Source organism: Lathyrus oleraceus, chromosome 5 (assembly GCF_024323335.1).
Source record: "Lathyrus oleraceus cultivar Zhongwan6 chromosome 5, CAAS_Psat_ZW6_1.0, whole genome shotgun sequence".
Classification (NCBI taxonomy): domain Eukaryota; kingdom Viridiplantae; phylum Streptophyta; class Magnoliopsida; order Fabales; family Fabaceae; genus Lathyrus; species Lathyrus oleraceus.
In genome coordinates this window covers 152,379,383-152,451,471 of record NC_066583.1, presented here as the reverse complement: position 1 = coordinate 152,451,471, position 72,089 = coordinate 152,379,383, and the positions used below count along the sequence as shown (strand labels likewise).

Genomic DNA, 72,089 nt, shown 5'->3' with positions numbered 1-72,089 from the left:
CACTATATAGGACCCGTTTGTTTTGCCTTTTTTTAAAAATAATTTTTATAGTGTTACATATTTTAGTGTAAAAAAAATTTACAAAGAAACTTTTCATAAAAGCTTCAAATGAAAATTTGGTTTGAATAGTTATTCTTAAAATATTATTTTAGATATTTCATCATTTTATCGAAAGTTTTTTTGGATATCAAATTTTTAAAAAATCACTTAATTTTGAAGCTATTTCGAATAGCTTTTCATAAAAATCATTTTTAAGATACAACTTTTTGAAAAAATTGTGATTTTGACTATGTTTTGATCTTCAATAATATATATTTATGTTATAAAATAAACAATTCAATCTTTTGATTTATAAAAAACAAATATAGAAAAACTTTTAATATTTTGAAAAATATTTTTATAAAATCCATCTTTAAAAATACAAAAAAAAATTTATTTTTTTAAAATTAAAACAAACTGACTCATATTCATGTAGATTGTATCGTAACGTAAACAACAAATAAAAAAACTCGACAAGTTTTGGCTGAATAAATGGTTGATAAGCCACTATTAAAGCTTGAACAAAAGTAAAGTTTATGTTGTCCATCGTCATGAAGTAGTTGGCAGGTCACTTTTTAGACGGCACTGATACAATAATGCAATTTGGTTTGCTTTTTTTATCATCTTGTGTTGTGGCATTTGAAACCTTATTTATTCCAATCCTGGAAAGAAATTAAACCATAGACATGCTTATCAATAGTATCAAAGGTGGATTTATTCGTTGTATTTTGTTTTATAGTGATGAGACAGAAGCTTTTCAATGCGAGGGCCAGATTCATCGACATGCATTATTAACCTTTTACTGCAACTCCATCAGTGTCACTCACAGACAAAGATTCAAGCTCACATCACTTTTTTGCATACGTATGTGTTCTTAGGCTTTGGAATTGGATATCTTACTTTCCACTATCTTTATATATTGAGATTCTGACACTCTTTGATTTTTTGTTAGTTGTCAAATTGTTTATCATCGTAGATATTTATGATACCGTAAATTAAATTGTTTATCTAAATAAAACTAATAGTTAGATATGTAAGGATGTCGGTTTGAGATGAATTTAGAGAAATCCTGTATCCAATAATTTATATAGGATATTCTGGTTTGGGTGAGGCTATTAATAGATCAATTTGGATAAACCTATGGATTTTTGAGTTGCATTGGATTGGATAGTGGATTGTTCAAATAATTTTTTTTATTAATATTAAATAATAGAATAATGAGTCATCATATTTTTTTCATAAAAATTACTCAACATTTATAATTTTTAAGAAAAAAATTAGATAACCTATTTTTACTATTTTTTATCATAAAAAAAATAATAAATGATGTTGTCAACTAATAAAATTATCATAAATTACTAGCAACAAATTAAAGTTGTATGACATAAAATTGTATTAGCATCAAAATAATTAAATAATGAAACATTCAAAATTATTTAGATGCATGATTCATTAAAATAGTAAATGTTAAGACACTAAAATTGCAACAACGTTAATATTCATCAAAATCATTTAAATTGTAATAATAAATGTTTGATTAGTGGGTCAATGGATTTTTTGGATTTGGGTTCGGTTTTACCCGAAACCCGATTTTTTAAATGAGTTTTTTAGCTTTTTAACTCATTTCCACCCAATTACTCGACCCAATCCACTTTTAATTTTTTTTTTAAATGAATTTGATCGAATTTTGTGGGTTGATCTAACTCATGTTCACCCCTAAATATAATATTTCAACAAATAAATCATTCTTATCGACATTGATGATTAATGGTAGGGTACACGTGTTCATTATTAATGTTATTTAGCAAATTTACTTAATAACAAAATCCAAGAAGATAACAAACTGATTTAGACTAGTACTTGGATATAAAAGAGAAACTATACAATTGAATCTTAACAAGACAAAAACATCAAAACACATAGAATAGTGATGAGGAGTCAAGTGGACACTATAGTATAGATTAACACAGAATATATTGTTGGATTTGAATTCCCTTTTTATGTGGAGAAATGCTTAAATATAATTAGTATATTTTTCTCACTTATTTAAATAGAAATTATCAATTTAGGGTGGAGATACATAGAGAGAAAATAAGAATTTAAAATAGAGAAAAGATGAGAAAAATCTATTCTCGTTTTTCTGCAACCAGTCTCACTAAATCGACGATCTCATACTCGTTAATTGTCGGTTCAAACTCAAATTTGGAGGGCAGATTTACAACACTTGTATCTAAATTTTGACTGTTTAGAACTTCAAAACAAGGTCTGAGCCGAGTGATATCGCTTCGCACTAAAGTTGCAGATTTGGGTAGTTTTTTCAGCTTTTTTATTCTTATTTGTAAGGTAGTTTGCTTTGTGATTTGCGGTTGTTAACATTAGTTTTTCAATCACTTTAAGACTCTCTTGTACCCTTAATTGAATATAGTGGAGCTATTTTTTTGGTCTGGACGGCTCGTGGTTTTTATTTTCATAGTGAGAGGTTTTCCATGTTAAAATATCGGTGTTCTTTTGTGCTTTTATTTGTTTGATTTTCCATCTTATATTTGTTATTGATCCTCAAGGTTCCTACAAGTGTGTGGAATTTTATATCTGCTACATATTTGTCTATTATTGTGTCTTAATTTTCCCATCAGAATGGCATCAAAACTCTTGGTTAAGGGCTATTTTACTTGTTTGAATGATGGAGTCAAATACAAAGATGAAGATGGTATTGTTGAATGGTTCTAATTACCATTTATGGAATGGAAAGATGAAAGACTTACTATTTGTTATGAAATTGCATTTGTCGGTTTTTAGTTCCACAATATGTTGAAGATAATGTTTATAATCATATTGCTAATGAGACACGTGCGAAAACTTTGTGGGAGAAGATAGAGTCCTTATAGGCCTCTAAATCATGGAATAATAAATTGATCATGTTGAATAGTTTCATAAGTTTGAAGTATAAGGAAGGGACTTCTATTCATATCACTTGAGTTAATTCCAAGGGCTCCTTGATCAAATGTCAGGAATGAGTATCAAATTTGATGGTGAACTTTTAAGACTATTTTTATTGCTATCTTTACTAGAGTCTTGGGAGACGTTTCGAGTTTCGATCACAAGTTCTGCTCCTAAAGGTGTTGTTTCTTTGGAAACGGCTAAGAGTGGTATTCTTAATAAGGAGATGAGAAAGAAGGCACGAGGTTCTTCATCTCAATTTGAGGTACTTGCTACTGAAAATAGTTGGAGAAGTCATAAAAAGGAACCAAATGGTGGTAGAGAGAATAGAAGAAGGAAGTCCAAGCCCTGATACAAGAATCTGAAGTGTCATTATTGTCACAAAACATGACACGTACAAAAGTATTGCTATCAGTGGAAGAGAGATAACAAATGCAATACGGGTAAGTCTAAACAAAGAGACCATAAAGATAATGATGATGGTCGTGTTACTACTGCTACTAGTGATGATCTTGTTATTCTCCATGATCATGAGTCTGTTAATCTTGTATCAGACGAGAGCATGTGGATAGTTGATAGTGGTGCTACAATGCATGTTTCACTAAGGAAGAATTCCTTCACATCCTATACTTGATTTTGGAGTGTTGAAGATGGTAATGATAATGTATCTAAGGTAACTGGTGTTGGTGATGTTTGCTTCCAAACCAACATGGGAATGCAATTGTTGCTTAGAGGTGTCAAACATGCTCCAGGTGTCCGCTTTAATTTGATCTCTATGCATATGCTTGATGAATGTGGTTATGACAATCACTTTGGTTCTGGAAAGTGGAAACTCAACAAAGGTAACTTGGTTATGGCTAGAGGGGAAAAGCTTTATAAATTGTATTATACAAAAGCTTTGGTTGCTAGGGACAGTGTGAATGGTATCAACATGGAAGCATCTTTGTGGTACCAAAGACTTAGTCATATTAGTGAAAAGGGGCTGAATGTTTTGGCCAAAAAGGATGTTCTTTCTGGATTAAAGAATGCATATTTGGAGAAGTATTCTCATTTCATGGTTGGTAAACAGACTAGAGTATCTTTCAAGAGACATCCTCCCTCAAGGAAGTCAAAGTTAATTCAATTGGTACATTATGATGTGTGTGGTCCATTCAAGGTAAAATAATTTAGTGGTGTACTTTATTTTGTTACCTTTATTATGACTGCTCCAGGAAACTATGGGATTATGCCTTAAAGACAAAAGACCAAGTGTTGGAAAAGTTCAAAGAGTTCCATGCTTTGGTTGAGAGGCAGACATGCGAGAAGCTGAAATATGTTCGTTCAGACAATGGTGGAGAGTATTGTGGACCATTTTTTTGGAACAAATCGTGTGACATATGTTCATTTGATTCGTTGAAGAGGTTGTGACTGCCTCGTTCCTTTTGTTGGTGAGGGACAACCATTGTGAGTTTGTGGTTTCCGACCTCTCATGAAGGATGTGATTGATCCTCATAGAGGACGCCCCCTTTATTTCTCTTTTGAAATTTTGAATGCAAGGTCAAACTGACTAAAGACTACCTTGCTCGGGTTAATATTAAGGGTTTTACGTTCAGAAAGAAAACTCCCACTCATTAACTCAGGGATTGACTAGGGATTATCTTTATTATATCTCCGGTGTTTGGGGATCTGAAACAATGACTTACATCGTCAGTAAGGTTTTATTCAAAAGCATATGTGCAATGATTTCGGGTTTTTTCAATTTTATCATTCTCCTTTTGATTTTGCTTAAACAAGAGTTAGATACTGAAAAATAAAATATGAATGAACACGAATGGATTGATTCAAAATATGCATATTTATTTCATTGTTATTACCAATTGAAAACACATGAGTTTCTACAAATGAGTATTACGAATGACAAACAAGAAAATTACACATGAGCATGATTGAACAGACTACTGATTATTGGCATGACCAGCATTATTCTTCCCATAGGTTGGGGTCTTTATGCTTATAGAGATTGATAGGGGCAGTCCCACAGATGCAACTTTCTCCAGATTTACCACTGCTTTGGCTATGGCGTTGCATATGCGCTTGCATGTAGAGGCATAGGATTGTTCCATATGTTCAGGCCGTTTGGTGTGAACGAGATAGCCTTTGAGTCGATCAATTCTTGTACCTTATGCTTGAAGATATTATAATTCTTGATTGTGTGCCCCAGTGTCCCGGAGTGGTACTCACAACTGACATTCATATCATACCTTGGAGGAAGAGATGTTGGAAGAGCCTTAGCTTCCCTTGACTGAACCAATGAGCCCTATAGCAAATGAGTAAGAAATTAACCATGCGGCATGGAATCGGGTCAAACTTTCTTGGAGGCCTTCTTGGTCCATGTATCCCTTGTTAATGGTAATTATGTTGATGAGGAGCATAGGGTTGTTGAGGAACGTATGGTTGTTGATACTGCATTGGTGGAGGACCAGTAGGAATATCATACTTTTTATGTTGATATGGGTTAGGTGCTACTGCTGCCACTTAATAGTATGTCATTCGGTAGGCTATATCTTCCCCTTTGGACATCATGGTAGCATTGGTCTCCCCTTCCTTATTCTTTGGGAATCCGGATTGGGATTTCTTTGCTCCACTAGCCACATCTGTTGTATCATATATTTTACTGATCTTCAAGCAGTTCTCAATTTGCTCACCTGCAATAACCAAGTCCGAAAATCCCGAAGAGATGCTTTCGACCATCCTGTCAAGATAAGGTCCCTGAAGGGTACTTATGAACATGTCTACCAATTTCCTTTCTAGAAGAGGGGTTGAACCTGGATAGCCAAGTCTCTCTATCATTGGGCATACCCCTTGAACGATTCATCCGAGTTCTGAATAAGGCTTTGGAGTTGAGTCCAATTAGGAGCCATGTCTGAATTATATTGATAATGCTTTAGGAAAGCTTCAGCTAGTTCCCTCCAAGTTCGGATATGCGTGTGTTCCAACTGTTTATACCATTCGAGAGAGGCCTCACTGAGGTTGTCTTGGAAAAAGTGAATTAACAGTTTCTCATCATCGGAATGAGAAACCATTTTCCTGCAAAAAGATCGGATGTGAGTTTTAGGTCAGGACCCCTTTGTATTTTTCAAAGACAGGGACTTTGAACTTAGCCGAAATCTTCACATCATGCACTACGCACATATCTGCAACATCCAACCCAAAGGCATTAGATCCTTGGATAGATTTCATATTGGCCTCAAGAACACGGAGCTTCATCTCCATCTCAATAGTCGATGGACCAAAAGCGCCATAAACTTAATCAGCCCTTATAGTGAAGAAAGTATCTTGATGATCATCTATCTCAGGTTGAACCCTCTCACTGATAGGGATGTTGAATGTCTGAGCAGCATTTTGTCACACAGGACCTCCCTTAGGAGGTAGTTAAACCATAACAGGTGTACTAATACCCCCCAACGGATTCACTGGCAATGTTACAACAGCAGGATTAGCAGCGACAACTCTCAGATTAGTATGTCGCATTTCTTCCTGACCTCTGGCTATAACTTGCACAACTTCTATAAGTTAACCCATCTGGGCCCTCACAGTGGTTATATCCTCCCTCATAATAGCCTGATTCTGCTCCAACTGATCCATGAGTAGTTTTTTATTATTACATGTGTTGTACGGATGCCCGAAAGTCAGCTTGATAGTAACAGGTTCTGGATAAAGGCCAAACATCAGTGAACACTCTTGATTTGTTTCTAATTAAGTGCAAGTTGATGCATGCAATGGATGTAAAAAGGATTTTTATTCCCAAGGGAAACGTATATGATGAATCAACTTTGATGGTATGATGAGATGCAACATCATAGACTCAAAAGTTTGACTATGCAATAAATCAGCTTCACCAGTTCAACATGCATATATTGGTATAACAATAGTATGCAATGATGTAAGTTAAAGGCATAACATCTTCTGAATAGTCTGTGTATACTGCCTGATATAGGTTCAAAGGTCCGACATTACGTGAGAACAAGGTATGTAGGGTCTTGGTTTCCTACAGAAAAACCCAATATCCCCTCACAGGTGTGGACTAGTCCTCAAAGATGGTCCCTAGAAGGTTTCCCTGAGTCATTGATTCAAATGAAAATACCTTGCCGTAATGAATTCTCGCAGGACAAAAGTACTTCCAAGTGAACCTAGTCTGGGTGTGGGTCTCGTTCCAACCCAACGAGCAAAGCGCGGGTCGACATGACTATTCGCGAATCTATCTTGTGTGTACATCAAGCTCGGATATAGATCTTCTCTCATATAGGATCATCCCAACCCAATAGAGAATATAACAAATATATCCAGAGTATGAAAAATATTTAAATCAATAAAGAATGCAATAAATAGCATAAAAGTAGAGCGAGTAAAGAGATAAAGATAAACACCCCAAGTATGCAAAGAAAGAAAATGAAATTAGGCTCGACTTGCTTAGGGATTCCCCTGCATAGTCGGCAGCTGAAGCTATGCAAAATATACTTGAGTGCATTCCACGCTCGAGGATACAACAAAGTCTCCATCGAACTTTATTTATTCCCAAAGGAAAGGGAAAACATCGATAAAACCCGGGGGAAGAGAAAATGGGTAAGGAAGTTAGTTATGTAAGGGGAAGGTAATAGCATCCCTTATATTCGTTGTACTCAACAGGAACCATTTTGATTTTTCTCTGTAAGAACGGGTGTTACTATCTAAAGATTACTCACGAAAGAAGAAAAAAGGTTTTAATAATTAGATGTGCTCGCCAAGGATTCGATCCCTTATGCCTACGTATCCTTATCGTGCAATGAGAAAGTCAGAGCTCCGTAACTCGTGGTAGAAAATATGAATGCGTTAATTGTTTTTAATGAACAATGTTAACTTTCATGTTCTACAGTCAACTTTCTTGTATGCTCGAGCATGGAAAACTTAAGTGTTTGTTTATTTGCGATAGAATGGACGCACTTAGAACGCACTCTAGTAGTTAAACATTACTTGTATGCTCGCACGTGGAGGCTTAAGCTTAGTTCACGGTAGAACAGAAGTAACATGTCCTTTCTAAAAAGGTTTTACAAAAAGATGATGTCCAAAGGCGAAAATGAGTTTGATGATTTGAGTTTGTTTTTATTATAAAGAGATGTATTGATTTGAATTGTACTAAAGTCTATGAATGGAGATGAATATTCTGAGCAATTAGGTCATTCGTCTCGTACCCAAAGATATTTAGAATGAGCATAAGAATGCTCCGTCACATCCCTTCTCCATTGCTTAAGACTCGTGGCGCACAAATTTAATCGTATTTTTAAGTGTTTTTGAGTTTATTTAAAAAATGGTTTTAGTCTTAAAAGAGAAAGAAAATAAAGGGGAAAGAAACCCGATAAGGTTGAAGTCTAATCTTCAGTCTGCATGCCACATTTGTGTAGAAAGATTGTCAATTATACTATTTAAATTACACTAAAGTCTATGAGTAGAAGTGAATACGATGAGCAACTGGATCATTCGTCTAGTACCCAAAGATATTCAGAATGAGGATAGGAATGCTCCCTCTCATCCCTTCTCTACTACTTAAGGATCATGACGTGAAATTTGCATCATAACTGACGAGTGTTGAAGTTGAACATTTTTAGTCCTTGAACAAGCAATCCATTATGTCTACAATGTTTAACTTGTATTGAGTGTAAAGTGGAGTCTTAAACTTGATGATAGCTTGAGATCCAGTGCATCTAGTACAGGAAAATAGTCTTATCAAGTGATCAAGAGCCTTTTGATCACTTGAATAGACATGGGAAATAAGCACAACCAAAGGATTTAATTGATCAAAACGAACTTTGATCAACTGAATCAATCATGGAGAATCAGTTATAAACTCATGCACAAAGAAATAAAGACTAGCAAAACCCCATTAAATCCTAAACACCTAAGTCTAAGGGAACATGTCATGGTTAAGGTACAATTCAACCAGAGAAATCAACTCAAAGTTCTAACAAGAAACAATGATTAAAAGATCAAATAAACCTAAAAATTGATCAAGGTTAATTCTAATCAATTAAATCTTGTAGCGGTAAATTCATGACCATTAAGCTATGGATAAACTTAACGTCAATAAAATCAGAGTCGCCACCGCACTTTTATTGTTTCCAAAGGAAAAGGGAAAAGTACGAACAAAACCGAAAGATAAGAAGTTTTCAAATGAAAACTAATAAAATACCAGATATTACAGGTAAGGGGGTTGGTTACACAGAGGGAAGGTGTTAGCACCCAAAGTGTCCTAGGTACTCCTAGGGAGCCCTTTTTATGTGTGTATGTGTTTTTGGTATAAAAGATATTTTCAATAAATATAATGTGGGGATGAGATAAGAATTCATTAATTATATTTTTGTGTTTGACAAGACCTTTGGACTTGTGCGTAGGTACCAACATAAAAATGAGGGATCAAAACCTTGTAGTTTATGGTATCAATTTCAAAATCAGTGGATTGCTTTTAATCAAAATTTAAATTTAAAAGAGGCACAAAGGGCCTAAAGGAGTTTGAATGGGTGTTAGTTCTTTTTGTCTTTTGAAATTTTAAGTCAACATGGTTAGATTCATTTACAAGTTTGATTTAAGGAAAGAGTTTAAAAATGCAATCGCATAAGGCCAAAGTTTCTAATTTGCAATAAAGTCTAAGTTTATAAATCCCAAGCAAAGAAGATTTTGAAAGGGGGAAGAGATTTGAAATTTAAGAAATGGGAGGAGATGAAGAGACTAATCCTAAGCAAAAATTTAAAAGTTAAGAGTTGAAAAGATCTGACCAATGGGATGTAATCCAATAGACAAGAATGTCATATAGAAACCCAGTTTTCTTTGGACTTTAGAATCAAGTAATATCAATAAACAAGTATTAAGATGAAGAGCAAGGCATCAAATAAAGATAGTCACATCCAAGCTAGCAACTTCATAGTCTTCTTCATAATCTTCCCATGTATCAGATGACATACTCCTTGAATGGCTCAGAATAAGACATTAGACACAGGTACAGAGTAACATTTGCATCAAGACCATGTAGCAGATGAACTCAAGTGGATCCCAATACTTGTATCAGATGAAAGCTCCAATCACAATAACTTAGTCTCAGAAATGTTGGCATTGGCCAAGTCCTTTTGCATAGGGAATGTTGCATAATTCTAAGTCCAAAGCTCATATCAAATTCAACAGGCCACACAAACATTTTTTAGGGTTTTTGTTGCTTATTAGGTATTTTAAGGTCTTAATACCACAAACACGAACAAGATACACAAACAAATATGTACAATCACAATATATGGCTCAAGTGAGCAAAGTGAAAATGACTTAAACATAAACAAATTAAATGATATGTAAATGACAAATGAAATTATAAATGACTTGAATTTAAATTGCATAAAGTAAATGACTTGAAATTAAAAGCAATAATAAAAAAAGTTAGTCAAATGTTAGTTGATTAGATGTTAGTGGAGTTTTGCTTTTCAATTGATTAAGTCATTCTTTGGAGAATACTCAACTCTCTATTCACAAGCATGGATCCTTGAACCAAGACATCTTCCAAAGGAAGGAAAAAAGGCCAAGTTTCCACACAATACCATTAAAAGGGGGAGACTTACAATCTCCCTTACTAGAATGCTATGCCTTTGGGTCAAAAGCTATGTTAAGCAACCCTAATTGGACTAATGTAGAAGTCACAACTATATGAGGTTGGGCAATAGAAATCTTGGTGTTAATGCATGTTAGAGATATAATGAACCATACTCCTAAAACATACCACACACAAAAAGAAAATGATCAAATGATAGACCTAATATCATACATACTTGTATTGGTTCATCTAACATGAAGTTATTGATAAACCAATTAGCCTTAAGATATTGAGACTTCATTGGTCAATGAAAGGGATGGGATAGAATGGGATTGAAGATGAGACAAACAAAAATTGGTCATGGGAGGTGTAAGACCCCAATTTTGACCCTAAGATCCCTCATGCACTTTCATCATAAGCATTAGCATTGGGATCATACCTTGGTATCCTCCTTACCCATCCTTCATTGGGTTTGTTTTAGGAGAGATCACCAAGTACTTTGTGATTGTATCATACTTGTATTTTATCATTTCACTAACCAAAATACCAAAAATATGTCTTTGCATTTGTCTAACTCTTTTGTGAAAGGGCATGATTCCATTTATTCATCAAGTTCACATCTAGGGTATGAGACCCTCATGAACAAAGAGCACAACCAAGAACTGATTCAAGAATGGTTGTTAACATCATATATGAGTCCCAATGTTCCCTACATATTATATTGATCAAGTTTTCTTCAAGAGTTTGAGGGTGATTTGCTTTGGAAACCCTAGTTTGACTAGGTATCTTAAGTAACTTCTCCAACAATCTATCTCACCAATTGATCAAATTTCTCAAGGGACACTTCAAAATTCATCATATTATGCATATATGATCTACCATGAGACAATAAAGTCAATATAATTGGAAGTTAGCAAGTTGGTTGATGGTGGTTGGCCAGATGAATTCATCTGATCAAAACTGGGTCTCCCTAGACCATATCTCCTACAATTTTCACCATATGAAAATGATTCCAAGAGAAAACTTACTCTAAATGACATTCCAAACAACTTTCATGTTGATACCTATATCTAGTTTTGCTTGGAAAATCATTTTCTATGTTGAAACATTATAGGTCATTTTGTCTAAACCCTAATTTGAAAGTCAACTTCCCAAGGCCATAACTTGCTCAATTTTTATGAGATGAAAGATTTCCAAGTTGCACAATTAAATTCAATGTGTCTAATTCAACTTTTATGTTTAGAGTGGGAGCTAATTCAACTTTTTTGAGCATATGATATGAGGTTACATTATACGTCGCTTTTGACCTATACCATTGACCAAGTGATTTTTCCAAACTTCAAGAATGCATAACTCTATCATTTCAAATCCAATGACATGAAATTGGTCACCATTTTGAAGGTATTTGAAATAGATACAACTTTTATGAAGACACTTTTCTCATTTGAAGCTCATATAAAAAGTTAAGTAAGGTGGAATATTCAGACATATGGCTTGACACTTAGAAAAAATTTGACATGTCAAAAATTTCCAAACTTCCACCTCAAATTTCTCCAATTTCCAAGCTCCAAATTAAAAAGTGTTGAACATGAAAGTTGTTCCTCTTTATATCACCTTTACAAAGAGCTCAAATTCATTCATTTTGGACATGAAATGCATAGGTTGCGCATGGCATGAACATGGTGACATCACTTGGCAAGGATCAAACTTCAAATCCAAATGCACACTTGCCTTGCAATCCAAGCTGAATTCAGACTACTAACATTTATTTGTGGGCTTATTGCAATGATTTTATGGGCCTATGCGCGCCCATGCACCCATGCATCATCAATGACCAAATTTGGAAAGTGATTTCAAGTGTGCAAATATCAATGGTTTCAGCTATAAATAGAGCCTCATATGCTTAGCAATCAAGACACATTCGCTCCATCTTTGATCCCCCACCTCTAACTCTCACTTTGCAAAGGATAAACCTGAGAAATTCATTTGAATTTGAGGTTGAATTTCCACTGTTTTGAAATTCAAATCTCCAGGAATCCACAGCCTTGTAAGCATCAAATCCTTCTTCTGCAAGCAAGTGGAGTGAGATCAAGCATAAGCAAGATCAAGATCAGTTGAATCCAGACCTCCATTGAAGGTATTTTCCAGAAATTTTGATTTCTTCGATTCTCTCAAATTCTTGCTCAATTCTATTGATTCTTTGGTTGTCTGAAGTCCTACCAATGTAGGCAAGAAGATTGAGTTGCTTTGAGACCAAATCGAAGCAACTCAGTTCATGTACCTCAAATTTCAACTCCATGTATCTCTCAATATACTTCGAGTTAGAGTGAATTGGGGCCAGATTCGAGCTCAGTACCATTTTTACTTTGAAATCATGTCCTTGTTTTTAATTTTGGTGATGGTTGATGGTGGACCAGTCTGGTGAGGTCCACCGGAGAAGAAGACCGGAGCTACAGCTCCTGTGATGTGTTGGCATCTCTCACAGCCATAGGATCCATCTCATTTGTTTTTATCTCGTGCGTTTCTTTTGAATACCATGCCTATTGCATGCTGACTCATGTGCACGGTGGAATGCGCGTTTCTGGCCACTTGGTCTGCCACCTCAATTAATGAGGGAGATCAAGTGGTCCACGTTTTTTCTGATATTTTAATTTTCATTTTAATTTCATTATTTTCAATAATTCATATTAAATTCAATATTGATCCAAAAAATATGGGACTTTCACCATAAAAATTCAAATATTTTTCTCTTTCATATTCTGAATTAAAATTATTTTTTGGATCATTATTAATATTTTTCATGAATTAATTGATTTTGCATTTGTTTTTAATTGTTTAAAAATATTTTTAAATGTCCAAAAATTATGAAATTTTTTCTCCAAGGTCTTTTGACCTTGTTTGACCTATGATAAATCTCATGGCTATTTCTTTGGTGTTTTGATGAGATTTTAGGAATTGGACAAACCATATTTAATTTAAATGCACTATTTTAGTATTTTAATTTGAATAAATGTCAAATAAATTTGTTGACCAATTGTGATGACTTGTTAATGTTTAACTCTTGTTGTTGGGCCTTGGCTAAAGTTGATTTGACTTTGTCAAATTAATATCATTGGATTTATGGGATTGATGGAATGTACATTCCATCTCCCAAAATGAATGGATGATATTAATTTGGTAAAAGTCCTCCTTTGACCAATTTGTGTTTTGATCCATTCCCCTCCCACTTCATCTCATTCCCTTTCTTCATTCATTCATTCCATTTGGCCTATGACATCTCAAAGTCCTAATGCTAGTTGATTGAAAAATTGACATCAGGATGGATGAGATTAGGCCACACCTTTTGCATATTCTTTTTGTGTGTGGTATGTTTCATGAGCATAGTCCATTATACTATGTCTCTAACATGCATTAACACCAAAATTCTATTGCCCGGCCTCAAATAGTTGTGACTTCTACATAAGTCCAATTACGATTGCTTAACATAGCGCTAAATCTGTGACATAAAAGGCATAAGCATTCTAGTTAGTGAGATTGTAAGTCTCCCCTCTTTCATGGTATTGTGTGGAAACTTGGCCTTCTTTCCTTCCTTTAGAAGATGTTTCGGTTCAAGGATTCATGCTTGTGATAAGTGGGTTGAGTGTTCTCCAAAGAATGTCTTGAAATGAAAAGCAAAAGCAAAACAATACTAACTTCTAACCAATTAACTACTAACTTTTAATTTCAAACTTTTACTTTAATGCGATTTACTTTTAGCACTTTATTTCATTTTCCATTGTTCATATCATTCTAATTGTTTATGTTAATGCAATTTTCATTTTGTCCATTTAGACCATATTGTGTGATATATTTTGCTTGTGTATACTTTGCTTGTTTGTGTGGTCTTTGACCATTAATATACATAATGATAACAAAAACCCTAAAAAACTTTTGAGTGGACCGTTGGCTTGATCTTAGACAAATGGACTTAGAATCTAGGCAACCTTCCTATGCTAAAGGACTTGGCCAATGCCAACTTGTTGAGAAATCAAGTGCTTGCAATTTGAACTTCATCTGATACATCTTTGAAGACCTCTCTAAGTTCATCTGCAACATGATCATTGTGAAGTTGTTATCTTGAACCTGTGACTTATGGAATTCATTTGTTACATAGGCTATTTTGGAGAAGATCATGGAATGGATAAGCTTGGATGTGGCCATCTTTATTTGATGCCTTGCTCTTCAAGATAATATAATTGTGCATTTGTGTGTTGCTTGATTCTAAAAGTCCAAGGGAACTCTGGGTTTCTATTGACATTCTTGTCTATTGGATTGCTACCCATTTGGTCAGATCTTTTCAACTCTAAACTTTTAATTTTGTACATAGGATAGTCTCTTCATCTTCTCCCCATTTCTTTAATTTTAAAACCTCTCCCTCCATTTTTCAAAATCTTCGTTGTGTGAACTACTTTTGTTCTAAACTTTGACCACTTTTGTAAAAAGATAGAAACTTTGGGCCTTATGCCATTGCATTTTCAAACTTCTTTTCTTAAATCAAACTTATAAATAAACTTAACTATACTTGACTTAAACTTTCAAAAAACCAAAAAGAACTAACTCACTCAAACCATTTTAGGCCTTTGTGCCTTTCAAACTTAAATTTTGTTAAAAATAATGCATCCACTTTGAAATTTGTATCACGAACTACGAGGTTTTGATCCCTCATTTTTATGTTAGTACGTAGGCACAAGACCGAAGGTCTTGTCAAACACAAAAATATAATTAATGAATTATGTTCTCATCCCCCCACTCTATTTGTTTGTAAACATCACTTTATACCAAGTACATATGCACACAAAAAGGGCTCCCTAGGAGTACCTAGGACACTTTGAATGCTAACACCTTTCCTCTGTGTAACCAACCCCCTTACCTGTGATCTCTAACTTTTTATTAGTTTTGATTTGAAAACTTCTTACTTTTGGGTTTTGTTCGTACTTTTTCCCTTTTCCCTTGGAAACAATAAAAGCGCGGTGGCGACTCTTGTTATTTGATCTCTAGCTTGTCAATAGCTTGATGATCATGAATTTCCCGCTACAGGAGGTATTTTGTCAAATTAAAATCATTCATTCATTTTGGGAGATGAAATGTACATTTCATTCATCCCCTAAATCCAATGATTTTAATCCAACAAAAGTCAATTCAACCTTGACCAAGGCCCAAACACATAGTCAAACTTCACAAGTCAATAAAAATGGCTCAACATAATTTCTACACAATTAATCAATTAAAAATCAAATTAAAATGCATTTAAATTAAATTATGTTTGCTCAAAAACCTAAAACCTCTTCAAAATACCAAATAAACGGCCAAAAGATTTATCCTAGGTCACACAAGGTCAAAGGACCTTAGACAAAAAAATTCATTATTTTTGAAAAGTCAGAAGTATTTTTAAACAATTAAAAATATACACAAAAACAATTAAATCATGAAAAATATCAAAGTTAATCTAAAAAATAATTTTAATTCAGAAAATGCATGAGGAAAATATATTTTTTTTTGTGATAGTCCCATATTTTTTGGTTTAAAAATGAAATTGATATGAATTAATTAAAAATAATGGATTAAATGAAATAATCAGAAATTCAAAAAAAGGAGAGTCATCTGATCTCCCTCATTAATTGAGGTGGCAGATCAGATGGTTGGAAACGCGTGTTCCACCAATGCTTCAGTCAACTGTCCCACACGCGTGGTAATCAATTTGGATGGACGAGATTAGAAGCTATGGACTAGATCAGATGGTTGGAGCTTTGCCAACACACCACCGGAGCCCTAGCTCCAGTCATCTTCTACGGTGAGGACCACCGGACTGGTCCAAGCTCAACTCAAAGGAAAATGATAAGTGAGTACACTAATTTGAAGGAAAAATGCTCAGGAGCACGAATCTGGCCTCAATTTTATCCAATTCCAAGTATATAAAAAGATACAGGGATTTGAATTTTGAGGATCATGAACTGAGTTACTTCGATTTGACCTCAAAGAAACTCAATCTTCTTGCCTACATTGATAGGACTTCAGACAACCAAAAATCACAAAGAATGGTGGAGAATTGAGAGAGAATCCAAGAGATGAATTTTTTGAAAAATCACCTTCGAGTTGATCGAATTCCACTTGATCTTGATCTGGATTTGATTGCTTTCTCTTCCTCTTATTTGTAGAAACCAATTGAGATGAAAAGTGAAGTGAATTTCTGGAGTTTGAACTTCCAAACAGAAGATGAAGTTCAAGCTCGATTTCAAGGGAAATCTTCAAAAATTCTATGGCGGTGGGGGTTTGAATCAGTCTAGCAAAGCTTGGGCAAGGTGTTGATGTTGATTCGGAAGCCTTGAGCTTGTTTAAATAGGCAATGCATTTGATTTTGGCACCACTTGAATTTTGGCCAAATTTGGAAAGCTTCTTGCATGAGTGCATGGGCAATGGTTTGGGCCTAAAGAGTGATGTAATCCACTTCCAAATCGTGTGAAAAGTGTACTGAATTCATCATGTGGAAGCATGCAAAGGAGAATGATCATTTAAGTTTAAAACTTGCCAAAACACTTCCCACAATGGAATCATGCGCAATTCCCTCATACTTTGGTCAAATGAGATGATCTTGGACTTTTTGGAAAGGTAAGATCAAGGGGAACAACTTTCATGTTGAACATTTTTTCATTTTAAGCTTGGATCATGATGAATTTTGATGTGGAAGTTTGGGAAATCAAACATATTTGAAAATTTTCTAAGTCCCAATTCAAATGTTCACTTCTTCCACCTTGAATAACTTTTCCTATGGACTTAAAATGAGAAATATTTCTTCATAAAAGTTGTAGATATTTCAAACCTATTCAATTTGGTCACAAATTTGACCTCATTTGGATTTGGCATTAATGATTTATGCATTTTAGAAGTTGAGGAAAATCACTTGTTCAATGGTATTGGCCCAAAATGACCTATAATGTTTCCTCTTGGCACATGCATTTTCAAGTTTAATTTTCACTTCTTACAAACATAAACATTTAATTAGACATCATGAATTTGATCATTCATTTTGAATGGCTTTAATCTCATAAAAAATGAGCAAGTTATGGTCTTGGGAAGTTGACCTCCAAACTAGAGTTCATACAAAATGACCTATAATCTTTCACCATAAAAAATGACTTTCAAAGCAAAACTAGATCTTGACCTAAACATGAAATTTGTTTGGAATGTCATTTTGAGTAACCTTTATCTTGGAATCATTTTCATATGACAAAACGTGTAGGAGATAGGGTCTAGGGAACCCGAGTTTTGACCAGTTGACTTTCTCTGATCAACCACCATGAACCATCTTTCTAGCTTGATATTCTATTGACTTTTGGTACTCATGGAGGATAATATATGCATAATATGATGTAATTTGAAATATCCCTTGAAATATTTGATCAATTGTTGAAGAAACTTGTTGAAGAAGTCACACAAGATACCTAGATGAATTAGGGTTTCCAAGGCAAACAAACTTTAAACTCTTGATGATTTCTTGATACAAATAACATGTGGAGATCATAGGGATCCATATATGATGCTTATATCCAATTTAAACCATTTCTTGATTGTGCTCCTTGCATTGAGGGACTCAAACCCTAGATATGAGCTTGATAGAGCATAGGTGAGCATACACACTACCTACAAAAGCAACAAACTATATATTGACATATTTTTGGTATTTTGGTTAGTAAATAAAGAAAAATGGAGTATGATACAATCAAAAGTGTTTGGTGATCTCTCCCAATGCAAACTCAATGAATAAGGGGTCAGGAGGATGCCAAGGTGTGATCTCAATGCCAATGCATATGATGAGATAACATGGGGGATTTTAGGGTCAAAATTGGGGTCTTACAAATCTCTAAATCAAGAATTCCAATTCTAAAACATGGAAGAATTAAGATCAAATCACATCAAGTAATCAACATTTATCACATGCAATTAACAATCTAAACCTAATCATGTAAACTAGGTTAAATCACATTTTTCTATTCATTTTAAACAATTAAACAAAGAATTAACCTACATCAATTAATTATAATTAACTAATCATGTAAAAAAACTAATTAAATTCTAACAATTAATTTATATATCAACTCATGAACAATTATAAAAAGCTAACAAAAATTAAGAGAAACAAAAATGGAAATAAAATGCTAAAAGAATGCACAAACATGGGGTATGTGGTAGCAAAACAGGGTGTAATTAACATGGGCCCAATAAGAGGCCCAATCCTCAATCAGTCATGGATCAGGGGTGCAACGGTTGTAGCAGGTGTAGTTAGCGCGTGTGTGGGCCAAAAATCCCAAAGTAATAACAATCAATGTTGAAGGGAATGAAATGAATTGATGAGTGGAAGAAGTGTGGTGCAGCAATCCAATAAAATGTGCGCATGAAACACATTAAACACGTTTATCACGTGTTGCCATTCAAAAAGTAAAAGAGTTCAAATGTGGCTTCTCCCTCCACTGACCTCACACTCTTCTCTGCCACAACAGAGGTCGCCTCCGGCGGTGGAGGAGCCTCAATGCTAACACCAATTACATCACCTCCTTCATTTCTTTCCCCTGAATCTGAATATCATCGTGGAATAGTAAAATTCCTCCTCACAAGTATGAATCAAAGCACATAGGTAAAGAACCCTAACATTTTAAACTAAAATTAAATTACTCCCTCTCAAAATCAAAGCCTTAGAGGTTAGGGCTTTGATTCCCCTAACCTCCTTCTACATTCTGGTAATTCTTATGCAATGAATCGATGAAGATGATGAAGAACTCACCGGAGCAACGCCAGAATTAGTTAAGAATCTCAAATCTTCTTTCTCATCATCTTCTTCTTCTTGGTTCTTCTCTTCTTCTTCTCAATGCTTCTTCTCAATGCTTCTTTTGAAAATCTATGAGATTGGATTATGGACGAGAGAGAGAGAGAGAGAGTTTGAATCGTGAATGAGTGTATATCAAAAATTGATGAATTATTTGAATCGTGAATAATGATATAAGGTGAATGAATCATAACTGCCTCCGTGAAATGAATGAATCATGTACTCATAGTTGAAGATTTAACATATGAGTTTAACGATGTTAGATGATTGAAGGAGAACATCTATTGGATGATTCATGTAGTTAGCTTGGAGTCAGTTATGTTATTTAGATTCAATTAGGTTAGTTATTTTGATCTGAGTTAGTTAGTTATAATGGAAACTCGAGTGAGTGTTAACTGTGTTAGAGTGAAAAATGAAATGCTAAGTTAGTCTGATTTGGTAACTCAAAATGAATTAGTTAATCTCTTGTTAATGGATTGTTAAGTGTGATGCTTATTAAAATGTTAGCTGGAGTAAGTTCCTAAACAGAATAGCTCAATTACCATGTTTGCTTGTGTTATTGAAATGTCCTGGCCCTGCTATTGTTGTGAAATAGTTCTGCTCAATGTGTTCATGCCTTGGTTTGCTTTTGATCATTTACTGTAGATTCAGGTTTTCTCATTGATGGATGATTGATGTAATGGATTATTAGTTGTCTTGATGCTGCATGAGGTTTGAAGGTATGGGCTACTGCAGGATTTTGTTACAAGATGGATGTTTGGCTTGTAGGGTTTGGATGGTTGGGCTACATAATCGTGCCAGGTCAGATGCCTAATGCAGAATGTTATGAGGTATAAGTTGTTTGCAATGGCTTTGGTCTTAGGTGTTGGTTGTTGTTGATTGAGAATGGTATGTTATTGGATGATACATGGCCATGTATGGTTTGAAAAGAAATCTGGTTGTCATGCTTTGGCCTTGGACAGTTTTAGGTAGGTGAATGGTAGGTTTAGCTTTGTGGTTTGTAATGGTTTGTTAGCAATGTTATGACTATTTTAGGCTTTGGTCATGCTAGGCCTTGAAAGATAGAAAGGTCATGTGTTTGTCATGCTTAGTTATTGGTTATGGTATTGACAATGTTAATGGTTTTGAAATGGTAACATGGTTATGTATGTGTGGTATAATGAACATGTGCTTGGAACATGACATGCCTTATATGTTTTTTTTAATTTCTTTGTGTAGGTGATGGACAATGCAAAGGTGATCTTGAAGAACAATGATATTAGGGGTTTATGGATTGTTGAATGATGAGTTGACTTTGGTCAACTGGTTGACCAAAAAGTCAATAGTTGACCAAAAGTCAACAATTGACCAAAAGTCAACTTATGCAAAAATGATCTACTTTTTGTAATTTTCTTTCAATGCAATGTATATGATCAATGTAATTAATGTATGGAATGTATTTCCTAATTAAAATGAATGTTCTAATGACATAATGAAACAATAGGTTTCAATTGACCACTTTCCAAATTCAATGTAATTAATTGCAAACAAGTACTTTGAATGAATGAAATTGAAACCTCAATGATCATGAAATAATTTGACCAAATAGCCAATGAATCTTGGACCAATTAACTTTAAATGAAACTTGATACACAACAAGACCAATGAATGAGAATGGAATGAGACTTGGGCCAAATGATGGCCATGAAAACTAATGGAACATGCAATCAAAAGTGAGATGTGAATGAGTGTAAGCACATCTTAGATCAATCATATAACAAGCCATGGACTAGGGTTTAGCTAGGTCAAAGTTCAAAAAGCCAAGAAACAACCAAAGGCCTCAAACCAAGAAGTAATCAGCACAAGTAATGCACCAATGCCATGAGCCAAACTAGGTTTTCACCCCCTCAAAGCAAGCCATAAGATCCACAAACCTCGAGATCATGAATTAGGGTTTAGTATGGAATGAACACCAAGATCCAACCTTCAAGGCCTAAAGCACCTATCAACTAGGGTTTTACCTTTGATCACCATGATGGGCTCCCCATAATAATTGTAGCATCACAACCTCTAGGGCTTGATTCTCAAGCAAACCCTAGCTCCTTGTTAAGTATAATCAACCTTAAACCTTTTAATCTATGATGATGTTAGTACGCTAGATGATATGGATGTTCATGAATGAAAATGAATCTTAAACCATAAGGTTAGATGAAAATGAAAAGGTGGGGGTAAATTTTGGGGTATGACAATTAGAATTATATAACTAGTGAGAATGGGGTGGAGAGTGAGAATAATGGAAGTGTGAGGTTAGTAATAATAAAGATTTGGTTAGTTGGGCCAAAGATGTGATTTTTAGGAAATAATTAGAAATAATAAATTCAGAAAAATAGGAGAATAAAGCTCATTCTATCAGAATGTGAAAAGTTTAAAACATTTGAGAGAAGAGTTTGAAGCGGAGTACTAGGGATTGATAGAAGAAACCAAATCAACCTGGATTTTGCTTTGTTTTTTTCTTCTGAAATCTAAGGTAAGGGGGATTATTCTCATAAGGGTGCTTAAATCTTCAAAAAGGTATAGAGGTTACCCTTAACCTCTAATAAGGATTATTGAATATATGAATCTATAATGATTATTGATGAGTATGATGATAAATAGGTTATTGTATGTTGATTTAATTATGTTCACCATGAATGATTGTGAATTGTTGTTATTGATCTTGTGTTCTTGGTGTTTTTATGAAGAATTAGATGTTTTAGGGTCTGAAATAATATGATTAATTTATGAAAAAGTTGGTAGATTCATGTTCATTATAATATGATTAATGTATTGGTGTTTTTATAATGTGAATTAGGGTGATTTAGGGTGTGATAATTGGAACTGGTATCACAAATTGCAAAAATCACACTTTTTATCCTTTTAGCGTCGACACATATGTCGCATAGGTCAACGCATACTGAGTTGTTTTCAAAAATCAGACTTTTTGTCCATTTGTCATTGACACATACATCCCATAGGTCGGCGCGTAAGTCCCATAAGTCGACGCATGCTCCCTCAAGGTTGACGCATGCTGGGCAGAATTTGAAATATGTTGTTTTAACCTAAGTGGTATCCTCCGACAATTTTGGCCATGACTTTCATTTCGTAAGTCCAAATGATGTTTTGTTTGAAGCGTTAGAAAGCTAACACACTTAACTACAAAATGATAGTAAGTGGTGTGATAATTGAGTTGTTATAATGTGTCTACTATTGTGAACTATGTGACGATGTGTATGAGTTATGTAGCTAACCGTTGAGTTTTTGCAATGATGAGATGGTCGTTAAATGTGCTAACATGATTGTAGGTTGTGCGATTTTCATATGTTGATGATATATTTGAGTAGAGGCTCATAGTTTTGGTGTGGAAACTATCCTGTTGATGTTGGGCAGGAATTATATGGTTGATGTAATGATGTTGATTGTTGGTTGAGTCGTTGTGATGGTGATGCATACTTTCATACATGCATCATATGTCATTGTTTTTGTGAAAGAGGCTATTACATGTTCAGATGTTGGGATCGGTAATTGTCCCAAGCTTGATGTTAAGGCTTGGAGATCGATGTTAGGGCTCAGGGTTTTCCTAGTAAAACCCAGTTCATAATAAGAACCATTGTTGAGATCGATACCACATGCATATGAGTCGATGGTGTTATTGTGAGTTGAATTGCATAAATATATGCATAAGATTATGATAAATACATGTTAGGTGATGTATTATTGATATGTGTATGATTTGTGATATAGTGAATCTACTATGATTGTTTATGCACCGTTTCTTATTTAAATGTATTCTCACCCCCATTTGTTTTGATGTTGTCCATCATAGACATCTAGCAAATACTTAGGAGTAGAGTTGTTGCAATAAGCTGCATAAAGCCAGTTAGCAACATTTGCAATACTAATGTAACCAGGTGCTGGTAATGCAAGAACTTCCACATTATGAATAACCAGAGAGTAATAATTCGGCATGATTGCAATCCTTTGTTGATTGACAAGAGTGTTCATGTCGATCTTGGTCTTCCCTACCACTGTTGATTCTTCCATCAAGAGCTGACCACAACCAAAGTGGTCTTCAATCTGAGTGGTCATGCCACCCACAGAAATATCACCTGTACTTGCATGGCCAACTTGTTTCAAATGATTGGCAGCAAAAGCGGCTGCATTTACTCTCTCATTGTTGGCCATGCAATGTAAGAAAAATAGCTCTCTCTTTGCGGCTACCCCGATGCTATCACCCCGTCCAAACAAGGTGTAAGTTAACCCCTTCTGTGCATACCTGAAACAAGGGTTATGAATCCCGGAAGCCTTGCCAGAACTCGGGTTGTAACCATTTTTACCTGTAATGGCCCTCCAGAAATCAACCGCTGAAAAAGTGTCTGGGGGTGCTTCGGGTCCAGCTACTGGGAGTCTCAGAATCCCCCCAAGTTCCTCCACAGACAACTCATGGTCCTCATCAAACAATCGGAAAGTCAACTGACCATAAAATTCCATTTCGGAATCGGTCCACCTGCGTCTCATCTTAAACTCAACAGTGCTCAAGAATTCAAGTGTGATGCGTGCAAAAGTCGGTGCTTCGAATTGCATAAATTCTAGCATACCGATGTTGTGAAACATGCGATGCACTTCTTCCTTTAATCCGAGCTCATCAAGTGTAGCATCACACATATACCTTGTAGGAATGAGTTTTCGTTGAGCAAGTATCACATACCTATCATGGTGATCCGGTTCCTCAAATAGGATGCCATGTGCATTCGGGGTGTGTCTCACACATTGCTTTGGCCTGGAAGATGTGGCCACAGCCTTTCCTTTGCTTGCTCTCTTCGGGGGCATAATGGGTACCTACAAAAAAATCTCAAAACCCAGATAACAAATTAGTGAAAACGGTCACCGTCACTACGTAGAGGACGGAGAGTAGAACAGTTTTTGTGAAAGGGAGATGAGGTTTTATGGAGTGGGTAGTGGTGAAAAGTGAAGCTTTAGGTGATGGAGGCTAGGTTAACAATAGAGGAAGAGAGAGTGAGAGGCTTGAAAAATCAGAATAATGGAGAATAAGTGGTGGAGATGAGATAAAAGCAAAGTGGGTCCCACCATTAAAAACAACAAAATTAAAAAAACAAATCAAAATCCAACCTGTATGAAACAACACGGGTCGTGTGCATCCACACGGGTGCCCGTGTTAATGAACTATTTTTTATTCTTTTCTTCTTTGGCTCAGGGCCAACAACACGGGCCGTATGCATCCACATGGGTATCCGTGTTAATGAACTGTTTTTTTCCTCTTGCACACGCCCAATTTCTGTTTCATGGCAATCAACACGGGCCGTGTTGATCAACACGGGCGCCCGTGTTGCTGACCTATTTCCCTCAACTTTTGAAATTTGTTTTGTTGTTTTACTGCATTTGTGTGGTGTCCTTCCATTTGGAGGTGTTTGTGACTTTGCCCTTCTAGTTTTCCTCCTCACCTACAATAAAATTTTAACACACACAAAGAAAAAGAAAAATGAAATAAGTTAGAAATCAAACGCGTGGGTTGCCTCCCACGAAGCGCTTCGTTTAACGTCGCATGGCTCGACGGTCGTCCACCTCATTAGGTGAGGCGCACATGGTCAATCAATCCAGACTCTTGGCCTATGTAATAGGGCTTTAACCTCTGGCCATTCACCTTGAATATATCCCCATTGGTTTGATTCTTGATTTCTATCGCTCCGTGGGGAGATACCTTATGCACAACAAATGGCCCGGACCATCTTGATTTCAATTTGCCAGGAAACAACTTGAGCCTCGAATTAAACAACAACACCAGTTGTCCTTCCCAGAAGTCTTTCTTGATGATTCTCTGATCATGCCACTTCCGTGTTTACTCCTTGTACATCTTCGCATTCTCATAGGCCTGATTACGAAATTCTTCTAACTCGTGAAGTTGAAGAATTCAGGATTCACCGGCTTTTGCAAGATCACAATTCAAGAACTTGGATGCCCAAAAGGCTTTGTGCTCTAATTCCAGAGGGAAATGACAAGCCTTACCATAAATCAGTTGATAAGGAGACATGCCGATTGGGGTTTTGAAGGCGGTTCAGTACGCCCATAGTGCGTCATCTAATTTGATCGCCCAATCTTTTCTTGAAGCACTCACTGTCTTTTCCAAAATCTGTTTTATTTGTCTATTGGACACTTCAACTTGCCCACTCGTTTGAGGATGATACGGAGTGGCAATCTTGTGCTTCACATTATACTTCTTCAATAAGTTCTCCATGAGCTTATTTAAGAAATGTGTCCCTTCATCACTGATAAGTGCTCTTGGCACACCAAACCTTGAGAAGATGTTTTGCTTAAGAAAGTTTACCACTACTCTCACATCATTAGTAGGGAGGGCAACAACTTCCACGCATTTTGAGACATAGTCCACAGCCACCAAAATATAATTCTTCTCGAATGAGGGTGGAAATGGCCCCATAAAGTCAATCCCCCAAACATCAAATAATTCCACTTCAAGCATGCCCTTTTGGGGCATCTGATTCCTCCTAGAAATATTCCCTGTCCTTTGGCATCTGTCACATTCCTTCACAATGACTTGGGCATCTTTAAACAAAGTAGGCCAGTACAACCCCAATTGGAGGACTTTTGCGGTTTTCCTATCTCCACTGAAATGTCCCCCATAATCTGAATCATGACACGCTTTTAAGACTTCATTTTGTTCTTCTTCCGGGACACATCGACGAATCAGTCCGTCTACCCCTTTCTTATACAAGAATGGTTCGTCCCACAAATAGAACCTGCAGTCATGAAGAAACTTTTTCTTTTTGTTATAATCAAAGTCTTCAGGAATTATGCCACCTACCAGATAGTTTACGTAATCGGCAAACCATGGAACACCCACCACCGCGAGGATTCGTTCATCAATAAACTCGTCCTTGATTGGGTGTTCTTCTTCAGTCTCTTCTATCGGGGACATTCGAGATAGGTGGTCAGAAACGGTGTTTTCACACCCCTTTTTGTCTCGAATTTCTAGATCAAATTCTTGCAACAGCAAAATCCACCTGAGCAGCCTTGGCTTCGAGTCCTGTTTAGAAAAAAGATATTTCAAAGCAGCATGGTCAGTATAAACAATTACCTTTGTTCCCAACAAGTATGACCGGAATTTGTCAAAGGCATACACCACAACCAGTAGCTCCTTCTTTGTGGTTGCATAATTCATCTGAGCTGGATTCAACACATGGCTGGCATAATAGATCACATGGAGGAGTTTGTCTCTTCTTTGCCCCAAGACTGCCCCTACTGCTATATCACTCGCATCGCACATTATCTCATAGGGTAGAGAACGGTCAGGCGAGATCACTATAGGAGCAGACACCAATTTATGCTTCAGAGTATCGAAGGTCTCGTTGCACTTTTTGTCAAACAGAAACGGAGTATCCTTCACAAGCAGACTAGTTAACGGTTTTGCGATCTTGGAGAAATCTTTGATGAACCTACGGTACTGCCGCAATGATACCCTAAGTGAAGGTAAGCGTGCAATGACATGTGTTGATTAACTTTAGTATTTTTGTTGTAATGTTTTATTAAATGTTAAAGGATTAGAGGTTTGTAATTGGTGACACCTTAGATTGTCGTGTAATTCTTAAAATATAAGTTTCGGGGTTTGGGGTGTTACATAGTGGTGTCAGAGCAGTTCGGTCCATCTGCACGAGTTGTTATAATATTTTCAGTTCCCTAGTATTCGATTATTGTATGAACATTATCGATGCGATGTGTTTTCTAATTGTTATTTATTATTGTGCAGAGTTATGGTTGGTTGAAGAAATGATCGGGTGATTGCTAAAGCCTTTGACGCAATGGTTAATGCGTTGCAAGCTCGACAGAATCCTCTAGTGTATGCATTTCGTGATTTGGGAAAGTTCTAGAGGAATAATCCATCGAACTTCAAGGGTATGTATGATCCGGAGGGTGCGCAGACTTGGTTGGGGGAAATCTAGAAGATGTTCAGAGTAATGGATTGTACTAAAGCACATAAGGTATAGTTCGGTACTCATATGTTATCCGAAGAGGCTGAGGACTAGTGGGATAATGCTCTTCAGAGGTTGGAAGTGATTGGATGAAATAACTTGTTATGTGTTCAGAGCTACATTCCTGGAGAAGTATTTTCCAGCAGATTTGCGTAGCAAGAAGGAGATTAAGTTTCTCGAGCTGAAACTGGGAAACATAATTGTTGCTGAGTATGCCACAAAGTTTGAGGAGCTAGTGAAATCATGTCATCACTATAATAATGTTACTACTGAAGAATCCAAGTGTGTTAAGTTTGAAAGCGAGTTGTGTCCAGAGATTAAGATGTGTATCGGTTACCAAGAGTACACGGGTTTCCGACTTTAGTGAACAAGTGTATGGTTTATGATGAGGATAACAGGGTCAAATCTTCTTACTATTAAAGTCTTAGTCAGAAGAGAGGAAAAAACCAGAATTGAGGAAAGTCGTAGAGTGCAACAGTTAACAAGGGAAACCAGAAGGCTTCTGATGAGAAAAAATTAAAGTGGGGGAGGAGCTTCTACTCCTTTGAGGTGTTTTAAATGTAGTGAATTTGGTCATCGCATTTTGGAGTGCAAGAGTGAAACTTCGAATTGTTTCAAGTGTGGAAAGCCATGGCATAAAGCTGCAGATTGCAATAGTAAGGGTGTCACTTGCTTCAATTATGGAGAAGAATGCCATATCAGTACTGGTTGTCAAAAACCTAAGAAGAATCAGTCAGGCGGCAAGGTCTTTGCATTGACCGGTACAGAGACTACTAGTTTTGACAGTTTGATTTGAGGTACATGTTTCATTGATTATATTCCTCTAATTGCTATTATTGATACGGGTGCAACACATTCATTTATTTCTCTTGATTGTGCTAAGAGTTTGGGCGTATGGTTACTGTGGTTCCAGGTAAAGGTTCGATAACTACTTCACTAGTCTGTTTAAATTGTCCTCTGATTATCTTTGGTAGGAGTTTTAGGATGAATTTAGTTTGTCTACCTTTAGATCAACTTGATGTTATCCTTGGGATGAACTGGTTAGAATTCAATCATGTCCGTATCAACTGTTATTATAAGACTGTGTCGTTCATGAAGATTGAGGAAGAAGGAGATGTGTTGGTGTCTGCTAAACAGGTGAGAGGGTTCTTAAAGGATGAGGCTTTGGTGTTTGCGATGTTTGATTCTCTGAATGTTTGTGGTAAGCTTACGATTGTTGATCTTCCAAGTGCGTGTGACTTTCCAGAAGTGTTTCCAGATGATATTAATGATTTGTCGCTAGAGCGCAAAATTGAGTTTGTTATAGACTTAGTATCTGGTACTAGTTTAGTATTGATTGATCCTTATAGAATGTCTGCTTCAGAGCTGAGGGAGATGAAGAAACAACTAGAAGAGTTGTTAGAGAAGATTGTGGGAAGCGTCAGTATTGCTAATTAAGAAGAAGGATGGTAGTGTGAGATTGTGTGTGGATTATCGAAAACTGAATAAAGTGATTATCAAGAATAAATATCCGCTTCTGAAAATTGACGATCTGATGGATCAATTGACGGGTGCTTATGTGTTTAGTAAGCTTGACTTGAGGTCGGGTTACCATCAGATTCATGTGAAGTCTAAACACATTCTAAAGACTTCTTTTAGAACGAGGTATGGTCACTATGAGTATTTTGTGATGTCGTTTGAAGTATCTAATGCACCTGGTGTGTTTATAGAGTACATAAATAGGATCTTTCATCCTTATCTGGATCAGTTTATGCTGGTGTTCATCGATGATATTTTGATTTATTCTAAATCGGGTGAAGATCTTGTCGAGCATCTAAAGATTATGTTGCAAACACTAAAGGATAATAAGTTATATGATAAGTTGTCCAAGTGTGAGTTCTAGTTGCGGGAGGTGACTTTTCTTGGTCGTGTTATTTCGAGTGGTGGTATTGTTGTAGATCCGTCGAAAGTTGATGCGGTATTGCAGTGGAAGGGTCTGAAATTTGTTACTGAGATTAGAAGTTTCCTAGGTTTAGCAGGTTATTACAATAGATTTATTGAAGGCTTTTCAAAGTTAGTGTTACCTTTGACTCATGCTCCTATATTTTACATGCATGCGTCAATTGCAGTGACGTATTTTAGTCAGATAAATATATTAAAAATATGATTATTTTGATATATAATTTGAAAAAGTTGGTTATTTCAAAACAAAACAAAATCTAATGCAACCTTATAATTTAAAAAGACAATAAAAAACAGAGACATTGAGAACAAATTACAGTACGAAACAAGTAAAACATTGGGTTCTGTAATGCTACTCGTTTCCTATGAACGAATGAACTGACTTGCTATGTCATTAATTTACAGTTCAAGAAATCCGATCACTGATTATAAAAGTGAATTCAGATCGTCAGATGCTAGTACCATGTTTTAGCTCGTGACAGTGTGCTAATAAAGACGCGTTTGTTACTGGATCACTAGCTGGATTTTGGATTCCTGAAACAGTCTAAAACTAGTCACAGTCTTCAAGCTTCAAGGTGGCATTGAGAAGGAAAGGTTAATATATTCTTTTCCTTTGACTAGACAAACAAAATACAGTAGCTAACGTGAACTATTTTATATAATAATATTTGAAGAGTTCAAGTTTTTTTATATCAACTTGGTAGAGAAACATAGCAAGAAAAAATGCACGTGAATGAAGTGTGTATACAAGTTAGAGGACCATTGAAATCCCTTCGAACCACTCATTATTTTAGTATCAGTAAGTAGCTTAAGCCAAAACGGTGGATTAAAATAATAATAGCAGAAACATAGAATATAGAGAGAAAGAGAGGTAAATGGTTTTGAAATGAGAAACAAAGTATAAGAAAAAGAGAGAGATAAACATTGAAAAGAAACAAAACAAGAAGCAAAGAGTTAACTCAATGAAGAAACAATGGTGTGAGATTGAGGCAATAGGCATTAACTACAGGATCCACAGCACAAAGACAATAAAACAACCTTTTAAAATCTTCAACAAACCTCTAAAACCAGAAGATGAAGCAAAAGCTGGAGAAATGCCGGGTAGTGGAGTTAAGCACGTTCTCAAAGATGTTAATTGCATAGCCAAGCCATGTGAAATTCTTGCGATTGTTGGGCCAAGTGGAGCAGGAAAATCATCACTGCTGGAGATTCTTGCTGGTAGAGTTAGTCCACAAAATGGAGGTTCTATCTTGGTGAACCAGGAGCATGTAGATAAATCTCAGTTCAGAAAAATTTCAGGGTATGTTACACAGAAGGATACCCTTTTCCCTTTACTTACAGTTGAAGAAACCATGATGTTTAGTGCAAAACTAAGGCTAAATCTTCCTCAAGAAAAACTATGCTCCAAGGTTAAGTCACTGATTCAAGAGCTTGGTCTTAGCCATGTTGCTAGGACTAGAGTAGGAGATGGAGATGACAGAATCCGCGGAATATCTGGTGGCGAGAGGCGTCGAGTTTCCATTGGTGTTGAAGTCATACATGATCCAAAAGTGTTGATTCTTGATGAAGCAACTTCAGGTCTTGACAGTACCTCAGCTTTGCAAATAATTGATATGCTGAAAGTCATGGCTGAATCTAGGGGAAGAACTATAATACTAAGTATTCATCAACCCGGGTTCAGGATAGTGAAGTTGTTCAATTCAATACTGTTGTTAGACAATGGCAGTGTGTTGCATCATGGGAGTGTGGATTTGTTGGATGTGAATCTGAGGTTGATGGGTTTAGAACTTCCTCTTCATGTTAATGTTGTTGAGTTTGCTATTGAATGCATTGAGACTATTCAGCAACGACAGAAAAGTCTGCAAGTTCAGGTTGAAGCGCCGAAACGCGTACTCGGGTCAATGATACTAAAGAAAGGCGATGATCAAGGTGAAACTAGAAGTGGTAAGTTAACTCTACTACAGCTATTTCAACAATCCAAGGTATTTGACATAGAAAACATCAATGTAGGAATGGATTTCACTTGTGATTATGCTAATTCTAGATTGAGAGAAACAATGATTCTTGCTCATAGGTTCTCCAAAAACATTCTACGTACAAATGAGCTCTTTGCATTTAAGACAGTTCAGATGCTGATTTCTGGTCTGGTTTTAGGCTCCATATTTGGTAATCTCAAAGATGGTTTAGTGGGAGCAGAACAGAGAGTTGGTTTATTTGCTTTCATACTAACGTTTTTGTTATCAAGCACCATTGATGCTCTACCGATTTTTCTGCAAGAAAGGGAGATTCTAATGAAGGAGACATCAAGCGGAAGCTACAGAGTTTCATCCTATGCTTTAGCCAATGGCATAGTTTACTTGCCATTTCTACTCATACTAGCCATTTTATTCGCAGTGCCGCTGTACTGGATTGTCGGTCTCAACCAAAACTTCACGGCGTTTTTGCACTTTCTGTTGCTAATATGGCTGATTCTGTATACTGCGAATTCAGTTGTGGTATGTTTCAGTGCTCTGGTGCCTAATTTCATTGTTGGGAATTCGGTAATTGCCGGTGTCATTGGTTCGTCTTTTTTGTTCTCTGGTTACTTCATATCCAATCATGAAATTCCAAACTACTGGATTTTCATGCATTATTTATCGCTATTTAAGTATCCCTTTGAAGGGTTTCTAATAAATGAGTTCTCCAACTCAAAGAAATGCTTAGAGTACATGTTCGGGGCATGTGTGATGAAGGGAGAGGATATACTTAAAGAAGAAGGGTATGGAGGAGAGAGTAGTAGATGGAAGAATGTTGGGGTGATGGTGTCCTTTATCTTTGTTTATAGATTCATTTCTTATGTAATTCTCAGATACAGAAGTTCCCAGCGTGTCATCTTCTGAAAACCATGGTGACTCTAAATAGGGCTCAAATGTCTTGGATTTTTCTGCAGATAGCAACCAAAGAATATATGTAATAATACCGGGCAAAAAATATATATATATATAAAAACTATTGGTTTGTCAGTCCAACAAATTGTACTATTATATTATGTTGGTTTGTGTTTGCTATGATTAGTTAGTTAGATCACATAAATGGGCTTAATATGATTCTGTGATTCTTTGTTAAACATTGTTGCTGCTAAATAACACAATAAAAAGAGTTTTTTACATTCTTGGTCGGTCAAAAGCCTAGTTTCTAGTACAATCTATATTCCTGGTATGAAATACAAAATGGTAGCATAAAACTAACTAATGCAGAGCATGACAGTGAAGCAATTAGAAAACATACTGAGATATTCGCTGCTCATATATCCTATTATTCCTTTTCATCGTAGTTTTAAATCCCTGAGGAGTATGCTCAAAGCTCTGTAGAAGAAGTAGTTAACCGTTGAGTGTATGATCAAATGTTGTGTTTAAGTGCACGAAAATTGGCAGATCGAGAGTATCTATTCTAGAGTCTACCTCTTTTGCATTGAAGCTAGTAGAAACAACAAACTAAGGAGTATGCTCAAAGCTCTGTAGCTAACTGACTTATCCAAAATAACCATAACTCCATTGATTTTTTTTAAGGAACCACCGTCTCAAATATCTAGCCTTGGCTCAATGTCAAAGAAAAGAAAGCTTGATTTCAGATCTTTCTACTTTCTTGGAAGGATGCTTAAGCTGTGAGCCAAAATAAATAAATAATTTATCCAACTGCAGCATCTACTGCCATTTCCATTTCACTGTGTAAAATAAGTTCAGAGTCACTTTCTTCTTCATAAGTCTCATCATCGTCGACTTCTGGCACATAGCCAACTCGCTTCATCTGTTCTGTTAGAATTTTTAGAATTAAATAGATGTCCTTCTTATGCGGGTGTCTTTTATCTTTTACCATGAAAACATGTAGATGACTCTGAATTTCAATCCAACTGCAACCAGGTTGCTTTACTACTCCCATTTGTCTCATTTGTTTACGGACTCTTACCACATCTTTCCATCTACCAAGCTCAGCATACATATTCGAAAGAAGAACATATGGTCCAGAGTTCAAGGGATCAATCTCCAAGAGCTTTTCTGCCACATACTTCCCTAATGTAATGTTCCCATGAACCTTACAAGCAGCAAGTAACGATCCCCAAACAACAGCATCAGGTTCCATTGGCATTGTTTGTATCAGATTGTTTGCTTCATCAAGGCAACCCGCACGACCAAGTAAATCGACCATGCATGTATAATGATCCTTTATTGGTGCTAAACCATGATCGGTCGTCATTGACTGGAAGTAACGGCGCCCTTCTTCAACAAGTCCTGCATGACTACATGCAGATAGAACTCCTATCATAGTAACATGATCTGGTTTCTCTCCAGATACCATCATTTTCCTGAAAATTTCTAGGGCCTCGGTACCATAACCATTTTGCGCATATCCGATTATCATGGCATTCCACGAGACATTATCCCTTTCTAACATGCGCTCAAAAACCACACGTCCATCTTCAACTAATCCACATTTCATGTACATGTCAATAAGAGAATTCCCAACAAAAATATCAGATTCTTCCCCTGACTGAAACCAAAAACCATGCTTCAAAATGTGAGTATGTGCCTGTCTTCCAAGCTTCAGATCAGCAAGATTTGCACATGCGTTAAGTAAGTTACCAAAGGTGTAATGAGTTGGCCAGATGGATTCCCTTTTTAGGAGGAGGAATAGTCTAACCGCCTCTTCATTATCTCCATTCTGCGTATAACCTGCAATAAGCGCATTCCACGACACCACATTCCTCTCCATCATGTTTGAAAACATCAGTCTCGCTGCTTTCACACTTGATGCCTTTGCATACCCACTTACCATAGAGGTTTCAGATACCACATCCCTAAGTGGCATCCTATCGAAAACCAATCGAGCTTCGTTAACTCTCTTGCACTTTGCATACATATCAACCAAAGCATTGCCTAACACAAGGTCATTCCGAAATTTATCCCATTTCATAACACGAGCGTGAATTTGCAAACCCTCCCTAATTGCTGATAAGCTTGCACAAGCACTGACCACACTGGCCAAAGTAATCTCATCGGGCTCAATCCCGTTACTCATCATTCTTACAAAAACCTCTAGAGCTTTACCAGCAGGACCATTTTGCTCATAGCATGTAATCAAACTATTCCAAGAAACTATATTCCTCACATCCATATCATCAAAAGCTCTCTGAGCACCATCCACCACCCCACACTTGGAGTACATATCAACTAGAGCAGAACCCATGTAAACATCCAACGAGTAACGAGATTTCGATATCAAACCATGGATTTGAACACCAATATTCAAATCTGTCAACCCTGCACAAGCACTAAGAGCACTCCCAAAGGAATACTCATTAACCACAAAATCCTCACTATGCATATCAACAAAGAATCTCAACGCCTCCTCAAACCGATCCCTCTGAGCAAAACCAGACACCATAGCATTCCAAGAACACTGATCAGGCTGAGGCATACACTTAAACAATTTCAAAGCCTCGTCAAGAGCACCACACTTTGTCAAAGCACTTAAAACCGCATTCCAACTGAAAGTATTTCTCTGCAGCATATGATCGAACACCTTGCGCGCGTCCTCCAAAAACCCGCATTTCCCATAAACATCAACGAGCCTGTTCTGAATGAATATTTCAGAGGAAAATTGTGTCTTAATGATTCGAGCATGAACGCGACGCACCTCGAAAACGGACTTTGACTTAACACAAGAGTCCAATAGCTTGGCGAAGGGTGAGGAGTCCGAAAAAGATAAGTCACCGACCACTTTTCGGACCAACCGATGTTTACCCATTCCATCACCTTTGTAATTAGAGAAATTGTGTAAGAAAAATCGAATGGAGAATTGAATATGGAAAACCAGAAATGTGATTTAAGTGACAGGAAGAAAAATATTGTTTTTGGTTTTATCGGGTGAAACAGTAGTTCAGAAAATACAAATGCTAACTTCGTATAAAATACGGAGGGAGAAAGTGGTTTTCTCAAAATTCAAAGTTAATTAAACGATATCTTGATTTGCTTTTACCCATAACGTTTTGGTAAGCTTCACTATATCCACTTAAGTTTTTGGCTCTCTCAAATCAGTGTTTTGTTTATGCATTTTGCTATGAGTATTTAATCTGTCACCCTTTTTTTATACCTGATCCTCTAAATATTTTTATATTGACAAAACTGTTATTATTTAGCAATTAAAATTTATATATTTTTTAAAAAGTTTATTTTTATTAATTTGTAAAAAATTAAGGTTCCAATACTTTAAAAGAAATTTTTATTATATTTTTTAAAAAACAAACATTTTTACCGATTTTTTGGAAATTTCCGATGAAGAAATATCGACAATTTTGAAAATTCCGGTATTTATTTGGAAAAAACCAAAACATATATCCACAATTTTCAGAATTTTCCAATTAATTTTATCTATATTCATAATTTTCGATAGTGCACACTAATATTTTACTTGTGTGGTTCAGAACTAGCAGTATCTGCTACAAATTTCTGTACAAATTTTATGTAGTTCTTCACCACTAATGTTATATATGTTTTCTATGTAACAAGTTTAATTTAAAGGTTTTTCCGTCTTTATGATATTTATAGTTTAAAGTATTAGCTTTGACACATATTATTGGTAAACACCATGGTATTGTTGGTGTCATTATTCGTTTTGATAATGCAATGGGGATTGAAGAAGGAAAGATAAATTGATTATGGGTTGCGAGAGAAGTTCGAAAATTTCAGAAGTTAAAAATTTATTCAAAAATTTGATTTAGATGATTTTATGGTGCGGAAGCAAGTTTCGAATATTTCCCGGATCCAAAATCGTCTAACCGGACCTACTATTGGAAATCCCGGATATGCGTAAGAGTACCAATCGTATGATAATAATCCACAAGTTGATTAATCAATACTTCAAACACTAAATTGAATACTCTACTATAGTAACGGTCTATCTCCAAGGATAACAACACACGGAAAACTAGTTGAAATCATTTATCAAACACTTTGTGTGCAATCAACAAAGTTCGGATATTAGTATAATGTTTGTAGTTCTTAGAAATCATTCACTATCAAATGGTATGTGATTACTACAACAACATAAATTTAACAAAGAATTCAAAAGTTATTATCCAAACAATGTTGATCAAGAGATCAAAATAATCAACAATTTGCAAACCAAAAATAAAAGATATATATATATATATATATATATATATATATATATATATATATATATATATATATATATATATATATATATATATATATATATATATATATATATATATATATATATATATATATATATATATATATATATATATAACAAATGTTTAGGCAATTCCCCAATCGACCTCGCTATGGGTACGTCTGCCCTCAATTCGATTCGAATTGAGATATTAATATAATAAATCTTACTTTGTAAATGTATGTATACAACAAATGATAAATCAAATTCCACAAACCTTAAGTTTGTTCTTGACTTTAGCACCTCCAAAAATCTTGATCAAAGATTGATCAAGTCACCAACAATGCCTCTTCAATTCACCTGTTGTCGCTACTTCCTTGCACGACACCTCTTTGTCTCAAGGCTTTCACCTGGTTGAATTAACCCTAAGCGCACACTTGTTAAACCCAAGATTTGTCAACACGATTAACCGTTTTACACTACTCCCTTGTCGACACACCTAGTCTCAAGGTTTTCACTCTATCGGATCTGAATTTCACAATCTTGTCTAAAACCTTCAAACCCTAAAGATCTTGAAGGAAAACTCCACCTCGATTTTTCTTAGTTGAATACCTCAAAGATCACAACCCAATATTCTTGGTACAACAAACCTAATTTGACATTATCAATCATAATCTAGACGACACCCAATCAAAAAATGATTATGTGTAGTTTGATTGTGTGTATGCATAAATTAAATTTAAGATGGTGAAATGCTTTGAAATCCTGAATTCATATAGGTTTTACTCACTCTAGAAACCTTATTAGATAATGATGCATGTATGAAGTATTTATATGCATGGGTGATTTAGGTCAAAAGGAAATGCAAAGTACTTGACAAAAATATGCATTTTTGAAAAAAAAAATACATCAGATAGGTCGACCTATATAGGTTATGTGTCAACATGTTCGATGCATAGGTTGACCTGTCCAAATTCATATGTCGACCTATGATTGTTATGTGCTCCTTATGTGTCGACCTGAAGATTCGGCACATGAAACAGAGGCCACATACTTTAGTACAACAACATACATGTCGACCTATAGCCAGAAAAAAAATTCCATAGGTCGACTTGTAGTTACATGTGTCGACTTGTACTGTTATTCTTCACAAAACTTAATTTTTCATGTATGTTTGATGCATGAGACCTTTTCCACATTATTTCCAAATACTTTTATACTTCCTAATGCTAAGATGCACATAGAGATTCAGAGGATATCATCCAATATACATCAACACTAAAGTATCATAGTTTTGACATCATACAAAATACATCTAACGGAAGTTGCACTCACATACTCCCCCTTTTTGATGATGGCAAAACTTGAGACAATGTGTTTGTAATGAAAATCTCTCCCTGAATGTATGCATCCCACAACTTCATCTTGTTTCTCCCCATTTGGCAACATCAAAAAGAAACGAAGCAATCCATGAGAAGAATCTAAAATCACGCATAAATCAAAATAACACACATAGGTGGTTTGCAAAGATAAGAGCATCAATATGATAACACTCACATAGAATGATTTGCATATTGAAAAGGAATACCTAAACATAAATACAAGATAATAATGCAACAATAGAACATAATTGTCACAACTTATGTCATATAACCACAACACAATCATGAAGAATGAAGGATACAAAGTGAACACAAAATACTTGACATGCTACAAAAGTGACACGATTACGTGACATATGTCTTTTGGTGCTCCTTAAATGCTCCACACACGCGTGCTCTAGCAAGGTGATAAACAAAGTATCACCACACAAACCAAAAACAGAGATGAAAACATAACAATGACACACAAACAAGAATAGTGTTAACAATGTAACATGTTTAATCATAAATCATGAGAAAAATAGATAAAAAACCGATGCACCAATTACTAATTTTGAGGGGTAAAAAAGATAGCATAACGTCACTATAAACATATAAATTGACATACATCAATTGGACATTGTTGGAAGTGAACATACATGAACTATCTTATACGTCAAGATCATCAATTATATGGACCACGTACAACATGCAAAAAGAAAAGCTTACACCCCAAAACGGAAAATGAAATGATAGTATCTTGCTTGTGAAATGATGAGGAATGCATTCTTATGAAGTATGGATTTCAAGAAAGGTTAGATGAACAAGATATATTCAAAGTGCATTAACATAACATTTAGGAAAGTGTTGTGATGTCAAGAACTTCTAATTCTATTCGAATGTTAAAGAAGGATTCGGTCGCAAGTGGTTTTGTAAAAATATCGGCAAGTTATTTTTTACTATCAACATGCTCAAAAACGATGTCGCCTTTTTCAACATGATCACATAGGAAGTGATGACGAATCTCAATATGCTTAGTACGAGAATGTAGCATTGGGTTCTTAGTTAGGTTAATGGCACCAGTGTTATCACACAAAATTGGAATACAACTTAGTTTAATATCAAAATCAAGTCATTGTTGTTTAAGCCACAAAATTTGAGCATAATAACTACCTGTCGCTACGTATTCCGCCTCGGCAGTTGACAACGCAACCAAAACTTGTTTCTTACTATGCCAACTAACTAAGGAATTTGAAAATATGTGACAAGTCTCACTAGTACTTTTCCTATCCGATTTGCAACCGGCAAAATCAGAATCAGTGCAACCAACTAAGCTACAATCACTCCCTTTGGAATACCAAAGCCCATAATTCAAAGTACCATGAAGATACCTAAAAATACATTTGACGACTTTGAGATGAGAATTCTTAGGGGCCGATTGATATCTGACACACATACAGATACTAAACATGATAGCTGGCGTAGATGCAGTGCGATATATAAGAGAACCTATCATACCTCTATATTTATTCACTTCCACATCCTTACCATTTTTAGTTCCTTTCCAAGTTACCGTTCGTAGCCATCGGAGTGTCAATCGACATTGCATCAACCATGCTAAGTCTCTTTAGCAAGTCCTTGCAATACTTGGTTTGATAAACAAATGTGCCTTCTTATTCGTTTGATTTGAAGACCTAAGAAGTAAGTTAGTTATCCCATAAGGCTCATTTCAAACTCTCCCTGCATAAGCTTAGAAAATTATTTGACAAGTTGCATATTAGTAGATCCAAAAATAATGTCATCAACATATACTTGTACCAGAAGAGTATCATTTCCATGACGCTTAATAAAAAAAGTAGTGTCAATCTTTCCCCTTAAGTACCCTTGATTAATCAAAAACTTGCTTAGTCGTTCATACCAAGTCCTAGGTGCTTGTTTGAGACCATACAAAATGCGTTTTAATTTGAAAACATGATTGGGATACTCGTGATTTTCAAAACCGGGAGGTTGAGCAACATACACATATTCATTAATGTAACCATTTAGAAATTCACTTTTCACATCCATTTGATATAATTTTAAATTCTTATAGCAAGAAAAGGCAAGAAAAAGGCGTATGGCCTCAAGTAGGGCGACCAGAGCATAAGTCTCCACATAGTCAATACCCTTCTCTTGGTTATACCCTTGAGCGACTAACCGAGCCTTATTTCGAGTTATCACTCCATCTTCGTCAAGCTTTTTCCTAAAAACCCATCTTGTGCCTATTACTTGATGATGTTTTGGACACCGGACAAGGTCTCAAACATCATTCCTTTTAAATTAATTTAGCTCATCTTACATTGTCATGAGCCAATTCTCATAAAGTAATGCATCTTTAGCATTTTTAGACTCAACCTATGATGCAAAAGTGAAGTGATAACAAAATTTACTTATCTTAGAGCGTGTAGTCATGCCTCTTGTGATATCTCCAAGAATATTATAAATATGGTGATCTTTGGATGCTCTCCAAGTTAAAGGAAGGTTGTCTACTGCAACCTGGAAGTGGTCGAGTAAACCACTATGATCCATGAGTCCTCTTTGCGAAAGGAGCCATGTTTTCAGTGAAGTTGTAATATTTGGCGAACATCATGATGTATGAGCAGAAAGCATCTCGATCTGACATGCTCTTACCGGTGGGAGTTAAGAGGTGTAATCCGGTGCCTTAAACCCTTCGATTGCTAATGATGGGATCCATATCATCAACGCGTTTTGTTTTCAACAAAGTTTCAAAGGTGGCGTTAAACCATGACTGAAGTAACCAAAATGGTCCAGCAAGTAATGGGCCATATTTTGGTTTAATGTTTCTTAAGGATTCAATAGCTTCTCCTAGGGATGCATATAAAGATCCTAAGATCAATTGGCTCAGACACACATTCTTTCCTTCATGCAGTTGATTAGCGAGAGTTAAATATCTCTTTGCCACCTTCAGGGATTTGCAATAAAATACGCATCTAGAGAGCCATAAGGCCAATAAGGCGATATGCTCTTCAGTAGTAACTTAGGTGGTTTCAGTAACATGGTAATCCTCAATGTACTTTGTAAAGCCAGCACGGTTACTATCGAATTCAATGTTATCTTCGTCTTGTTCATTAGGATCGAAGTTATCGCCATCAGACAAAGGCTTATAATGGATGCCACGTCGAAAAGCGTAGGCGGCAACATTCCACAAGGAAGTTCAAAAGTGTTAGTCGTACTCTCCCAATAGTAAAATGAGACGACCACGAGATTTTGGCAGTACGAGGGGCCACTCCTCGACATTTGGATTAGGTCAAAGATAACCATTTCTTTCCAATTTTGTTCATTTTGGCTTCTATTTTATCTAGCCATGAGATATAATCATCATTTTTGGTTGGAGGAGCTGAACAAAAAACTCGTAGGGAGTTGGTTTGGTAATCTAGGCTCATAGGTTCTTTAAAACTAACTATGGGTTTCGTCCTATGGTAAGTATTAAAGAAATCCGTATACCTAACAAGACCCTCTACAGGGTCAAGCGTAGGACCCAAAAGAGCGTGGGTCTTTTCAGAAATGGTGAAAGGAATGAGTACCTGAGATTTGTAGATTCAGAGTTTTTCTTCGAAATTAGGAGGTTCCAGAACATACTCTTTATTCCCAATGACGGTGGCGTGGTGCAAACTATAGGCTAGTGGATCAGTTTCCTTGGAAGCTTTGACGTTCTTGTTTGAAGGTTCCATTGTTATGAGTGGAAAGGTTTTTGGAGGATTTTGAAGATAACAATTGTTTTTCAGAGTAAAAAGTTCAGAAAAAATGTTGGAATAAAGAAGAAAATGTGAGGAGGAGGTATTTATAGTGGAAATAGTTGAGACTATTCAGTTTCCTTAACTTGACAGTTGGAGCAAATGAACTGACACATGGCATTTCCCCAGAAGAAACAGAGGTGATTGATTGCATGTAGCTACACTACCCGATGAATCCGACACCATGATGAGTAGTGGTATGGGAAGTGGGAGATGCATCTTTTAGAGGTGACATTTGAGATAAATGTCATGATGAACGTGACATCAGTTCACTAGTGACTAGAAATTGGAAAGATAAAAAATTCCTCTATCTCCTAGAAACGTCGAAAGATGCCTTTTGGGGGAAATTTGTTAGCTGCGATTTTTGACAGATGAAAAACCTAAGCACATAGGGGCGGAGTCGAAGGAGTCTTGGTTTGATCAAGATCAGGACTTATCAAGTTTTCGAAAACGACGAAGCGGTCGACATAGTGGTTAGTTGGGCATGCAATATTGTGTTCAAAATATCAATAATTGCTTGTAGGTTTCTTTCTGAAGGGTGACGTAGAGAAAGCTTAGGAAAGGGTTGCATGGAAGGCTTTACGTGGCGGAGTTTGAAGATAGATACGTTAGGAGAAATTATTTCTGACTTGTATATATATATATATAGGAGTTTATTATGTTGAATTCAGTGTGTTCATTATTTTACAGAAATCTCACTAAAGAAACTCAAAGTACCAGCGCATAGAGAAACGAGTAACTTGTTGAGAGAATGTAAGAATAGTTGAATTACCATTCTTTACTTTCAATGCAAAGTTGTTAAGTTTTACTTTCTTAATTCTTGTTTCGTTTTATCTAATTTCAATATTATTTAAAATACTTTATTTAGCATTTCCAGTTTTCTACCATTTCTTTTAAACATTCTTGTTTAGTCGAAGTCGATGATTTATCCTTTTTCTTACAAGTATTTGAAAACTTACTCTGACCAAGTCAAAAGTGATTATGTGAAAACAAAAGAAACAAAAACTAAACGGTTATTTGACACTATGTCCTAGGATTCACTAGTTGATCCTGCGAGTAACCTCGTAGTCGGAGACCATAGCTTGTTTACCATTTTTAGCGTAAACAACGGGCATGACACTTCATAAAAACTATAAATAGCAGCCAAGTCCATTCAGAAAAATCATTCTTTGATTATTAGATCTCACTTGATATCAGTAGAATAAATTGAATTGAAGGGAAGAAAGGGAATTGAGGATATGAGCTGGATACACATCAAGATTTAGGACATCGATGTTATGATGATTCATCTCAATTCCTTCATTTTGCATCAATCTACCATGAGAATGACTAGCTAATTTACTTCTCTTGTTTGTATCAAATAGAATCCACCCGTAATTGTAATGTATATTTATTGATTATGTTTTATTATTCATAATTATCGAGGTTATCTTCGTTTTATCCATTGAACTTATAGATACGAATTGTCATTGAGAAATACTTCCAAATCTTTATTCAAGATAACATTCGGTTAAACGCTAATTTCTAGACATATAATTAGGGTTCAATTTTCACAATAAATATCAGCTTTAAATGCAAGCAGTTTATCTAACAGATTGAGAAATCGTCGATTAAACAAACTAGTTGAAATCCAAACAAATGTGTAGACATACACTTTGTTGTGAGAGATATGTGAAGATAAGAATGAATAACAGAGTTATGCAAAAATAATTGATAATATACATACGCACACGGTAGAGGAAATCCAATCCCAATAAGATTACATATCAAGAGAAACCTTATTTATTCAATATCGTTTTATTTTACATGTCGTTATTATCTCAAATAATTATCTTGTAAACCTCAAGTTAAAATTATATTAATTGTCGAACGACAATAATATCACACCAGTCCCTGTGAATACTATAAAAAAATACTTACTTTTGATTACTAAACATATTATATATACAAAAAAGACCACAACCCAATATTCTCGATACAACAAACCTAATTGGACGTTATCAATCATAATCTAGATGACACCCAATCAAAAAATGATTATGTGTAGTTTGATTGTGTGTATGCATAGATTGAATTGAAGATGATGAGATGCTTTGAAATCCTGGATTCATGTAGGTTTTACTCACTATAAAAGCCTTCCTAGAGAATGATGCATTTATTAAGTATTTAAATGCATGGGAGATTTAGGGTAAAAGAAAATGCAAAGGACTTGACAAAAATATGAATTTTTGAAAAAAATACATCGAATAGGTCGACCTATAGAGGTTATGTGTCGACCTGTTCGATGCATAGGTTGACCTGTCCAAAGTCATGTGTCGACCTATGATTGTTATATACTCCCTATGTGTTGACCTGAAGATTCAGCACATGAAACAGAGGCCACAAGCTTTAATACAACAACATATATGTCGACCTATAGACTTCATGTGTCGACCTATAGCCAAAAAAAAATTCCATAGGTCGACCTGTAGTTACATGTGTCGACCTGTACTGTTATTCTTCATAAAACTTAATTTTTCATGTATGTTTGATACATGAGACCTTTTTCACATTGTTTCCAAATACTTTTATGCTTCCTAATGCTAAGATGAACATAAAGATTTAGAGGATATCGTCCAATATACATTAACTCTAAAATATCATAGTTTTGACATCATACAAAACACATCTAACGGAAGTTGTACTCACATACTCCCCCTTTTTGGTGATGGCAAAATTTGAGACGATGCGTTTGCAATGAAAAGCCCTTCCTGAATGTATGCACCCCATAACTTCATCTTTCTTCTTCCCCTTTGACAACATAAAAAAGAAACGAAGCAATCCATGAGAAGTCTAAAATCACGCATAAACCAAGATAACACACAAAGGTGGTTTGCAAAGATAAAAGCATCAATATGATAACACTAACATAGAATGATTTGCATATTGAAAAGGAATACTTAATCATAAATACAAGGCAATAATGTAACAATAGAACATAATTGTCATAACTTATGCCACATAATCACAACACAATCATGAATAATTAAGGATACAAAGTGAACACAAAATACTTGACATGCTACAAAAGCGACACGATTACGTGACATATGCCTTTGGTGCTCCTGAAATGCTCCACACGCATGTGCTCTAGCAAGACGATAAACAAAGTACCACCACACAAACCAAAAATAGAGATGAAAACATAACAATTGACAAACAATCAAGAATATTGTTAATAATGTAACATATTTAATCATAAATCATGAGAAAAATAGATAACAAATTGATGCACCAATTACTATATTTCAAGGGGAAAAAAAGATAGCATAACGTCACCATAAGCATATAAATTGACATATATCAATTGGACATTGTTGGAAGTGAGCATATATGAACTATCTTATACATCAAGGTCATCAATTATATGGACCATGAACAACATGCGAAAAGAAAAGCTTACACCCAAAAACGGAAAATGAAACGATAGTACCTTGCTTGTGAAATGATGAGGAATGCATTCTTATGAAGTATGCCTTTCAAGAAAGGTTAGATGAACAAGATATATTCAAAGTGTATTAACATAACATTTAGGCAAGTGTTGAGATGTCAAAAATTCCTAATTCCCTTCGAATGTAAAAGAAGGTTTTGGTCGCAAGTGGTTTTGTAAAAATATCGGCAAATTGATTTTTACTATCAACATGCTCAAAAATGATGTCGCCGTTTTCAACATGATCACGTAGGAAGTGATGACGAATATCAATATGTTTAGCACGAGAAAGTAACACTGGGGTTCTTAGTTAGGTTAATGGCACTAGTGTTATCGCACAAAATTGGAATACAACTTAGTTTATATCAAAATCAAGTAATTATTGTTTAAGCCACAAAAATTGAGCATAACAACTATACGCCGCTACGTATTCCGCATCGACAATTGACAATGCAACCGAAACTTGTTTCTTACTATGCCAACTAACTAAGGAATTTGAAAATATGTGACAAGTCCCACTAGTACTGTTCCTATCCGATTTGCAACCAGAAAAATCAGAATTGGTGTAACCAAATAAGCTATAATCACTCCTTTTGGAATACCAAAGCCCATAATTCGAAGTACCATTAAGATACCTAAAAATACGTTTGACGACTTTGAGATGAGATTCCTTAGGGGCCGATTGATATTGGGCACACATACAGACACTAAACATGATATCGGCCCTAAATGCAGTGAGATATATAAGAGAACCTATCATACCTCTATATTTCTTACTTTTACATCCTTACCATTTTCGTTCCTTTCCAAGTTACCATTCATAGTCATCGGATTGTCAATCGACTTTGCATCAACCATGCCAAATCTCATAACATGCCTTCATTTAGTTGTTTGATTTGAAGACCTAGGAAGTAATTATGAGGTTTGTAGATTCAAAGTTTTTCTTAGAAATTAGGAGGTTTCGCAACATACTCTGTATTCCCAATGACGATGGTGTGGTACAAGTGTAGGCTAGTGGAACAGTTTCCTTGGAAGCTTTGATGTTCTTGTTCGGAGGTGCCATTGTTGTGAGCGGTAAGGTTTTTGGAGGATTTTGAAGATAATAATTGTTTTTCAGAGCAAAAAGTTCAGGAAAAATGTTGGGAAAAAGATTAAAAGGTGAGGAGGAGGCATTTGTAGTGGAAAGAGTTTAGACTATTCAGTCTCCTTAACTTGACAGTTGGAGTAAATGAAGTGACATGCGACGTTTCCCCAGAAGAAATCGAGGTGATTAATTGCACCTAGCTACACTACCCTATGAATCTGGCACCATGATGAGTAGTGGTATGGAAAGTGGGAGATGCACATTTTGGAGGTGACATTTGAGAGAAATGTCATGATGAACGTGACATCAGTCCACCAGGTACTAAAAATTGGAAAGAGAAAAATTCCTCTTATCTTCTAGAAACGTCGAAAGAGGCCTTTTTGGGGGCAATTTGTTAGTTGCGATTTTCGATAGATGAAAAACCTAAGCACACAGGGGCGGAGTTGAAGGAGTCTTGGTTCGATCAAGATAAAAACTTATCAAGTTTTCGACAACGGCGAAGTGGTCAACATGGTGGTTACTTGGGCGAGCCATATTGCGCTCAAAATATCAATAACTGCATGAAGCTTTCTTTCCGAAGGGACACGTGGAGAAAGCGTAGGAAAGCGATACATGAAGGGCTTTACGTGTTGGAGTTTGAAGATAGAGACGTTAGGAGAAGTTATTTCGGACTTGTATATATAGGAGTTTATTATGTTGAATTCAACGTGTTCATTATTTTATAGAATCACACTAAAGAAACTCAAAGAACCACCACATAGCGAAACGAGTAACTTGCTGAGAGAATGTAAGAATAGTTGAATTACCATTCTTTACTTTCAATGCAAAGTTGTTAAGTTTTACTTTCTTAATTCTTGTTTCATTTTATCTAATTTCAGTATCATTTAAAATACTTTATTTAGCATTTCCAGTTTTCTATCATTTCTTTTAAACATTCTTGTTTAGTCGAAGTCAACGATTTATCCTTTTTCTTACAAGTACTTGAAAACTTACTTCGACTAAGTCGAAAGTGATTATGTGAAAACAAAAGAAATAAAAACTAAATGGTTATTTGGCACTATATCCTAGGATTCACTTGTTGATCCTGCTAGTAACCCGTAATCGGAGACCAATGCTTGTTTACCATTTTTAGCGTAAACAACGGGCATGATATTTCAGAAAAACTATAAATAGTAGCCAAGCCAATTCAGAAAAATCATTCCTTGATTGTTAGATCTCACTTGATATCAGTAGAATACATTGAATAGAAGGGAAGAAAGGGAAGTGAGGATACGAGCTGGATACACATCAAGAGTCAGGACATCGATGTTATGATGATTCATCTCAATTCCTTCATTTTGTATAAAGCTACCATGAAAATGACTAGCTAATTTCCCTCTCTTGATGGTATTGGATATAATCCACCGTAACCGTATGTATATTTATTGATTATATTTTGTTATTCATAATTATCGAGGTTATCTTCGTTTTATCCATTGAACTTATAAATACGAATTGTGATTGAGAAATACTTTCAGATCTTGATTCAAGATAACAATCGGTTAAACGCTAATTGCTAGACTTATAATTAGGGTTCAATTTTCACTATAAATACCAGCTTTAAATGCGAGCAGTTTATTTAACCGATTGAGAAATCGTCGATTAAACAAACTAGTTGAGATCCAAACAAATGTGTAGACATACACTTTATTGTGAGAGATATGTGAAGATAAGAATGAATACATGCAAAAATAATTGATAATATATATACGCACACGGTAGAGGAAATCCAATCCCAATAAGATTACATATAAAGAGAAACCTTATTTATTCAATATCGTTTTATTTTACATGTCGTTATTATCTCAAATAATTATCTTGTAAACCTCAACTTAAAATTATATTAATTGTCGAACGGCAGTAATATCACACCAGTCCATGTGAATACTATAAAAAAAATACTTACTTTTGATTACTAAACATATTATATATACATAAATTCTCATCACTCCGCATGAGTTAACTCTAACCACCATTAACAACTCAATATCACATATAACCCTTCAAATACATGACTATCATTATTATAATTTTTTTAATATATATCTATATATATCTATATATATATATATATATATATATATATATATATATATATATTATTTGAGTCATTTAAAATCGGACATAGCATAAGAGTATAATAGAATGGTATCAATCTATTTCATTTCATCACTTAGCATCCTATTTCTTCTCACGATTGAAATAAAGAATTTCTCTTATTTCTTTCTAAAATTTTTAAACCATAAAATAAAATATTCATTGCACTTGACTCTAATCATCTTAGCTTCGTTCATTTTTATAATATTCAAATCGATTCTATACAATTCCGCTTAGTTAACTTTATAAAATTCGAAGATAGCCCCAAAAGTAACTCAATATACAATAGGCTCCACTAGTGAAACACGGTACTAATGTCGTTCTTAACGAGTTGACACGGTGATGTTTCACACCGATGTTATAAGTTCCACGACTGAGAACCTTCCGTCTCTGATTTCAAACTGTGTTACGGCGAAAAGCTTGAAGCATGCCAAAGCCTTGCACTCTCATCTCATCAAAACCGCCCTTTTCTTTGACGCTTTTCTCGCCAATGGACTCATCGATTTGTATTCCAAATGTGGCTGTGTAGAGAGTACCCACAAAGCCTTTGATGATCTTCCCAACAAGACAACACGTTCGTGGAACACGCTGCTCTCTTTTTACTGCAAAAAAGGAGTTTTCAATGAAGCTCATCAACTGTTTGATAAAATGCCGCAGAAAAACCTCGTCAGCTATAACTCGTTTATATCCGGTTTAACACGTCATGGGTCTTACGAAGAAGCGGTTAAACTCTTTAGGGTGATGCAAAAGGGTTGTGGAGGTTTGATGTTAGATGGGTTCACGCTTGGTAGCATAGTGGGTTGCTGTTCTTGTTTGGGTAATGTTAAATCGTTGCGACAGGTTCATGGGGTGGCAGTTATAGTTGGATTTCACTCCAATGTGATTCTCAACAATGCTTTGATTGATGCTTATGGGAAATGTGGGGAACCCGATGCTTCGTTTCATTTGTTTAGTTCAATGTTGGAGAAAGATGTTGTGTCTTGGACATCAATGGTTGCTGCATATACTCGAGCATCCAGAATAGACGATGCGTGTAAGGTGTTTGATGAAATGCCAATTAAGAACACGGTTTCTTGGACTGCTTTGGTCACGGGATTTGCGAAAAATGGACGTTGTTATGAAGCTTTGGAAGCTTTTCGCGGAATGATTGAAGCAGGGGTAATGCTCAGTGCACAAACTTTTGTAAGTGTTTTAGATGCTTGTGCAAGTGAAGCTCTTATAGGAAAAGGTAAACAGGTTCATTGTCAAATTATCAGAGGAAGAAATAGTGGCAATTTGTTTAATGTGTATGTAATTAATGCTTTGATTGACATGTATGCAAAGTGTGGAAATATGAAATCAGCTGAAAATTTGTTTGAGATGAAGATTCATGTGAGGGATGTAGTGTCTTGGAATACATTAATAACCGGATTTGCACAAAATGGTTGTGGCGAAGATTCGTTGGTTGTTTTTAGCAGGATGATAGAAGCCAACATAGAACCAAATCATGTGACATTTCTTGGATTACTTTCTGCTTGCAACCATGCAGGTTTAGTTAATGAAGGGTTAGAGTTGCTCGATTCAATGGAAAGGCGATACGGAGTAAAGGCACAAAGTGATCATTATGCGTTATTAATTGATTTGCTTGGAAGGAAAAACAGGCTTAAAGAAGCCATGTGTTTGATTGAGAAAGTGTCATATGGAACTAAGAATCACATTGCAATGTGGGGTGCATTGTTGGGTTCTTGTAGAGTTCATGGAAACTTGGAACTTGCTAGAAAAGCTGCAGAAGCTTTGTTTGAGTTAGAACCTGAAAACACTGGTAGGTATGTTATGTTATCCAACATTTATGCTGCTTCTGGTAGATGGGGTGATGCTAATAAAATTAGAAATGTAATGAAGGAGAAAGGCTTGAAGAAAGAACCAGCTTGTAGTTGGATTGAGTTGAAGAATTCAAAGCATGAGTTTGTGGCTAAGGACAAGTCTCATCCACAGATTGATGAGATATATGAAGTAAACAGAAAATTAGTTCAGCATTTGATGGATGTTGGATATCAACCTTACCTTAGTTACCCTTCTCTTCTTGATGATGAGGATGATGATTTTTACTTTAATTAGCTATTACAGATGCATTGATAGTAAGTTACTCCACTAATTTTTTATTTTTTATTTTTGTGTTGATTGATTAAGAAAATAAAAATGTTTGATTCTTTGTTACATGTCAATTCTGTTCCCTACTTAACAGTTCCAATAATGAAATTAAAGTATCCATTGTTTTGTGTACTGAGTTGACTCTTGGACATAATAGACATTTTCTGTTAGAAGTTTAAACTGACCGTAGTCAAGGTTGTTCTAGAATCACATGATAACAAGTTTATGGTCATTAGAGACCACAACTCAGAAACTGTCTTGGGTCAAAATCCACTGATTTTCTTGGAAATTTCATGTTAGATTGTGATTCTAGTTTCTAGAAGCCTGAGTCACCATAATGTAGTAACCGTTAAAACACTGATATCACTAAGTTCAGCCATCAATCGCTGCATTAACAACTGCATCTATGGACCAAGTTCCTGCAGTGTCAGTAAATTGAAAATAATTTTCTTAAATGTCCCACAGTTTGAAAAATAATTCCAATCTATCCTACTTTTTCATTTTTATATAATACTTCATATTTCCATGGTCCTATTTATAAGAAAAAAATTGTTTTTTTTTTGTATTTATTGAATAAAATATATCTGACCAAAACATAGATCAAATACATTATTTATTGAATAAATTTAAAAAACAATTTTTTCTTATAAATAAGACCAGAGATAGTATTAAAAAGAAATACTATTTCTATACATATTAATTGATCTCAATCAGTCAACTTACATTAAATTTTCACCAAATCATCTAACTTTGGTATATATTTAATGATGAAATTTCTATACAGGTTGCCTACTTCTCAAAATTTCTAAACTCTGTCATTGTTCACAAGTATAATTCAGAACACAAATATTTATTCTAGAAGTATATTTTTGAAAACATATTTGATTTTGTACTTGATGACATATATATATATATATGGAAAATGAGTATTTTGACCATCTACTTTCTTTTACTCCCATCTTAGACGGCAAAGACTTATTGCTCACAAATTCCACAAAGAAAACGACATTGACTTCATTTTCCTATGATAATATGGACCTCACTTCCCTTTCTCTCCTACTCAAAACCACTTCTTCTCTTTTCACTCATCTCTCAAACCATGAGCTACTCAACCTTAATCCAAACCAACTCTCCTAACAATAATGAAGGAGAAGAAGACAAAGACTTCTGTTTCTGGACTTCACCATATTCAGAATCTTCAAGGAGCAAAGATATTTTACAAGGAAAGAATGAACTTATGGAGATGATGCAACACATACCTGAGTCGAGCTTTGAACTCTCTTTCCAAGACATGGTTGTCGAGCAGCATCAAGCTCCAGAAGCTAAACCAGAACCAGAACAAGTGGAAAGTAAAGTTCAACAACCTCAACACAAAAAGATGAATGAGAAGAAGAAAATAAAGAAGAAGGAAAACAAAAGCAATAGTAGACATGGTAAGATACTGAGGGCTGAAAGCATGGAGAGTGAAACATTCTTACTCAAGATGGTTTTTCCAACTTCTCTTGATTGGAAGAAGAAGACTACTAAAAGACAAAATGACTCCAAGGTAGAAGAAAAAGATAAAAAATGGAGGATCAAAAGTAGCAGCAGCAACAATAGCAATGACAAAAGCAGGTACTAATATGATTTTTTTTAGAAAATCTTAGATAGTTATGATAATAATAGACACTGATACATGACACTGTCACTGATACTAATACGTCGATGATAATACTAATTAATTTGCATTTCGTTTGACTAGATATTTTGATCGCAGCTTCTCATTCTCACAAGGTTGCTTCCCATTCTTTGATCATATAAAAAGCAAAGTAAAGAAGGACACTTTGAAACTTGGAGGATTCAAGGCGTGAAGAATTGCAAAGGAGACTTTAGTTATTCTTGAGTTTTTGGGTTTTGATTGTAATAGTGGCACTCATTTTACATATTTGACAAACATGTAATTTGAAAGCTATTAGCTAAATAATTGTATAAAAAAAACAGTAGCTAAATATTACTCCCCGCTTCCAAAATAATTGACATCAATTTTTTTTTTTGTCAAATATAATTGATCTCTTTTAATTTTATGATAAATAAATTATTTTAATTGTATATTCTAATTAATACTATTTGTACTATTTTAATTCAACACTTTTTATTTTGCAATTTATAGAATGGTAAATCATAAATATATGATAAAATTATTTTAATAAAAATTTTTTTTTTTCTATTTTTTTATTTCTATATCTTTTAAATATATTAACTCAAAAGAATAATTAATATTTTTTTTAAGGAAAGTAGTTAATTTGAAACAATATGCACTCCTTATACTGAGTCAAACTACTAAGTGGATGTGACTTAGAGGTGACAAAAGAATGTTTGGACTGGGTCAAAATGTATAAACTCAATAAGAAACTTTGAAATTTTACATTACACCTTAACATATGCACCTTCCATCTCTCCATTTGACATCTTTCTTTTTATATTATCAGAATATAAGTTTAAAAAGTCTTTTTATTTGGATTTTTTTTCTCCCGGCTATTTTTTTCTCTTTTGACATTTTATTTTTTGTATTTAAGAAGTTAATGTAATATGGCTAAAAATCATAGAAGAATGTGTAAGGAAACCAGAAGAATTCGTCGTCTCCATGAAAAAGTTCTACATATTCTTCTACAGTATTTGTTTTTGTCAAAGAAGGCAACATGGATAAAGTTTTTCTTGAAGTGCAGAAATCATCGCATTGGAGTTCCACCACCCTTACCGAGCTCGATAGAATATGCAATGAGTACGGCGACTCCACCATCCCTCTTTATGAATATCTCTTCTCAACCCTGGGTGTTCGCTTACATTTTACTACTTTTGAGGTTGGAATTTTTAATCACTTGATGGTGGCCCTTTCACAACCCCATTCATCGAGTTGGGCGTATGTGAGGGATTACAAATACTGGTGTGAATATCTTAATGGGAGACATTATGTTACCTTGTTTTTCATCTTTTCCATTGCTACCACGACACCTAGGCCCGACCAAGAGAACAAGAGTTAGTTTCCTTGGTGTCGATGATTTGGGTCTTTGAAGACTTTCCTGAGTTGTCGCCCTTTGCTGACTGGTTCTTCCTGGTTACTGCCTTTCATTCTCTGACTCATGCAACCATTTGCGAGGCCGAGAGAGAAGTAAGGGGTAAGTGTAAGTCGATGTTTTCCAATTGCTGCTCGACGAAGCATTTCTTCATGGAGAATGACACATATTTTTATAAAGAGGAAGATTTTTCTGATGAGAACTTATGTCAAAAGAAAATACTGGTAGACTTTGTTAACTATCTGGGTTATCTTGGAGGCAGAGTCCCTTTGACTGAAGTTGATAGGAAACGTTTGAAGTGTCTGATTGACATTACATTGCTGATAGGGGCCCTCTCTCACGAGGATCGTCGAATTACCTTCGGTAAGTTTGGAGCTTATTTTATTCTTTTAATGTTGGTTTGCCCTTTTTTGGTGTTTTTCTGGATAAGAATCATGTTTATGTGTAGATGTGATGAAGGACAAAGTGAATGTCCGACTCTTGAAGTAGGCAATACAAGCACTCAAAAATGCAGTAGATTCTTCGCTTCCTCTAGAATATCCTAAAAATGTTTCTCTTTTTCCTGTCATTCCTGGTTTGCAAACGGCTCCAAGGACCGGTCTCGGTCCTTCTTGTGAGCGCCGACATTCTGCCTTTAATGATGATTTGGCATCATTTGCCAATCTTTCCGGGCAGGATTTAGGGGAAGAACTGAATAGCCTATGTGATCTACCAAGCGAGCTTTTGTTGCTCTAACTCTAGGTGGGTTCGACCGTTAGGAAGCTCTTTGGATGGACCGGACGTGTGACGAGAAGCGTCGATTGGAGAGGAGTGTTACGAGTTTGACTCTTCGATGAGATACACACTTAAGATTGCTGCATAAGGCTTCCACATCTTTGAAGTAGGTAAGCAAAGCCATGGCTCCGTTCAATTTCCATGCCACTACTAACGGTTAGGTGATGCATCTAGTGAGGATGGTGGAGAGGAAGACTGAGGCTCTTGAATTTTCCCAGAAGGATTTGGAGTTTCTACGTAGTCAAAACGATTCTCTGACTCAAACATTGTAAGAGTTTACTTCTTCGAGCCTTGGGGCAGTTACAAAATCTTTTGAGAATGCACTACATCAGCTGGAGTATTTTCACCATCCAGTGGTTATTTAAGGGAGATGATCCATCCGGGTCAGATACTCCGAGATGGGAGGGTCGTTTCTATTCTCGAGTAGGCCCATGTATTCCACCCTTATTTTTTAGTGTGTGTTATGTAACACCCGAGGTCTGAGAGGCCGAAGAGTGGTTACATGTAACATCCGAGGGCGATAAGAGTGGTTGTCGATGCATGAGGCATGACAATGAGACACTCCTAGCAGCTTTTAGGGGAAAAACCGAATTCACATCGGAATGAGAGAGATCCTGATGCTATGCAGGTATGGGACTACATGGTTGAATGAAGACTTATAAGGATTAATTGGTACTACCTATACCAACAAGATGCATCTTCTTTTCGGTAGTCTAACCAATAAGAACTCCATAGTTAAGCGTGCTTGACTTGGAGTAGTATTGGGATGGGTGACCTTCTGGAAAGTTTCCCGAAAAGTGTGCGAGTGAGGACAAAACATGCTGAAAAGGCCCGTGTTGGTTTGTGGGGTTAGTCGATAATGCTAAAAGCAGTTTGGGGTGTTACATGTTATGCATGAAAAACATTAAGACACGGGGAAACATTTTTATGTAACAATTCTATTTGTTGTTTTAGCAATGTTCGTCTTATTACCTTTATAAGGTGCAATTATTTTATTTTGCCGTCAATGTTGTATTACTTTCATTCGTCCCCTTCATGCTGTTTGCGAGCCTGGGGAGCGTCAATGTTTTATTTTATCCCTGCAATTCATAAAGTTTGTTCGCCACGAAGGGCATTAAATAATGTTTTGCTAAAGTGTAAATAACCTTGAGTACTTCGTGAGGCCATGTTTGAATGCTTTATTTACAAGCATGTTGCATTAGTATGTAATGTAGTAGGTGGAGTATTTTCACCATCCAGTGGTTATTTTAAGGGAGTTGATCCGGCCGGGTCAGATACTCCAAGATGGGATGGTCGTCTCTATTCTCGAGTAGGCCCATGTATTCCACCCCTCTTTGTTTAGTGTATGTTATGCATGAAAAGCATTAAGACATGGGGAAATATGTGTATGTAACTATTTTTTTGTTTGTTTTAGCAATGTTCGTCTTATCACCTTTATAAGGTGCAATTATTTTATTTTGTCGTCAATGTTGTATTACTTTCAGTCGTCTCCTTCAGGTTGTTTGCGAGCCTGGGGAGCATCGGGGTTTTATTTTATCCATGCAATTCATAAAGTTTGCCCGTCACGAAGGAGGTTAAATAATGTTTTGCTTAAAGTGTAAATAACCTTGAGTACTTCATGAAGCCATGTTTGGATACTTTATTTACAAGCATGCTGTGTTAGTATGCACGTGCTTTGTTGGAAGATGTTGTTCCTGATTGATATAACTGTGTCTTGGATCATGTTTACAATCATATGAGGTGAAACCGGATAAATGCAACTATGTTTTGAGTCACACTTATAATAATATTGCATTAGACCGACTAGATGCGGTTGTGTTTGAGTCACACTTATAATAATATGGTATTAGACCGGGTATATGCGATTATGTTTTGAGTCACACTTATAATAATATGGCATTAGGCCGACTTAATGCAACTTCACGTCAGAGAGGAACATTCACAGGAGAATGGTAGAGGATCCCTATCCCTGCCCCAAGTTCAAACTCTAATTGAGGTGGACGTCTCCGGGCTCCACCACTCACGTCCATTAGATAGGCTGGATCCGAAGGAGGGTGTGTGTTAGCTACATAGAAATATGTTTATTCTTTGACTAAGGGGAATTGGTTGTTGTAACCGGGCGTATAAGGCGTCTTCGACAACATCCATGGGGGAATTGGTTGCAGTAGTTGGACATACAAAGCGTCTCCGATAGCTCCCCCTAAAATCTTTAAGCGTGCTCAGTGTTGTGGGGTATTGATTGTTGTAGTCGGACGTACAAAGTGTCTTTGACAGCAGCCCTGGGGGAATTAGTTGTTCTAGTCGGGCGTACAAAGCGTATTAAACAACTCCTATGAAATCTTTAAGCATGCTCAACGCTTTGAGGTATTAATTGTTATAGTCATACATACAAAGCGTCTTCGAAGCACCCGTGAGGGAATTAGTTGTTGTTGTCAGACGTATGAAGTGTCTCCGACAACTTTCCTGAAATCTCTATCTTAGACATCAATTGCATCAGTTATACATCGGTTTCTTCGTTACTGTATATAATAACAAAGAAACAAATGTTTCATACCTTTTATAATTTCATTCATAATGAAGTTGTGTAAGAGATGAAGTGTGAAAGCTCATTTGGTCTTGAATTTACACTATAAAAATCACACATACACACACACACATACACAAACACACATACACACACACACACACACACACACGCACACACATACACACACACACACACACACGCACACACACAGACACACACATACGCAGACACACAGACACACAGACACATACACACACAAACACATAGACACACACACACACACACACACACACACACATGCACACACACACACACACACACACACACACACACACACACACACACATACACACACATACACACACACACACATACATTTTCTTAGCCACGTCTGGGCATGCAGAGCCTCATACTTTGAGGCTAATAGGTGAGGGAAACCGTATTAATTTTCATATTTATGCCTTCACTCTTGTTACTTTGGAGTGCATGATGTATCTTTTTGTCCCCTTCGATATCGACGCATAAAAAAACTAGTTTTCCATTAAGGTTGTGATATTTGAGCTTCAAGTGCACGTGCGATGCTACGATGTCCCCATTGCTGCTATGAAGAGCCTACCCAAAGTGCAGTTGTAGAGGCTTATGTATGGGATGACCAAAAGCTAAATGTTGATCGATAAAAGGTCTATTTCCTCTCCTACATATACTATCATCTTCACATATTCCTAACGACGAGTGGTCGTCCTGTTAAATGCTTGCAGATATATGTCTTCGTATGGTATTAGGCTTCCTCTATCTAGGCCCATATTTTTTTCAAACAACAACAAATAGAGGATATCACACAAAATTCCTTTGTCAATCATAATCCGAGAGATATCGAGATGTCCTATGGAGACTGTGATTAATAGGGGAAATATTTCATTGAAAATGTCCACCAACCTTCTTAGAGTCCCAAAATCCTAGCATAGGTCAATCAGAGATCTTGGATGATGAACCAATTTCCTTTTTATAGACGACCATCATATCAATGGTTTTCCTTTTGACCGTTCCTTTGGAAGGGAGTTTTGCCCAGGGTGCACCACCGGTAATGGCAATGATATACAGGCGACACACCACATTTCTCATTTATGCCAAGTATATCATATTTAAAAAAAAAATTGCCGTGACAGCTACCATATTTTATATCATTTAGCAAAACAAACCATATTTAATCTAAAATTTCAATAAAAATATTTTCACTACATTTATCCTTGCCTCAAATATATGGCATTTTTTGCTTTAATTATTTAAAAAAAAATATTTATCATATTTTTTACATGTATCATACTTTGGTAATTTTCAGAGATGGAAGAAATATATATATATTTTATAAAGTTATAAAATTTAAAAATATAATTAATGAGAATGACTAGTTTAAATATTTTAAGTTATAAAATTTAAAAATATAATTAATGAGAATGACAAGTTTAAATATTTTAATAAATTATTGAAAAGTTGTAGGGGGTAGGAGATGCACTTGTTAGAGTGTAAGGTAGAAAAATTGAGTAACATTAATTTTTTTTAACCTACTATGAATATATTAAATAAGGTAAAAAAGATATAAAAAGGATGGGGGTTTGTCAATGACCAAAACCCTCGGAGCTGTCAAAAAAGAAAAATATGGAAGATTTAGTATATTACGAACTGTATCATCAAAAATAGATTCGTAAACTTCATTTCACCAAACAAAACTTTAAATGAATATGTATAATGAAGCTAATTTATCTACACAATGATTTTCTTCCCTAAAAATGTGAGATATAATAAAACACATTGCTATTAGTTCTATGGTACATTTTAACCATCTATTCTCTATCTACCAACGAACTATGTTAATGTTGTTGAGAGCTAGGGTGACCAGCTTGGAAGCAGTTTCTACTAAGAGATAACTCAAATTATTATCGTAGGTTATTTCAATTGTCTTCATCACGCCTATGAATTCTGCATGAAGAAAAAAATTTCCACCAAAATTGTTTGCAAAACAACCAATCATATTGACTAAATGATCCCTAAATATTCATCCACATGCAGCTCAGCCATGAACTCCAAGGGAAGTTGTATATGAAGTCTTTGCCTTTTGACTAAAGTCTTTCATGTGCATTAATGGGAATATGAAGATGATCCACCAAAGGGATGTCACACCAGAAATTAGTCTAGAAATTGATCAAACTACCATCACCAAGAATTCATCGAGAATTGTAAAAAAAAAATATCTAAATTTTTCTTTAATGAAAAGCTATTCAAAATAGTTTTAAATTTAAGTGATTTTTTAAAATTTTAATATAAAATATTATATTAAAATGATGAAATACATAAAATAATATTTTATAAAAAATTATTTAAATCAATTTTTCATTGGAAACTTTTAAGAAAAAAATTCTTTGTAAATTTTTTAAAACAAATAATGTAATTATAAAAATCGTTTAAAAAAAAGATGAAACAAATAGCCTATATTTTATCACTAAAACTCATTTTTCCTACATAATCATATTGTGACTTTAATGTTTAAAATGGTGTTTGTAGGGGTAGTAGTAGTATAATTGTAGGGTTGTGCAATATGATTCTTCTACAAACGGTGTCCAATTTTCCTACTCAATGAAAATAATCTAACTAACTTCAAGATTTAACCTACTTTTTAAAAATATCTCACTTGAATCCTATTCCAGTATTACCTATAAAGATCTTTGAAAGTGTATCTTGCATTGCATATTGATGTTTATATATAATTTATTTAAACCTCTGAAAAAATAATGCATATCGAGAAATTTATGTGTATAAATCATAAACACGTGCGTAAGAGAATTTGTGAGAATGTGCAGAGATTGTAGCCGAGATAGTATTATCAAGTAGAAACATGGAAGATCTATCTAACTCGGCAAAACTACGAAACTCGAAATATCAACAAGAGAATATTAAAAAAAAAATAAAAAATTATGAAACAAATAATGCAGATTTTATTACATTTGACAGGTGAAAAAATATTTTAAAAGTTGTTTGAGAATAAGCAACAAGCAAAGTTTAGGATTAAAAAATTAATTGCAATTTATTAAAGTGTTATCCCTAGAATTAGGTGATAACTAGCAAAAATATTTTATCGGGTATTACGTGTTGAAATCTTTAAGCGTGCTCAATGTTGTGGGGTATATATTGCTATAGTTGAACGTACGAAGTGTCTTTGACAGCAGCCATGGGGAATCAGCTGTTATAGTCGGGCATAGAAAGCGTCTTAAACAACTCCTCTGAAATCTTTAAGTGTGCTCAACGCTTTGAGGTATTGATTGTTATAGTCATACATACAAAGCGTCTACGAAGCACCCTTGAGGAATTAGTTGTTGTTGTCAGACTTATGAAGTGTCTCTGACAACTTTCCTGAAATCTCTATCTTAGACATCAACTGCATCAGTTATACCCAGGTTTCTTCGTTACTGTATTTAATAACAAAGAAACAAATGTTTCATACCTTTTATAATTTCATTCATAATGAAGTTGTGTAAGAGAGGAAGTGTGAAAGCTCATCTGGTCTTGAATTTACACTATAGAAATCACACACACACATACACAAACACACACACACACACATACGCAGACACACAGACACACACAAAGACACACACATAGACACACATAGACACACAGACACACCCACATGCACACACACACACACACATACACATATACAACACACACGTACACACACACATACATACACACACACACACACCAACACACACACTCGTTCAAACACACACACACACACATACACATACACAAACATACACACATACATGCATATACACATAGACACACAAACAGATAGACACACACAGATACACACACACACACACACAGATACACACACACACATGCATGCACACATACACACACACATACACACATACGCAAACAAACGCACATACTCACACACATGCACATGCACATAGACACACATACACACACACACACATTTTCTTAGCCACGTATGGGTATGCAGAGCCTCATACTTTGAGGCTAATAGGTGAGGGAGACCATATTAATGTCCATGTCTATGCCTTCACCTTGGTTCCTTTGCAGTGTATGTTGTATATTCTTGGCCCCTTCGACATCAGTGCGTAAAAAGACTGGTTTTCCATTAAGGTTGTGATATTTGAGCTTCAAGTGCATGTGCGATGCTATGATTTCACCATTACTGCTATGAAGAGCCTACCCAAAATGCAGTTGTAGAGGCTTACGTATGAGATGACCAAAAACTAAGTGTTGATCGATCAAAGGTCTCTTTCCTCTCCTACATATACTATCATCTTCACATATCCCCAAGGACGAGTGGTCGTCCTGTTAAATGCTTGCAGATATATGTCTTCGTATGGTATTAGGCTTCCACTATCTTGGCCCATTTTTTTTTCAAACAACAACGAATAGAGGATATTGTAGCGGTAAATTCATGATCATCAAGCTATGGATAAGCTAGACATCAAATAACAAGAGTCGCCACCGCGCTTTTATTGTTTCTAAGGAAAAAGAGAAAAGTATGAACAAAACCCAAAAATAAGAAGTTTTCAAATCAAAACTAATAAAATGCCAGAGATTACAGGTAAGGGGGTTGGTTACACAGAGAGAAGGTGTTAGCACCCAAAGTATCCTAGGTACTCCTAGGGAGCCATTTCTTGTCTGCGTATGTGTTTTTGTACAAATGATGTTGCAAACAAATAGAATGGAGGGGGGGGGGGGGGGGGGGGGGAGAAAAGAATTCATTAATTAGATTTTTGTGTTTGACAAGACCTTCGGACTTGCGCCTATGTACCAACATAGAAATGAGGGATCAAAACCTCGTAGTTCATGGTATAAATTTCAAAGTGGATGCATTGCTTTTAACAAAAATTAAGTTTGAAAAACACAAAGGCCTAAAATGGCTTGAATGAGTTAGTTCTTTTTGGATTTTAAATTTCTATGTCAAGTATAATTAAGTATATTTACAAGTTTAATTAAGGAAAGAAGTTTGAAAATGCAATAGTATAAGGCCAAAGTTTTTAGTTTGCAATATAGTCTAAGTTTAGAAAAACAAGCACAAGCAAAAAAGTTTTTAAAAGGAGGGAGAGATTTTGAAATTAAAGAAGTGGGGAGGAGATGAAGAGACTAATCCTAAGCATAAATTTAAAAGTTGAGAGTTGAAAAGATCTGACCAATGGGCTGCAATCCAATAGACAAGAATGTCATATAGAAACCCAAATTCCCTTGGACATTAGAATCAAGCAACAAACAATGCACATAATATCAACTTGAAGAGCAAGACATCAAATAAAGATAGCCACATCCAAGCTTAGCAACTCCATGATCTTCTTCAAATTTGCCCATGTAGTAGATGAATTCCATAATACACAAGTCATAGGTTCAAAGTGACAGCTTTACAATAATCATGTTGCAGATGAACTCAAAATGGATCTTCAATGATGTATCAAATGAAGTTTCAAATTACAAGCACTTGGTTTCATAAAAGTTGACATTGGCCAAGTCCTTTGCATAGGGAGTGTTGCCTAAATTCTAAGTCCAATTGTCTCAGATCAAACCAACAGTCCATACAAGATGTTTTTTTTAGGGTTTTTGTTCTTATTATGTACATTAATGGTCAAAGACCACACAAGCAAGCACAAAATTCACAATCAGAATATATCACAAAATATGGTCCAAGTGGATAAAGTGAAAATGTCATTAACATAAACAATTAGAATGGTATGAATAATGGCAAATGAATAAGGCTTAAAAATGAAGTGCATTAAAGTAAATGACTTGGAATTAAATGTTAGTTGTTAATGAGTTAGAAGTTAGTATTGCTTTTGCTTTTTCTTTTGTTTTAAGCCATTCTTTGGAGAACACTCAACCCACTTATCACAAGCATGAATCCTTGAACCAAGGCATCTTCCAAAGGAAGGAAAAAAGGCCAAGTTTTCACACAATACGATGAAAAAGGGGAGACTTACAATCTCACTAACTAGAATTCTATGTCTTTTGTGTCAAAATTTAGCGCTATGTTAAGCAATCGTAATTGGACTTATGTAGAAGTCACAACTATTTGAGGTCGGGCAATAGAACTTTGGTGTTAATGCATGTTAGAGACAGTATGATGAACTATGCTCATGAAACATACCACACACAAAAAGAATAAGCAAAAGTGGGGGGGCTAATCTCATCCATACTTATGTTGAGTTTGTAATCAACTAGCCTTAGGATATAGAGATATCATAGGTCCATGACATGAATGCATAAAGAAGGGGAATAAGATGAAGAGGGAGGGGAAATGGATCAAACTCAAATTGGACAAAGGACGAATTTTACCAAATTAAGATCATTCGTTCATTTTGGGATATGGAATGTACATTCCATCAATCCCCTAAATCCAATGATCTTAACCTAACAAAGTCAAATCAACCTTTACCAAGGCCCAACAACACAAGTCAAACTTACAAAGTCAATCAAAATGGCTCTACACAATCATTTGGCATTTATTCAATTAAAAATTCTAAAAAAATAATACATTAAATTAAATATGGTTGGTCAATTTCCTAAAACCTCATCAAAACACCAAAGAAATGACCATGAGATTTTTCATAGGTCAAACAAGGTCAAAGGACATTGGAGAAAAAATTTCAGAATTTTTGGAAACTTAAAAGTATTTTTAAACAATTAAAAAAAATCACAAAATCAATTAAATCATGAAAAATATTAATAATGATCCCAAAAATAATTTAATTCAGAATATGAAAGAGGATTTTATTTAAATTTTTTGGGTGAAACTCTCATATTTTTTGGATCAATATTAAAATTAATATGAATTAATGAAAATCAAAGGAATAAAAATTAAAATCAGAAATTCAAAAAAACGTGGACCACTTGATCTGCCTCATTAATTGAGATGGCAGATCAAGTGGTTGAGCGCGCGTGTTCCATGACGCACCTGAATCAAACATCCACACACTTGGTAATCAACATGTACGCTTGTGATTAAAACATTTTGAATTCATCTAATGGCTCTAGACCGTGCCACATCATTGCCGGAGCAAAGCGCCAGTCGTCTTCTCAGGCGACTTTGGCCGGACTGGTCCATTCATTACCACATCATAAATGAAAAAGGAGGACATGATCTGAAAGATAAAATAACGTAGATCACGAATATCACCTCAATTTCAACTAACTCCAAATATATAGAGAGATATGTGGAGTTGAATTTTGAGGTATGCCAATTGAGTTGCTTCGATTTGACCTCAAAGCAACTCAATCTTCTTGCCTATATTGGTAGGACTTCAGACAACCAAAGATCCAAGAGAATTGATGAGAATTGAGTGAGAATCGAAGAGAAGAAAAAATCTGGAAATACCTTCAATGCTGTGCAGAACTTGATCTCTCTTGCTTCAATTCGTGTTTGATCTTGCCTAGGTAGCTTGCAGAAGTGGCTTAGGATTGGTACAAAGCTTTGGATCATGAAGTTTTTGAATCTCTAAACAGTGAGATTCAAACTCAATTTTCAAATGAAAATTATCAGGTTTTCCTTTCAAATGTGAGGGTTTGAAGTGTGGAAGCTAGGCTAGCGTGCAAGGATCCTTTGAAATGAGCACAGAGGGTCTCTATTTATAGCAAAATGGAATGTTATTTGCACACTTGAAATTTTGTCCAAATTTAACAATGCCATGTTCATGCTTTCATGGGCATGTACAGGCCCATGAAGCAACTAAATTAAGTCCAAAACCAACTATGCTGAGGTCTGAATGAAGCTTGAATGACAAGGCAAAGTTAAAGGATCATTTGAAGCTTGAATCTTGCCAACTGATACAACTATGTTTACACCATGCACAAACCCCTCAAACTTTATCCAAAATGAATGAATTAGGACTCTTTGGAAATCTTAGATCAAGAGGAACAACTCTTATGTTGAACACTTTTCCATTTAGAACTTGTATCGTGATGAATTTTGAGGTAGAAATTTTGAAATTTCAACATGTTAAAATTTTTTCTAAGTGTCAAGTCATATACTTCATTATTCCACCCTGCTTAACTTTTTATTTGAGATCCAAATGAGAAATGTGTCTTCATCAAAGTTGTATATATTTCAAATAAATTCAAAATAGTCACCAATTTGACATCATTTGGATTTATAATAAGTGAGTTATGTATTTTTGAAGTTGAGGAAAATCACTTGTTCAATGGTATTGGTCCAAAATGGCCTATAATGTATCCTCATATCACATGCTCATAAAAGTTGATTTATCCTAACTAAAAACATAAAAGTTGAAGTAGAAATCTTGAATTTGATTATGCAACTTGGAAATCTTTCATCTCATTAAAATTGAGCAAGTTATGGCCTTGGGAAGTTGACTTTCAAATTAGGGTTTAAACAAAATGACCTATAATGTTTCAACATAGAAAATGAATTTCCAAACAAAATTAGCTCTATAAATCAACATGAAAGTTGTTTGGAATGTCATTTAGAGTAACTTTTCTTTTGGAGTCATTTTCATATGATGAAAATTGTGGAGATAGCATCTAGGGGACCCAGTTTTGATCAAATGAATTCATCTGGCCAACCACCATCAACCAACTTGCTAACTTGAAATTATATTGACTTTTTAGGCCCATGGTATATAATATATGCATAAGATGATGAATTTTGAAGTGTCCCTTAAGAAATTTGATCAATTGGTGAGGAAGCTTGTTGAAGAGGTTACTCAAGATACCTAGACAAACCAGGGTTTCCAAGGGAAGCCAACTTCACACTCTTGAAGAATGCTTGATCAAAATAACATGTAGAGATAATTAGGACTCATATATAATGCTTAGATCCAGTTTGGATCATTCCTTGGTTGTGCTCTTAGACATGAGGGTCTTAAACCCTATATGTGAACTTGATAGATCAGTGGTGATCATGCCCTACCTACAAGAGAGTTAGGCAAACACAAAGACATATTTTTTTGGTATTTTGGTTAGTAAAATAATAATATACAAGTATGATACAATCACATGGTACTTGGTGATCTCTCCAAAACAACCCAATGAAAGAGGGATAAGGAGGATGCCCAGATATGATCCCAATGTTAATGCATATGATGAGATAGCATGAGGGATCTTATGGTCAAAATTTGGGTCTTACAGATATCACACAAAATTCCTCTGTCAATCATAATCCGAGAGATATCGAGCTGTCCTATGGCGACTGTGATTAATATGGGAAACATTTCATTGAAAATATCCCCCAACCTTCTCAGAGTCCTGAAATCCTAGCATAGGTCAATCAGAGATCTTGGATGATGAACCAACTTCCTTTTTATAGACGACCATCATATCGATAGTGTTCCTTTTGACTATTCTTTTGGAAGGGAGTTTTGCCTAGGGTGCACCACCGGTAATGGCAGCGGTACACCACATTTCTCATTTATGTCAAGTCTATCATATTTTAAAAAAAATTGCCATGACATCTACAATATTTTATATCATTTAGCAAACCAAGTTGTATATCTAATCTAAAATTTGAATAAAAATATTTTCACTACATTTATCCTTACCTCAAATATATAACATTTTTAGCTTTAATTTTTTTAAAAAAAATATCTATCATATTTTTTTACATGTATCATACTTTGGTAATTTTTTAGAGGTTTTTGGAAGAAATATATATTTTTTATAAAGTTATAAAATTTAAAAATATAATTAATGAGAATGGCAAGTTTAAATATTTTAGTAAATTATTGAAAAGTTGTAGGGGGTAGGAGATGCACTTGTTAGAGTGTAAGGTCAAAAAATTGAGTAACATTAATTTTTTTAACCAACTATGAATATATTAAATAAGGTAAAAAGGTATAAAAAGGAGGGGGGCTTGTCAATGACCAAAACCCTCGGAGCTGTCAAAAACGGAAAAATATGGAAGATTTAGTATATTACGAATTATATCATCAAAAATAGATTCGTAAACTTCATTTCACCAAACAAAACTTTGAATGAACATGTATAATGAAGCTAATTTGTCTACACAATGATTTTCTTCCCTAAAAATATGAGATATAATAAAACACGTTGCTATTAGTTCTATGGTACATTTTAACCATCTATTCTCTATCTACCAACGAACTATGTTAATGTTGTTGAGAGCTAGGGTGACCAACTTGGAAGCAGTTTCTACTAAGAGATAACTCAAATTATTATCGTAGGTTATTTCAATTGTCTTCCTCACGCCTATGAATTTTGCATGAAGAAAAAAATTTCCACCAAAATTGTTTGCAAAACAACCAATCATATTGACTAAATGATCCCTAAATATTCATCCACATGCAGCTCAGCCATGAACTCCAAGGGAAGTTGTATATGAAGTCTTTCCCTTTTGACTAAAGTCTTTCATGTGCATTGATGGGAATATGAAGATGATCCACCAAAGGGATGTCACACCAGGAATTAGTCTAGAAATTGATCAAACTACCATCACCAAGAATTCATCGAGAATTATAAAAAAAAAAGATATATCTAAATTTCTCTTTAATGAAAAGCTATTCAAAATAGTTTTAAATTTAAGTGATTTTTTAAAATTTTGATATAAAATATTATATAAAAATGATGAAATACATAAAATAATATTTTATAAAAACTTATTTAAATCAATTTTTCATTTGAAACTTTTAAAAAGAAAATTCTTTGTAAATTTTTTTAAACAAATAATGTAATTATAAACATCGTTTTAAAATAAAGCTGAAACAAATAGCCTATATTTTATCACTAAAACTCATTTTTCCTACCTAATCATATTGTGACTTTAATGTTTTTTAATGGTGTTTGTAGGGGTAGTAGTAGTATAATTGTAGGGGTGTGTAATATGATTCTTCTACAAACGGTGTCCAATTTTCCTACTCAATGAAAATAATCAAACTAACTTCAAGATTTAACCTACTTTTTAAAAATATCTCTCACTTGAATCTTATTCCAGTATTACCTATAAAGATCTTTGAAAGTGTATCTTGCATTGTATATTGATGTTTATATATAATTTATTTATACCTATGATAAAATAATGCATATCGAGAAATTTATGTGTATAAATCATAAACACATGCGTGAGAGAATTTGTGAGAATGTGCAGAGAGAGAGATTGTAGCTGAGATAGTATTATCATGTAGAAACATGGAAGATCTTATCTAACTCGACAAAACTACAAAACTCCAAGTATCAACAAGAGAATATTAAAAAAAAATTAAATGAATTATGAAATAAATAATGCAGACTTTATTACATTTGACAGGTGAAAATTAGTTGAGGATAAACAACAAGTAAACTTTATGATTAAAAAGTTAATTGCAATTTATCAAAGTGTTATCCCTAGAATTAGGTGATAACTAGCAAAAATATTTTTATCGGGTATTACTTGTTGAAATCTTTAAGCAAGCTCAGTGTTGTGGGGTATTGATTGTTGTAGTCGAACGTACAAAGTGTCTCTGACAGCAACCCTGGGGGAATCAGTTGTTGTATCCGGACGTACAAAGCGTCTTAAACAACTCCCCTGAAATCTTTATGCATGCTCAACACTTTGAGGTATTGATTGTTATAGTCGTACGTACAAAGCGTCTCTGAAGCACCCCTGAGGAATTAATTGTTGTTGTCAAACTTATGAAGTATCTCCGACAACTTTCCTGAAATCTCTATCTTAGACATCAACTGCATCAGTTATACCCAGTTTCTTCGTTACTGTATATAATAACAAAGAAACAAATGTTTCATACCTTTTATAATTTCATTCATAATGAAATTGTGTAAGAGAGGAAGTGTGAAAACTCATCTGGTCTTGAATTTATACTATGGAAATCACACACACACATACACAAACACACACACAAACACACACACACACACATGCGGACACAAAGACACACACACACACACATGCACACAAACACACACGCACATGCAGACACACACACACACATACACATATACACACGCACACGTACACACACACATATGTACACACACACACACAAACACCAACACACGCACACGTTCACACACACATACATACACACACATGCATATACACATAGACACACAGACACACACACAGACACACAAATACACACACACACACACACACATATACATATACACACGCACGCACGCACAGACACACACACACACACATACATGCACACACACGCACACACACACACATACACACATACACACGCACACATACACACACACACACACACATATACATATACACACACACATACAGACACCAACACACGCACACGTTCAGTCACACATAGACACACACATACACACATACATACACACACATGCATATATACATAGACACACACACACACACACACACACACACACACACACACAGACATACACACACACACACACACACACACATATACACACACACACGCACGCACACACACACACACACATACATACACAGACACACGCACACACTCACACACATGCACACGCACATAGACATACACACACATACACATTTTCTTAGCCACGTCTGGGTATGCAGAGGCTCATACTTTGAGGCTAATAGGTGAGGGATACCACATTAATTTCCATGTCTATCCCTTCACCTTGGTTCCTTTGGAGTGCATGATGTATCTTTTTGGCCCCTTCGATATCGGCGCATAAAAAGACTGGTTTTCCATTAAGGTTGTGATATTTAAGCTTCAAGTGCACGTGCGATGCTACGATGTCACCATTACTGCTATGAAGAGCCTACCCAAAATGCAGCTGTAGAGGCTTATGTATGGGATGACCAAAATCTAAGTGTTGATCGATCAAAGGTCTCTTTCCTCTCCTACATATACTATCATCTTCACATATCCCCAAGGACGAGTGGTCGTCTTGTTAAATGCTTGCAGATATATGTCTTCGTATGGTATTAAGCTTCCTCTATCTAGGCCTATTTTTTTTTCAAACAACAACAAATAGAGGATATCACACAAAATTCCTTCGTCAATCATAATCCGAGAGATATCGAGCTGTCCTATGGCGACCGTGATTAACAAGAGAAACATTTCATTGAAAATGTCCCTCAACCTTCTCAGAGTCCCGAAGTCCTAATATAGGTCAGTCAGAGATCGTGGATGATGAACCAACTTCGTTTTTGTAAACGACCATCATATCGATAATTTTTCTTTTGACCGTTCCTTTGGAAGGGAGATTTGCCCATGATGCACCACCGATAATGGCAATGATATACCGACGGTACACCACATTTCTCATTTATGCCAAGTATATCATATTTAATAAAAAAAAATTGCCATAACAACTACCACATTTTATATCATTTAGTAAAACAAAGCATATTCAATCTAAAATTTCAATAAAAATATTTTCACTATATTTATCCCCTTATCTCAAATATATGGCATTTTTAGCTTTAATTTAAAAAAAAAAATATCTATCACATTTTTTACATGTATCATACTATGGTAATTTTCAGAAATTTTGAGAGTAAATATATATATTTTTATAAAGTTATAAAATTTAAAAATATAATTAATGAGAAGGACAAGTTTAAATATTTTGATAAATTATTGAAAAATTGTAGGGGGTAGGAGCTGCATTTGTTAGAGTGTAAGGTCAAAAAATTGAGTAACTTTTAATTTTTTTTAAACAACTACGAATATTAAATAAGGTAAAAAAGATATAAAAAGGAGGGGGTTTGTCAATGACCAAAACCATCGAAGCTGACAAAAACAAAAAATATGAAAGATTTAGGGATTGTTTGAAACGGTTTTAAAAAACAGTTTTATAATTTTTAAAAATTGAAAAACAAAAAACTTGTTTGATACATTTATTTTTCAAAATTATTTCTAAAAACAATTTTAAAATTCAGTGTTTTAATTATTCTCTCTCTAATTATCTCTAATTAATCCTCATTAAGTGAATGGTATATTTTTATACATTAAGTGAATTTGTATATATATATTCAAACAAACACTCAAATATAATTCTATACATTAGATGAATTGTATATTTTATCATTAATTATTAAAAATATTTTAATGAACTTAAATGTATATTAGCTGAATTTTTATATTTTCAAAAAATATATCACAATTATTTTTATTTAGTAAAACAGATTTTTAAAATATAGTTTATCAAACAAGCTATATTGTTCTATTTCAAAAAAAAAATAGTTTTTACGAATTATACTACCAAATATATTTTTTTACTTTTTAATTTTTAAAACAGTTTTCAAAAATTGAATTACCAAATGAATTCTTTTTATTTTTTTTCTCAAAAACAAATTTGCAAAATAGATTTGTAAAATAAATTTTAAAAATTAAAATTGAAAGAGATTCGAACAAGCCCTTAGTATATTACAAACTATATCATCAAATATATTACAAACTATATCATCAAAAATAGATACGTAAACTTCATTTCACCAAACAAAACTTTGAATGAACATGTATAATGAAGCTAATTTGTCTACACAATGATTTTCTTCCCTTAAAATATGTGATATAATAAAACACATGCTATTGCTATTAATTCTATGTACATTCTCTATCTATCAACTATTCTCTATCTACCAACGAATTATGTTAGTATTGTTGAGAGCTCGGATGACTAGCTTGGAAGTAGTTTCTACCCAAAGATGTCTCAAATTATTATCATAGGCTATTTTAATTGCCTTCATCACGCCTATGAATTCTGCATGAAGAGAAAATTTTTGTAAAACTTTTTAAACAAATAATGTAATTATAAAATCGTTTTAAAAAAAAAGTTGAAACAAATAGCCTATGTTTTATCACTAAAACTCATTTTTCCTACCTAATTAGATTGTAACTTTAATGTTTAAAATGTTGTTTGTAGGGGTAGTAGTAGTATAATTGTAGGGGCATGCAATATATTCTTCTCTAAAAGGTGTCCAATTTTTATACTCAATGAAAATAATCTAACTATCTCCAAGATTTAACCTACTTTTAAAAATATCTCACTTGAATCCTAGCCCATTATTACCTACAATGATCTTTGAAAGTGTATTTTTCATTGCATATTGATGTCTATATATAATTTATTTAAACCAATGGTAAAGTACTGTATATCGAGAAATTTAAGTGTATCATTAACACGTGAGAGAATTTGTGAAAATGTGTAGAGAGATTGCAACCGAGATAGTATCATAAAA

The 72,089-nt window shown here is 35.0% G+C and overlaps 4 protein-coding genes across 5 annotated transcripts; 3 read left to right on the top strand and 1 right to left on the bottom strand.

Annotated features, from left to right (window-relative positions):
* The first annotated feature begins 30,047 nt into the window (after positions 1-30,047).
* Positions 30,048-32,439, top strand: LOC127079295 (ABC transporter G family member 5). The gene has a single exon (XM_051019699.1). It carries the CDS (start codon positions 30,340-30,342, stop codon positions 32,254-32,256), a length of 1,917 nt encoding a protein of 638 aa, XP_050875656.1. The 5' UTR covers positions 30,048-30,339; the 3' UTR covers positions 32,257-32,439.
* A 205-nt stretch (positions 32,440-32,644) lies between these two features.
* Positions 32,645-35,435, bottom strand: LOC127079294 (pentatricopeptide repeat-containing protein At2g13600). The gene is made up of 2 exons (XM_051019698.1): positions 32,818-35,435; positions 32,645-32,721 (listed from the first exon to the last, which is right to left on the bottom strand). The coding sequence occupies exon 1, from the start codon at positions 35,159-35,161 to the stop codon at positions 33,044-33,046; it is 2,118 nt and encodes a 705-aa protein (XP_050875655.1). The 5' UTR covers positions 35,162-35,435; the 3' UTR covers positions 32,645-32,721; positions 32,818-33,043.
* A 13,162-nt stretch (positions 35,436-48,597) lies between these two features.
* Positions 48,598-51,921, top strand: LOC127079291 (pentatricopeptide repeat-containing protein At2g21090). Its single transcript, XM_051019695.1, has 2 exons — positions 48,598-50,511; positions 51,489-51,921. Exon 1 carries the CDS (start codon positions 48,737-48,739, stop codon positions 50,489-50,491), a length of 1,755 nt encoding a protein of 584 aa, XP_050875652.1. The 5' UTR covers positions 48,598-48,736; the 3' UTR covers positions 50,492-50,511; positions 51,489-51,921.
* On the top strand, positions 51,491-52,517 carry LOC127079292 (uncharacterized). Of its 2 annotated transcripts, none has more exons than XM_051019697.1 (2): positions 51,491-52,138; positions 52,281-52,517. In XM_051019697.1, exons 1-2 carry the CDS (start codon positions 51,549-51,551, stop codon positions 52,372-52,374), a joined length of 684 nt encoding a protein of 227 aa, XP_050875654.1. In that variant the 5' UTR covers positions 51,491-51,548; the 3' UTR covers positions 52,375-52,517. The 2 variants fall into 2 exon arrangements, with proteins under 2 accessions (XP_050875654.1, XP_050875653.1); XM_051019696.1 differs by having other exon boundaries at positions 51,492-52,138; positions 52,266-52,517.
* Positions 52,518-72,089: the final 19,572 nt, after the last annotated feature.

Bases quoted from the DNA above. Each gene is read 5' to 3' on its own strand.
- LOC127079295 (XM_051019699.1), top strand. From the start codon at position 30,340: ATGAAGAAACAATGGTGTGAGATTGAGGCAATAGGCATTAACTACAGG.
- LOC127079294 (XM_051019698.1), bottom strand. From the start codon at position 35,161: ATGGGTAAACATCGGTTGGTCCGAAAAGTGGTCGGTGACTTATCTTTT.
- LOC127079291 (XM_051019695.1), top strand. From the start codon at position 48,737: ATGTTTCACACCGATGTTATAAGTTCCACGACTGAGAACCTTCCGTCT.
- LOC127079292 (XM_051019696.1), top strand. From the start codon at position 51,549: ATGATAATATGGACCTCACTTCCCTTTCTCTCCTACTCAAAACCACTT. The intron at 52,139-52,265 runs GTACTAATATGA...TCGTTTGACTAG, and splicing joins AATAGCAATGACAAAAGCAG to ATATTTTGATCGCAGCTTCT.